General features: G+C 35.2%; 4 protein-coding genes across 6 annotated transcripts; 3 read left to right on the plus strand and 1 right to left on the minus strand.

Moving 5' to 3' along the window:
* The first annotated feature begins 4,513 nt into the window (after positions 1–4,513).
* LOC117925523 (B3 domain-containing transcription factor VRN1-like) lies at positions 4,514–6,072 on the plus strand. The gene is made up of 5 exons (XM_034844545.1): positions 4,514–4,521; positions 4,624–4,705; positions 4,800–5,343; positions 5,423–5,517; positions 5,646–6,072. Exons 2-5 carry the CDS (start codon positions 4,637–4,639, stop codon positions 5,913–5,915), a joined length of 978 nt encoding a protein of 325 aa, XP_034700436.1. The 5' UTR covers positions 4,514–4,521; positions 4,624–4,636; the 3' UTR covers positions 5,916–6,072.
* Positions 6,073–9,105: 3,033 nt separating this feature from the next.
* Positions 9,106–10,526, plus strand: LOC117925693 (B3 domain-containing transcription factor VRN1-like). 2 transcript variants are annotated; one of them, XM_034844769.1, is made up of 4 exons: positions 9,106–9,189; positions 9,283–9,826; positions 9,899–10,026; positions 10,151–10,526. In XM_034844769.1, the coding sequence occupies exons 1-4, from the start codon at positions 9,121–9,123 to the stop codon at positions 10,418–10,420; spliced, it is 1,011 nt and encodes a 336-aa protein (XP_034700660.1). In that variant the 5' UTR covers positions 9,106–9,120; the 3' UTR covers positions 10,421–10,526. The 2 variants fall into 2 exon arrangements, with proteins under 2 accessions (XP_034700660.1, XP_034700661.1); XM_034844770.1 differs by having other exon boundaries at positions 10,221–10,526.
* Positions 10,527–12,044: 1,518 nt separating this feature from the next.
* Positions 12,045–21,195, minus strand: LOC117925723 (probable disease resistance protein At5g63020). 2 transcript variants are annotated; one of them, XM_034844811.1, is made up of 2 exons: positions 18,382–21,195; positions 12,045–12,509 (listed from the first exon to the last, which is right to left on the minus strand). In XM_034844811.1, exons 1-2 carry the CDS (start codon positions 21,087–21,089, stop codon positions 12,458–12,460), a joined length of 2,760 nt encoding a protein of 919 aa, XP_034700702.1. In that variant the 5' UTR covers positions 21,090–21,195; the 3' UTR covers positions 12,045–12,457. The 2 variants fall into 2 exon arrangements, with proteins under 2 accessions (XP_034700702.1, XP_034700703.1); XM_034844812.1 differs by having other exon boundaries at positions 12,045–12,506; positions 18,382–21,194.
* Positions 21,196–30,250: 9,055 nt separating this feature from the next.
* On the plus strand, positions 30,251–39,803 carry LOC117924495. Its single transcript, XM_034843120.1, has 5 exons — positions 30,251–30,623; positions 31,621–31,776; positions 32,665–32,760; positions 35,849–35,969; positions 39,413–39,803. The coding sequence occupies exons 1-5, from the start codon at positions 30,333–30,335 to the stop codon at positions 39,583–39,585; spliced, it is 837 nt and encodes a 278-aa protein (XP_034699011.1). The 5' UTR covers positions 30,251–30,332; the 3' UTR covers positions 39,586–39,803.
* Positions 39,804–53,190: the final 13,387 nt, after the last annotated feature.

Consider the following 53,190-nt stretch of genomic DNA (forward strand, 5'->3'; position numbering starts at 1 on the left):
TATGATTGATTTTAATTTTATTTCCTATGTATTAATTTTTGTAAGGAATGTCTTAATGACATAGTTTGGTATAAATAAAAAATTATCAATAATCATCTTAATATCAAATTCAAGTTATTTAAAAATTGTACAAAACCTATTAGGAGCCTTGTACACCCTTGTACACTTAGTACATTTCCCTTGTACAGTTAGTGTAATACCCTTGTACAATGATACAAATTTCATATTTCTCATAAGTTATATGTTCATGTAGGTGTATTAATAATATTTTCAATGGTTTGGTTAAAAAAATGATGGATGACTTAGGATCAATTTTTTTTTTCCCCAAATATCATTATTAGGGAAAATATTAGAATTTTCATGTGAGAGTTAAATAAAATGCATGACATAGGTGTACAATCCTTGGGTGATAAGGAAAATAAAAAAGTGGTTTAGAATTGATTAAAATAATTCATAGAGGGTAATCTTGTACATCTTTGTACAATTAGTACATTTCCCTTGTACAGTTAGTGTAATATCCTTGTACAATGGCACAAATTTCATATCCCTCCTAAGTTATGTGTCCATGTCCACGTAGGAGTGTTTAACCATATTTTCAATGCTTTAATTGAAAAAATGGTGGATGACTTAATGTCAAAAAAAATTTCCCCAAATATAATTATTGGAGAAAGTATTGGAATTTCCATGCGGGTATTAAATAAAGTGCATGACATATATGCACAATTCATGAGTGATAAGAAAAATAAATGAATGACTCATAATCTATTATAATCTTTCACAAATGGTAGCCTTGTACGCCTTTGTACACTTAGTACATTTTTCTTATAAGTGTAATACAAATATTGTACAATGACGCAATAAATGAATAAATAATTTTTTTTCATATAAAAAAAAATAGTACTAAACAAGGTTTTCAATTTTCATTTTTAAAAATGGTTTTCATTTTTTAATTAAACGTATTTTCAAAAAGAGACAATATAGAAAATAAAAATTATTTTTAAAAATAAAATAAAAAATAAAAACTAGAAAAATATTTTAAAACCAAACTCAAATATAATCTATATCATTTTTAATTACTTGTTTTCATCTAAAATAAGTAAATATATCTTTCAACCCTTTTATATAAGAAAAATTCAATCTCTATTATGTATTGATATAATTCACTTCTAAAATTAGGTCATATAAAAACATTTTAATTGAGTACTTAAAATAAAAACTCTCCATCCATCCTCTTTATTTCTTTTTCTTTTTCTTATTTTAATAAATTTTCAATTAATTCAAATCATTAAAAAAATCCTTAATAAACAAATTTGTAACATTTCATATAACTTATTACTAAAAGTCATGTTCAAAAAGTTATTAAAATAAGGAAGGAAGAAGATTAAAAAATAAAATAAAATATTTATTTTATAATAGTAAAAATAACTTTAAAATACTTTTTAGTAGAAAAAAATTTAAAATAGTGAATATATTTATTTTAAATGGTATTTTAATCATTAAATTATTTACTTAAAAGATAAAGATAAATGTAAAAGATAATTTTTATTTATTTAAATTAATATTTTTTTAGAAAGTATTTTCCAAAATAGTGTTTGAATCATTAATATAATTTTTGTTTATTTATAATTTAAAAATAAAAAATAAATTAATTTTTCAATTATTTATAAAAGAGTTTAAAAAAATAATGAAAAATCCAAAAATTGTTAAATAAGAAAGAATAGTGGCAAGTAGTAGAATAAAGACAAAAATGAGTCAAGTGTGTATTTTTGTCAATTACTATCTCATATCCTTATCATCAATTATGAGTGGTTAGAAGATCTTATCTTAATTATCAACCCGATTGAAAACACAATTGTCCCTTTAAAATTTATGTCATTGAACAAACTTAAAAAGTGAGACCTTCCATTTTTTATTATATTTTTTTTACTTATGATTTGCTCTTTAACCAAAATACCCCCATCTTAAATTCAACTTCTAAAATATAAATTAGTATTTAACTCTTAAATTTATCTAAAAATATAATTTTAAATGGCATGCATAATATTTCCCATGACAACCCTTTGATTATTGGAGGATTAGCAATGAGACTATAATTAACAGAAGTTAAAGTAAATTAAAAGACTTTCATCAAAGAATCATTAAAAGATTTCTAGTAACCTACAAAATTATAAAGTAAAAGAAAATAAAAAGAGACATGATTTATATGAAGTTTTTAATGTTGATATATTAGATTAGGTTGACCATTTTATTCTATTATTGCATTGAATTTGATCTATCGATCACACTTCTGAGGGTCTTATTATTTAGAATTGAGTACAAGTTATGCTTCTAACTCAATTCATATTTGATGTACCAATACTTTAATACATTAAAATATGAGAAATGATAGCTACATGTGCTAGGTGAATTTTGAAGGGAATATAAAAAAGTAGAGCGAAAAGCACAATTTGGGGCATGGTTGTTCAAACGTCACACATGAGATGTTTGAATGCTCATAGGATAATCAAATGTTCAAATGTTCCTCTAGTGTTCCCTGGGACCTTCAAATAGTTAGCCTTCTGCATATGTATTTTTAGCCTATTTTCATATTTTTAGAGTTTTGTGTAATTCTAGTTATATATATATCTAAAAAATATCCCCCTAGGGTTTGGGTATAAATATAAAGTTTTCTAAGTTAAAAAATACACACAAGAACATAGTCATTCTCCTTGATATATATATTTTTTTTCATTTTTTGAAGCTCATATTGAAGGATTTTTCAACAAAAAAAAGAATGATACAATGCTCCGCTATGAGATTGAGGTATTCATTGAGAATTATGAAGCATTGTTTTAGGGATGTAAAGAGTTGTATAGGTGTTAACTAGTACTAGACTCTTAAGAGCAAGTGCAATGAGATCATGTTAAACTATGTACAACTTCTTTGATAGTTAGTGAATTTAATTATGACGGTTCATCTTATTTTTAATTTTTTTTTAATCTAGAGTTTTTATACAGTTATTTCATTTATATGTAGTATACTTATATGTGATCAATAGTTCCTCTTTTCATTAGTCAAATCATTGGCATATTAAAATGGATAAATTTAAAATTTAAAATTCTTTTCTAAATTATTGTATAAGTCTACCATCAATTATAAAATAGAAGAGAAATAAGTCATCAGACATGATGGAATTTTAAAACGTACTCAAAAATTAGAAATAATGCATTTTACCAATTATTATAGCAATTTTTTTTTCTAGCTCATTTCTTAAAGATGCCTACCCTATTGAGAAAAAAAAAATATTAATAAATTCCTTTGGAGATTTTATCATTATAAACTATAAAGTTAAAAACAAAAAAAAAATGTAATTAATAAAATAAATAAATATCGGGGGAAAGTGAAAGAGATGGAAAAAAAAAAAAAACAGAAAGCGCGCACACATCTTCCAAAGAAAAAGATAGAAAAATGATAGTGATGTTCGAAAAATAGGAAATTATAACACCATTTTACTTTAATGAAATCAAAATCTATGAAGTTTAACCATTTTTTTTTTCTTTTAATGAACTCTTTTTAATTGCGTGTTTTCAATCATCGGGAGACGTGGAAGATGAAAGTGGGCATATGTTAAAACGTAAGTTCTTTCTGAGCTAGTAGTGTTTACTGCATTCACGTCCCAATGTCAATGCGCCAAGATCCTATGACTGCTGCTGAATGAATGGTTCTGTTGGAAAGCACCGACAGTGTAGAGAAAAAACCATTAAACTTCCACGTATTTGTGACCTTTCATTGATTGATCTTTGTGGGTGGACCACATTCAACATGCTAAATAGTATATAGCAAGTGATGATTGACGTGGAGAATTTCTATCCTCTCCAAATATAAGAATATATATATATTCTTTTTAACCATTATAAAAAAAGGCTTATGAAAACAAATCTTTTCCTTAAAAATAAAGGCTTATATGCTAAATGCTTTAAGCAAAACTAATAAAGGGAAAAAAAAAATAATGATAAGTTTCTCTTTATAAAGGCAGAAGATAAGATGATGAGAAGAGAAATTTCAGATTAAGAAACATTAATCCTCAAACTTTTAACCATTCTAATCGATTTAGAGAAGTGAATAATTTCTATAACTTTCTCCCCATTCTCATTTTGGAGACCCAACCTATGCCAAAACAACCTAAAAAAATTGGAATTACAGTTAAGGAATGTACCCTAAACTATCACATAAAGCCAAGGGGATCTCAAGGCAAAGAGGGTTCCCAGTTTTGTCGGCAATAAGGAAGGGAGACCTGGCTTCTGCATAGTGGGCAGGTGGAATGGGCCTGAAACCAGGCGTCGATGCAGCCCACGTGGAAGCAGTGCTTGCAATCGGGCAGCCGGCGGAGCCTCTCGCCCTCAACAGCGTCGTAGAGGCATACAACACAGTATGTTTGCTGATGGGTCCGATTGGGCTGTTGAATCTGTTTCTGTTGAAATGCGAAGCAGAAAATTGATAAGACATTTTTTTTCCACGTGGCAGAGAATGGGAAGGGGGCAGGTATAACCTGTCATTTGTGATTGGCCTCGAGCCCCGGAAATGTATTAAATCACATTTAACCCAATTTCATCTTCATCGTCTCCTCTTCCTACTCCTCCTCAGGTCTCAGAAGCCCATGACCTCCACTCAGAAGCCACACTTTTTCAGGATCATACACCCTTCGTTTCTTACACATGGATACCCTGTGAGTATTCCTCTTTCTTGCCTTCTCCTAATTTTATTCTTTCGTACTAGTATACATGGTACTACAATGTGAATTTGTCAACAAAATTTCACAGGGGATTCCTCAGACTTTTCTAAGAGAATATGGAAACAGTCTCTCAAATTTTGTGTTCCTCCACCCTCCCACTGGCGCTGAATGGCGAGTAGAATTGTTGAAACTCCATGGTGAGGTTTTGTTCAGCACTGGATGGCAGCGATTTGCTGACTTTTATTCTATAGGATATGGGCATTTCTTACTATTCAGATACGAAGGTAGTTCCCATTTCCATGTGCTTATATTTGATATGACCGCTTCTGAGATTGAATATCCATACGCCACTGCTCCCAATCACGACCACAACCATCATAAAGTTTCTGTTGAGAGTTTGGATGATTTTCCATCCTCCAAAACAGCAAACTATATGGACATGATCGATATTACCTCTAGTGAAGCAGTATTCTACCCTAATGGAGCAAGCAGCTTGCCAAAAGTTGAGGACATTCAGGGTGATTTTCCAACCACCCACAAAACAAGGGAGATAACAAGAAACAATCCTTCTTTTAAACCTCATAACGCTTGCAGTTCCCACCACTATCATTCCTCCATCCCAATTTTTAGGGGTAAGAAATGTTTGCCTGAGTTTTTACTTTGTCTTTGATTGATGCTGCATGCTGTTGTAATCTTATCCATCCATTTCAGGAGGAGCTCTTGGAAGAGCTAAAGCTTTCAAATTCGAAAATCCTTTCTTCATTGTCACCATGCGACCATCTTATGTTGGTAGTAGGAAAAGTTTGGTAAGCTTTCAAACGGCAGTATGGTTGATTTTTGCTCAATAATGGTATGTTGACGAGTTGGCATATCAAATCTCAACATTTTCACATATCATGATCTTTAAAGAAGAATCTTTTGTTTATCCATGCAGACCGTACCATTGAGTTTTGTCAAGACGCACTTCAAAGGGGATAACATCAATACAATCCTTTCAGTTTCAGATGGAAGAACTTGGTCTGTCAAGTACATTAAGCGAAAAAGCAATGTGAAGTTCTCCTCAGGTTGGACAAAGTTTGTGCGAGATAACTCTTTGGAAGTAGGTGATGTCTGTGCCTTCGAGCTGGTCAAATGCACTGGAACTTCACTCAAGGTTGAGATTTTTCGGAACAATGAAGATGCAAGTCATCACCTGCAGCAGTGAGAGTAGAACTTTTAGATTTAGTAGATGAAGGCTCGATTTGGCATGATTTTGGACAAGTATTCAGATGAATTTTTGTGATGTTTGATTGTCTTTAAACTCTCAAAATGAAACCTGTTTTCGACTCGCAATTATTATGTAGGATGAATGATATAAATTTGTAGGTATATATAACTCTTTTTTTCTTCCTTCGCAATTATTTTTGTTTCCATAAATCTGGAGTGGACCTGGAACTTGAGAAGTTGTAGTGAAAAAGAAAAGGGAGAATTATGATTTAGATGATCCATTAATTAAGCATGTGGAATTAGCATAAAGGTTCCTACAAACGTGCAGAGCATTGACCGCCAGTTAATTGGCACTTGTTTTATAAACCATGCGGAGCTCGCCTCTCTCAATTACTTGATCTCACCTTTAAATGCCCTGTTCTGGTGTCTTGTCCACAGGGAGAATTGGGAGCTACACCCTCTTTACATCCATTCATTTGCAGAAGGGGGTTTGCCACCTAACCTAATCTGTCTTCACTTTCCTCTGGAATTGCTAAAAATCAGAGACTTTCGGACTGATTGTGGCTTGCAAAAACTTTCCCTCTCTTAGGCCATGTTTGGTTTTTGAAAAATTTAAAGGAAAATGCAAATAAAATGAAATAGAGTTTCCTATTTCAATTCCAAACTATATATAAAAAAGGGAAAGAAAGAAAGAGAAAAGGAGTAGATGATGAAATGAACAAAAAACATTTTAACATTATTCAGTGTGACCCCTACATCCCCGAAGGGAGAAAAGAGAAAGTTCACCAATGAGAATCTCTATAAATTGGCTCCATACAAATGAAGGATTCAAGCCTCAATTGGGGATCAATAAAGAGTCATTATAATACAACCAACCAGTCAAAACAAATTAGACTTAATTACCTTAAAATCTAGGCTTAATCGCCACAAAATCTGGAATAATCTTTTGACATAGATGAAAATCTTATTTGACAAATTCTTTTGGGTAAACTCAATTTTACTCTTATCTTGTTCTCCATTTTAACACAAATATGAGGCATGAGGGCCCTAAAACACTGCTTCTTTCCCTTTAATTACTGTTATGGATAGTTTCTCATCAGCCATTTTGGTACCTCATATACTTTATGACGATTAGGATTGACAATGGAACAAGTTTTTTTGGATATATACCTAATTTCACCCTAATGAAATAGACTCGGAATAAATATAAATGAGTTTGGAGTACATACAAACATATTCGGAATGAATTTGAGAAATTATTTTACACCCAAGTGGAATTGGTTTTGATTTTCATCCATTTAAACTCAATCTAATTATATATAATAATAACTAAAAGATATTTTAATTGATTTTTTTTCATTTTTTCACCTTTTTCACATATATAAAATATTACTTTTAGTAACAATAAATTATAAATATTTATAAAATTATAAATTGTATTTATTTTTAATACAATTTTAAATTTTAAAACTATAAAAATTTGAACAAAGTATTAAAAATGTTGAAAAAATAAAATGAAAAGCTCAAACAATCGAGCATGTATTAAAATTTCCAACACCTATTGTGTCTATTTATTTATTTTGATTAAGGATGAAAAAGATATAAATAAATGGGGTGGGGTTGGGATAGGAGTGACCTGTTCCAAACCCGCGTTGTTATCATCCCTAATAACGATTAATGAAATTAAACTCAATTAAAAGGAGTAGAACTAAATTTTGAAAATATATCGATTTCCCTATACTTACAATTGATGTGAGCCATTTATAAAACCTTTAAAAAAGAAGATGAATTGAATCATTTTACATGGTTTGAACATTTAAACGAAACCAATTAAAATAATGACATTAGTTAACCCAATGAAATATTAGAAAGTTAATAAGAGGATTCAAGTAAAGATAAACATGGCCAAGATTTAAACCGTAAGGCATATTTTTAAAGTTATTTCTTTTTATAAGCCCTTTTTACATTTTTTTTTTCCCCTTTTTTTCATAAAAAATAAGCAAAAAGAACAAGTATACATATTGTCTAGCAATAGAAAGGAGACATAAATTTTTTCTATAATATTAGATTTGCCTTTTTAATCTTTAATTAAAAACCAAAAAAAAAGTAGTGTTGGTATTTAATAATTTAAGAATGAATTCTATTGTAAAGATTGATACATAATAAATGAAAAAGGCAAAAATAAAAGATAGAAATGCAAAGAGTTGCTCCCACACCCAAAAATGATTTAGTTCAAAACATTTTTTTATCCTATTAATTTTCCTCTTTTCTGATTTCAATGTCTACTTAATTTGACAGTAAATCCAAATCAGTAGACAGTATCTAATAATTTCTTCATATCCTTTTTTTATATTTATGCTTATGTTAAACCACTGAATTTACAATGGACAAGAAACATCATGGTTTGAAATATCAACTTTTAGTATAATAGAACCATATCTCATTGCATTTGAAAAATTTTAAAATATGGACCAATTAAGAGACAAATAGAGCACTTTGGTTGCTTGCTCACTAAATCTGGGCAGCTCTCCAAAATTTAAATCTAAACTTAATTTAGAAATGTACTTTCGGTCATATTAGAAAAAAATGGCATATTAAATTAAGTTAAAAAAAGAATCAAAACAACCAGAGAGACGCATTCGTTAAAAAAATGAAGACAAATAAATTAAAAAAGATGCTTAACTTCTAATTGCAACATAAGTTTTAAATAAATGTTAAAAATAAATTTCAAAAACCTTAAAAAATAAGATATTTCTTTAAAATCAAAATAAAAAGTGTGCTCTCATCTTTTACTATGAAACTGAATTGGAATCAGTGGGACATTTTGATCCCACGCATATTATATATCTTCCCACCTACTTCCCTCTCCTTTCCATTCTTCCTTGGCACCCTCACTCTCTCTCATATGAATTTGGACCAAAAAAAACTAGAAAATGATTTTTTTTTTTTTTTTTTTCTTTTCTGAGTTGGATAAAAGTATATAGAAATTATCAAAAAATTTAATTTAAGCTAAGCAGAAAAGCAAACAATATTTTGGAAGAGAATGTGAACGGAGGAAGTGCGATGGTCAGTGCATATCTGCAGGGACAGTGGACCCATCGCCTGCATTTTGCCTCGAGCCACATACATGAATTAAATCACATTTGACCCAATTTCATCTTCATCCTCTCCTCTTCCTATTCCTCCTCAGGTCTCAGAAGCCCATGACCTCCACCCAGAAGCCACACTTTTTCAGGATCATACACCCTTCGTTTCTTACACATGGATACCCTGTGAGTATTCCCCTTTCTTGCCTTCTCCTAATTTATTCTTTCGTACTAGTATACATGGTACTACAATGTGAATTTGTCAACAAAATTTCACAGGGAATTCCTCAGACTTTTCTAAGAGAATATGGAAACAGTCTCTCACATTTTGTGTTCCTCCACCTTCCCACTGGCGCTGAATGGCGAGTAGAATTGTTGAAACTCCATGGTGAGGTTTTGTTCAGCACTGGATGGCAGCAATTTGTTGAACATTATTCTATAGAATATGGGTATTTCTTACTATTCAGATATGAAGGCGATTCACATTTCCATGTGCTTGTATTTGACATGACCGCTTCTGAGATTGAATATCCATATGCTACTGATCCAACCATTGACCATGCCCACCACCAAGTTTCTCTTGAGATTTTGGATGATTTTCCACCCTCCCAAACAACAAACCATGTAGACATGATCGATATTACCTCTAGTGAAGAAGAGTTCCACCCTAATGAGGCAAGCAGTTTGCTCAAGTCTGAGGAAATTGAGAGTGACTTTCCACCAACCCAGAAAACAAGCAAGACAAGAGGAAAGAATTCTTCTTTGAAACCTCATAACGCTTGCAGTTCCCACACATATCATTCTTCCATTCCAGATTGCAGGGGTGAGAATTTTTACTCGAATTTTTGTTGTCTTTGATTGATGGTGCTGTTGTAATGTCCTCCATTCATTGCAGATGGAGCTCTGCAAAGAGCTAAAGTTTTCAAACCCCAAAATCCTCTTCAAAGAGCTAAGGCTTTCAAACCCCAAAATCCTTTCTTCATTGTCACCATGGGATGGTCTTATGTCAATAGACACAATGTGGTAAGCTTGGAATAGAAAATGCAGCTGAATTTTGTGGAAAAGAAAATGAGTGTGCATACCAAATTTCTTATCCAATCCTAGTGATTTTACAAAAGAAACGAATCTTTTGTTTACTCCTTTGCAGACGGTACCATTCCGTTTTTTGAAGAGGCACTTCAGAACTGATAACACCAATACAACCCTTTCGGTTTCAGATGGAAGAGCTTGGTCTATCAAGTACATTATGGGAGCAAGAAGTGCGCATTTCTCTGCTGGTTGGAGAAAGTTTGCAGAAGATAATTCTTTGGAAGTAGGTGATGTTTGTGCCTTTGAGCTGGTAAAATGCACTGAAACTTCACTCAAGGTTGTCATATTTAGGAAAAAAGAAGATGGAAATGGCCGCCTGCAGCATTGAAAGAAGAAAATCTTTTGAATTAGGAGTTGAAGGCTCAATTTTGCATGCTTTTTGAAAGAGTTCAGATGAATTTTGAGTTGTATTTTGATGGTCTTTAAATCTGAAAGTGAACTGTATAGTTAATTTTGACTAAGCAACTACTATATAGGATGAATGATACTATTTAGTTGGTCTAATTTTGCTCTCTTCATTTCCAATTGATACTGTTTCCATAAATTTGAGTGGACCTTATAACTTGAGTTGTTGGAATTAGAAGGTAAAGAAAAAAAAAGACTTCGGTTGTTTGGAAAGATGCTGTACTTGTGATGTTGTTGATCCATTACAAGTGGAATTAAGCAGTTTGAAGTAAGTTCCCTATAAAAAGTTCAGAGCGTTGAGGCCGGCGAACAAACAAGTTGGCACTCTTCAAAGACTGACATATTTCAGATCAAAAAATCATTTCTTCATAGCCATCTAAATTTTTATGTTTTTGCTTTACTTTCCATAATTCTCATTAAAACCTTAATAATTGTCTTTTTATGGAACCTGTGCAACTACTTATGTTTAATGTGTTTCCCCGTTTCTCTTTCTCTGCTCCAGTCTTAACCTGTGCAAAAATGCTAAAATACGAGGATTGCGGCATAAATTTTAGAAAGGGCTTATTATCGTTCATGTAAACTCCTTGATTGTTTTGGGAGAAAGAAAAAAGTTCATTTAGTTTTTGCATTTTAGCTTTATATATTTGAAATTGTTTCACTTCTCCAAGGGCATTTACCACCACCTAATCTATCTTTTCTTTCCAATTTGGAATTGCTACAAATTCATTAGAGAATTGAGTATCAATGGAGGCCAAAGAGGAAAAAGGTTGGAGTCATTTCCAGACGAGTGGCTGCTGCCCCTTCAGTCATACCCCTTCCTCATCTTCTCCCGCTGTTTTTTCTCCATTAATGGATGTTTTCTGTTGAAAACCGATGCCCTTGCATGAGGCCCTTGCATGGAAACTCTACTTTTCTCTGCACTCATGGCTGCTCAACCATTCTTTCATGTGCCTTGTTCTTTCAAGTCATGTTTGGTTGTCAAAAAGTTGAGGGAAAATACCAGGGAAAAAAAAAATTAAAAGGAAAAAAAATGAAGAGAATCTAAAAAATAATTAGTCATATTAGCACACAAATGAAGACAGCCAATATCTAAGCTTAAAGAACATGATTTGCACTCAAAATACTTGGAAAATTATATTTTAAAGGATATAAAAATAGTAGTTTTGAGGGCTAATCACTTATACAGAGTGAGACCATTCACCTTTTCAGAGAAGAGTCTTCTCCTTTTCTTTAGATTCTTAATTAGGTATCACCTTCCCGTTATGACTATCAGGGACTTATTTCCTTTGCCATCTCTTTTCCTTAAAATTCTGGTTACTAGCTAGTTTTCTTTCTAAAAGAGAAGGGAAAAAACATTGGAATAATTTGATTGAGATTAAACATTAATGGTTTAATACTAGCTGTAATTGGACAAAATAAAATGGTGGCAAAATTGACATAACTCTAACAAGAAAATGCACTACTTCTGTTTGAAATTAACATCCACACCACTCTATTGATCCTTGTAATCAACCTTAATTGCACTTGATATTTATACTAATAAGCTATTTGGGAGTCAAATTTTAGAAGATTCCATCGCTCCTGGATTCAACCTGTCCTTATGCCTGTCCAGCATAATTCAAGAAGCAAGATTATTTCTATCATTTGCAACAACTAAACTTTGGAATTGGATCGAACTGATCATTTGTATTTGAATAATTGGAATGAGTGTTCACATAATTCCATTCTCAGCCTGAAGTATTTGATCAGGACTGTTTTGCATCAAGTTCAGGGAGATTAGGTAATATTTGATCAGGACTTCTTGGACCCTTCAAATGCAAATCTCAGAAACCGCTTGATGCCAAAAATTCTACTTTGAATTTCTTCTAAACTGTCATTCGGCTCCATATGCATGTCTTCAGATGTGATGCTGCATCCCACCTTGAATTCATTTGGTTTATCTAGACTTGGATCCTCAGCTTCAGTATATCCAACCATTCCCATCTGTCATCCACCAGTGGCGCAAATCTCTTCTTGCCCCAAGAATTAAAAAACCAAAAAAGAAAAAAATAACGTAAGGAAAAATAGATAAATGTTTAAGCTATAGGTATTACTATAGTAGTTTTTCTTGTTGCTCCACCTCTTCTCCATTCCATACTGAAAATATTAAGGTGAAAGTGAGGTAGCAGCAAAAACTAGTAGAGGAAAATACAAAGTTATTAGTAAACCATTATTTATACCACTAAACTATAAAAAATATGTAGACTGAGCTACAAGTTGCAAGTACCTCGCATTGGGGGTAAACCAATGTGTCCCCATATGACAAAAAGTTAAATACATTATGTTATGTCCACTAGCAAGAGGAGTTGCTGTATTCAGGAGGCAGAGGAGTTGCTGAGTAGGATTGTGTTAGGATTATCTCATTTTTTATTTAATTATCTTATTTTAGGATAATAATAGCAATCTGAATTGTTATCAGATTGAAGTATTAAGAGTTTGGTTAGGAATAGTGTTTATCCTTATCTAGGTGATGAGTAGTTTAGGGATGTTGGAGTTGTTTAACTTTGTAAAGCTATTTATAGAGCTTCACGGCATATCAATGGGGAGAATCAGAATATTATATAGCAATTTGCTATTGGGAGGTCTGGTTTTTCCTCGAATTAAAACCATATTTATTCTCTTGATTAGGTTTGTTACAACAAAGAATCACCATAGCTCCTCGTGGCAAACGTGCTGGAAGCCGTGGTCGAGGTGGCCGTAACAACTTGGTATCAGAGCAGGTCATGGATGAATCACGCATTGATCGTTTGGAGACAGAGATAGGCTCTATAGCAACAGGGCAAGATAGGAAGTTCCGGGAGTTACAAGAAACACTGATGCAAGCGATAATGTCAATGAATACCCGATTAGATCAAATATCGGGCAACCAAAGTTTGGAACGAGGAGAGAGTTCACACGATGGTGGGGGGTCTTGGTGACTCAATTATAGAGGCCCTCGTGACTCCACTGAGTCTTATGGTGCGGTAATTCCAAGGGTCACTAAACTTGATTTTCCTCGCTTCAATGGCAGTGAAGATCCAAAGAGTTGGATTTGTCGAGTAGAGCAATTCTTCGAATTTCAGAAAATTGCCGAGGAAGAGAAGGTTCCGCTAGCGACGTATCATCTAGAAGGCGAGGCACAATTGTGGTATCAAATACTGAAGGAAGAAGGGGAAGTTACATGGCTCACGCTCAAGGAAGGGCTGAATTCGAGGTATGGGCCAACGGAATTTGATGATCTTTTTTTGAGATCTTACAAGGCTCAAACAAGTTGGTTCAGTACGGGAGTATCAAAGCCAATTCGAGAAACTCCTCAGCCGAGTGGGGAAGTTAAATCAATCTCAACAGGTTGCTTGTTTCATTGGTGGTCTGAAGGAAGGTGTGAGGATAGATGTTCAAGCCATGAAACCACCAACGTTGTCTGCAGCAGTAGGTTTGGCTCGGCTCTATGAGGTTAAATATCTTAAGCGATCCAGTTTCAACCTTGAGCCAAAAAAGACTGTATCAACGAACTCAACAGTCACCAGTCGCCCACTTTCATCTACTCCCGCCATTCGAAGATTGTCACCAACGGAGATGAAAGAACGTAGAGATAAGGGCCTTTGCTTCAATTGTGACGAAAAGTTTGCCCCTAGGCATCGGTGTAAGAAGCTTTTTTTGATTGAAAGATGCTGGCCAGAGGAGGATAGCGGTGATGGAATTGGAGATATCGAAGAAAAGGAAGACAACGACGAATTGGAAATTTCCTTGCATGCCATGGCTGGTTCCCCGACTCCTTAAACCATGCAAATCCATGGGGTCATCAACCAACAATCATTGATTGTGCTAATAGACTCAGGGAGCACCCACAACTTTATTGAAGAGAGGTTAGCAGAAAAATTGGGATTGACATGTAACAAGGAAGAACGATTTAATGTCAAGGTTGCGTGTGGTGAACGAATTTCATGCAAAGGAAGGTGCATTGGAGTGCAAGTTCAGATACAAGGGGTTACTCTTGATATAGACTTCTATCTCTTACCGTTAGAAGGATACGAGGTGGTTTTAGGGGCACAATGGCTTCGAACTTTGGGGATGATTGAGTGGGATTTCTCTAAATTACTCATGAGATTCCAATATGGTGGGAAAAGAATCTCCTTGCAAGGGATGACTAACCCACACAAGCAGATTAATGGGAATAAGGTGGAAAGAATACTTAAGGGGAGCAAGCATGGTGCTTTTATACAATTTCACGCCATTGCTATGGGGGAGAAGGAAAAAATTGTCGACACCCTCACAGATCAGAAACTCATTAGCCTCATCAATTCTTTCCAGGATCTTTTTAAGGAGCCCAAGGGTTTACCACCATTACGAGTTCATGATCACTGTATTCCATTGGTACCTGGAAGTGGACCAGTTAGTGTAAGGTCATATCGGTATCCACACTTTCAAAAGACAGAGATAGAACAACAAGTGGAAAAGATGCTCCAGTCTGGTATCGTGAGGCCAAGTAACAATCCATACTCATCACCCGTTTTGCTTGTAAAAAAAAGTGATGGTTCATGGAGAATGTGCATTGATTACCGAGCACTCAATCGCATCACAGTGAAGGACAAATTCCCAATTCCGGTTATTGATGAACTCCTAGATGAGTTGCATGCCGCAAGGTATTTTTCTAAATTGGATTTACGTTCCGATTATCATCAAATATGGTTCCATCCTCCTAACATTTCGAAAACTGCTTTTCGCACTCATCATGGGCATTATGAGTTTCTTGTGATGCCATTTGGACTAACCAATGCGCCATCCACCTTCCAATCTTTGATGAACAACATTTTTAAAAGGTATCTTCGGAAATTTGTATTGGTGTTTTTTGATGACATTTTGATATATAGCAACTCTTGGGAAGAGCATCTGCAACATGTCGAATTCGTTTTAGACATCTTACGAAGCCATAATCTATTCTTAAAGAGGGAAAAATGTCATTTTGGGCAAACACAAATCAAGTATCTGGGACATTTGATAGACATAGAAGGAGTATCGGTGGATCCGCAAAAGGTGGCTGCTATGATGGAGTGGCTGAAACCCAAGACTCCAAAGGCCCTTCGAGGATTTTTGGGGCTTACAAGTTACTATCGAAAATTCATTCGCAATTATGGGAAAATTGTGTCGCCACTGACCAACATGTTAAAAAAAGATTCTTTCGCATGGACTTCCGCATCGGAAAGGGCCTTCCAAGATCTTAAGGAGGCGATGACTCAAGCACCAGTGTTGGCTCTTCCTAATTTCGCAAATGCATTCGTGGTAGAATACGATGCCTCAGGGAGCGGGGTTGGTGGGGTTCTAATGCAAGAGAGACGACCCATTGCTTTTTTCAGTCAAGCGCTGCAAGGGAGGAACTTACTACTCTCTACGTATGATAAAGAAATGTTGGCCTTAGTGTTGGTTGTTCAGAAGTGGAGGTCATACCTCCTTGGTCGAACCTTTATAGTGAGAACCGATCACCGTAGTCTTAAATTTTTATGGGAGCAGAGGATCACAACGTATGCTCAACAAAAATGGTTGTCCAAGTTGATGCGATATGATTTTCAGGTTGAATACCGGAAAGAAGCAGAGAACTTAGTGGCTGATGCACTCTCAAGAAAGGAAGACAAGGCAGAATTGGTGGCAATTTCCACCCCCGTTCCGAGATGGCTTGATACCATTAAGGAGGAGGTGCTCACTAACTCGAAATTGCAGCACCTTGTCAAGCTTGTTCAAGAAGGGAAGGCAGTTGGTCCATGGGAATTCAAGGACGGAGTATTATTTTTTAAAAGTCAGATTTATCTCAACTCGAATTCTTCGTTACTTCCGGTTATCATCCAAGAGTTTCATTCAAACACTCATGAGGGCATACATAAAACACTACAGCGGATCCGATCAGTCTTCTATTGGGTAGGAATGAAGAAACAAATACGAGACTATATTCGCCATTGTGATGTGTGCCAGAGACATAAGACAGAATGTACCAGCCCAGCCGGTCTTCTCCAACCTTTGCCGATTCCCACTAAGGTGTGGTCTGATATCTCAATGGATTTTGTGGATGGATTGCCCACTTCAATGAGTAAATCAACCATTTTTGTGGTTGTGGATCGACTTTCCAAGTACGCCCATTTTATCCCCATTTCTCATCCATACACAGCTCAGAGTGTAGCCAAAGAATTTTTTGATCATGTTTTTCGATTGCATGGGCTGCCTGAATCGATAATCTGTGATCGTGACCCTGCATTTACAAGTAAGTTTTGGGAAGAGTTGTTTCGCCTTAATGGGACTAGCTTCAATTTCAGTTCTGCTTATCACCCGCAAACGGATGGGCAAACAGAGGTAGTGAACCGCACATTAGAGATGTACTTGAGGTGTTTTCTCTAGCCCTCGACCCAAGGAGTGGGCTAAATGGATTGCCTGGGCTGAATATTGCTACAATACGAGCATCCACACAACCACCAAAAAGACCCCATTTGAGGTTGTGTATGGCAGGCCTCCACCGAGTTTACTGTCATATGTCGCAGGCACAGCTCGAAATGAAGTAGTGGAGAAGGAATTGATAGCACTAGATGCGATTTTGAAGGAGCTTCGTGAGAATATTCGGTTAGCACAATCAAGGATGAAGCTTTATGCGGATAGGAAGCGCAAGGAAAGATCATTTGAAGTAGGGGAGTGGGTGTATTTGAGGTTACAGCCTTACCGCCATTCATCTGTGGCCTTGCGTCGGAATTTGAAGCTTTCCCCCCGATTCTTTGGCCCTTTTCAGATCACACAAAGAGTTGGTGAGGTTGCCTATAAGCTTAATTTGTCGAAAACTTCTAAGATTCATCCGATGTTTCATGTTTCCAACCTCAAGCCGGCACTAGGTGGTAACAACCCACAGGGTACTTCCTTGCCAGAAATGGATGGGAGCAGTGGTGTTGTGGGTCCTTTCCCCCAAGTTGTTTTGGATAGGCGAACTTGAAGAAACAAAGAGGAAGTTTTGATCCATTGGCAAGGGCTGTCACAAGCAGAGGCTACTTGGGAAGAGGCCCGCACAATGAGGCTTCGTTTTCCTGATATCACCCTTGAGGACAAGAGTCGAATTTAAAGGGGTAGGAAATGTTATGTCCACTAGCAAGAGGAGTTGCTGTATTCATGAGGCAAAGGAGTTGCTGAGTAGGATTGTGTTAGGATTATCTCATTTTTTATTTAATTATCTTATTTTAGGATAATAATAGCAATCTGAATTGTTATCAGATTGAAGTATTAAGAGTTTGGTTAGGAATAGTGTTTATCCTTATCTAGGTGATGAGTAGTTTAGGGATGTTGGAGTTGTTTAACTTTGTAAAGCTATTTATAGAGCTTCACGGCATATCAATGGGGAGAATCAGAATATTATATAGCAATTTGCTATTGGGAGGTCTGGTTTTTCCTCGAATTAAAACCATATTTATTCTCTTGATCAGGTTTGTTACAACAAAGAATCACCATAGCTCCTCGTGGCAAACATGCTGGAAGCCGTGGTCGAGGTGGCCGTAACACATTATGAACAATCAAGCTTTCATTCAGAGATGATACGATATGCTCACTTAATTTTCATGTTCTAGAAAAGTAGCAGTGCAAATTTATAGTTGGTAATACCAGTGGCTTCCACATAAATACGGTATAAAACTTCAGCAAAGGCAGGGCCTATGAAGAAAAAGACAAACTAAGAGGGAAATGCTGGAGACAAGACAATGGAAGAAAGAAAGAAAGAAAGAAAGCATTCCTAGCTATATTCTGATCAATGTCATAAGCAAATGGAATTATTGTTTTGCCATAAAACAACAAGGGGCAGCTAAAAAAGTATATCCATGAATGATAATAGAATAGAACAGCCCTCACCTGAGTTTTGGAGTTGAATATGATTGAGATCTTAAATGGGGAATACAAGCACGTTGAGTGGCTTCATCCTCCCATTCTAGTTTGTTCCACCAGTCTTCCTCTCCAGAAATGATGACTCCACCTTCCTTGTGACATTCAGAATTAAGTGGGAGCTTCTTCAGCTTTGGGCAACCGTTTGCATGAATTTGCTTCAAGCAATGGAAGGGCAAAGTATTCCAATAAATGCTCTTCAATTCCGGCACACCCGATAAATATAGTCGTTCAAGTTTTGAAAATGGACTCAGGATTCCCCTCACGTCCCCTGCCTCAGCTACCCTTTTATGTATCACTTCTGTGAGACTGTTGCAATTTATAATGAAAAGATGCCTAAGATTTGGAGCAAAAATAAGCCATGTTAGGTCCTCCAACATCGGGCACCTATCAACCTCTACCGTGTGAAGGCTGTGGAAGCATTTGTGGAGGCCATGCGGTGCTACTGTCTCCTTTCTGTACCTTATCCAGTCTACCTTCAAATCTTCAAGAATACTACAATGATCGATGAAAATGATATCGAGATTCTTCATATCTTCTAGAAATGATATATTGATAGAGCTTGAATCATTGAAGATTTTGAAGCATAAATCTCGAGTGTAGCTCCAGGATTTGCCTGACAGAAACTTATTGAGAGCAGAGCCACTTTTTAAGGTGATACTTAAATCACCTAAGTGCATCAATAACTCCAATTCCTCTACCAAAGTTTCATTACCACCGGATAAAACATTCTCTTCTGTTATTCCATCATGACAAGAACCACAGTAGGCCATTTTCAACACTTTCAAAGTCGAAAGACTTGATATTAAACCCTTAGGAATTACATCAAGTGCTTCTGTGCCATTTATGTTGAGGCACTTCAATCTTACCAGGTTCTTAAGCTCAATGGGCAACTCTCTTACGCTTGTAAATGAAAAATCGAGATACTGTAATGAGACCAAATTGCAAATTTCCTGCGGCAACTCAGTAATTCCGGCATTTTGTGCAAAGCTCAAAACCCTTAGAGTGGGCATAAATTGAAAGAAGGCCCCATTTATGACCTTCAAATTGTTAACGCCAAGAAACAAAGTTGAAAGATTAGGGCATCTAGGAGCTCCTGAGAGCTTCTCAATTTGGTTATTAATCAATGAAATTCTTTTGGCTCCCGTCCATCCAGCAACCTCGGGAACATGGGTCAACGAAGCACCCACTTGCACCACAAACTTTTCCTTGGCTCTCCCGAATTCGGAAGCTATCCATAATGCCATATCACGGATCACATCATGCATTTTAACAAAATATTCACCACACTCCTCCAATAAACATGCACGAATAAGTGTACCAATAATCATGTATCCCTCCGATCGAGATCCATCTCTGTGATGATCAAATACATCTATAAACCCCTCGCCAATCCAATTATCTACCAAATCTTCTTTATAAATCAATCTATCGTCGGGGTATAAGGAACAATATAAGAAGCAAGTTCTGGCTATATCATTGGGCAAACTATCATAACTGAATTTTAAAAGCGGAAGCACATCTTCTGGCATACCTGGAAAATTTGAAGCAGAGTTATGTAACACTTTGATGGCATGGTTCCATTCCCTGGGTGTCCTCTTGCAAGCCATAGCCCTACCTATGGTAATTAGCGCAAGCGGCAAACCTCCGCACTCATTTGCAACGGTTTTAGCAAGCTGAGGTATGTCAGGATGAAAATTAATGGTGTCTTCTCCCACTTTGCTCCGGAACAGATCCCAGGCTCTCCCCCACGCCAAACATTCTACTTTGATGATCTTCTGAGCCCCCATGCTGCAGCACACCTCCTCAGATCTCGTTGTAAATACTATCTTGGATTTATTTTCCTGGTCTGGAAATGGGACTCCCACCCTCAATAGATCAAACCATTTCCATATATCATCCAAAAACAGCACAAACTTCTTTTTATTCAAGATTTGGAAAATCTCAATAGCTTTATCATCCTGACTTTTATTTTTCCAAATATCATCACAAAACCCAATTTTTTTCCAAATCTCATCCTGAACTTCCCTAGGATCTGGATCACTAGAGACGACAGCCCAGATCACGACATCAAAATCATGAGTTGTTTTATACAAGGCATTGTTGATTTGGGTCATTAGAGTGGTCTTCCCCACACCTCCCAACCCATATAAGCCAATGATCCACACTCCTTCCCCAAGACAGCCCCATACCTCTTCAAACTTTGATTCCAAGCCTACAGTGGGTCCGCTGGGCCTTAAGTTCACTGGAGTTGGTGGTGACCTGTCAGCCACCACATCGAAACGTCCTTCTCTCCTTAGAGTCGCCACTTCCTCTAGCTTTGTGGCCACTTTCTTTCCCAACTTGTACCTGGACATAAAACCCTTGATACGGTAACTGCCAAGACGGTTTGCCTCCATTGCAGCACTTCCTCTCATTTCACTGAATGCAGTTTCCAGGGCTTCCACCCTTGAGAGCCACCCTTGCACCTGATCCAGCGGCTTCATTTGTTGTCGCTCAGCAAGATCAACCTTCCTTTTCACATCATTCCTTAACTCGATCAGTTTTCTGAGTGCAATTCTCAAAGCCAACTGATTTTCTTCAAGTTTACATATGTAGTTGGCTGGCCTGGAAGTGCAACCCCAGAAGGAGGCAGCTATGTCCTCAATGGAGACTGAGATCGAGCACAGGTTCCCCATGGTTTGCCCAAGGTACTATATATTTTCCAAAGCAGAAAGGAAGAATTATAACAAATTTACAGAGTATATGCAACTTTCGTCTGAAGATTTTGCGATATTTAGCAAAAGAGGAGAGGAAAACATTCAAAAGTGGCTGCTACCTACCATTAGGGCAACTTGACAGGTAAGACCTAAGAAATAGGAGGCGTGGACTCAAGGCCCATGGACCGATGGATCTCCTTTTTAAGCATGAAAATTTCCATCATATATATATAAATAAATTTCATTAGATAAATAAATCTACATTCTTTAATTATTATAATATTATTACATCTTACTTATATTATTTTTAAAATCTAATTTAATATATATTATCAATATTTTATTATCAAAGTTTCATATATAATTATTATAGAATTTTTTTTTCATCTTATTGAAATTTCTTTTCAAATTTTTTTTTATCACATGAAATCCGATCATCAGCTATATTTAACAAACTTTTTATATTTTCATTCTTGACTCATTGCTTATCAGCACTTCTTATAAACTCATTTCTTATTAGCATTGGCGGAGCCAATTGCAGCCTGAGGGTAGTCTAATTTAGGTAAAAATGTATAGATATTAAATGTATCTACTATTAAAGATTGACTCTGAAGCAAAATGTTGATTTCCCCGGGACTTTGAAAAGGCCTTTCTCTTCTATGGACTAAAGCTCCGAGGAAAGACACCTTAGTCCAAGTCTTCCATGAAGAAAAATATATCATCATTTATTGAGGAAGAGAGATGGGATGGAAGGGGACCCTATAGACTGAAATATTGGTATGAGTTGATGAAAGTCAACTTATTTTATTGCGTGGAAACTTAAACCCTTTCTATTATGTACCCGTTCCATTTTTTATTTTATTATTATTATCTACCAATTTTGCTTATATAAGAAGAGTGTACATAAGTCCTTCCTACATAAATTTAGATTACTAACACTTGGTCATGCATAACTGGATAAGGAAGAACTATGAAAAGATTTAAGTATATAGGGTTCATATAAGTTATAATCTCATATTATAGTGGTAATCAAAATATATGTTAGACATTTTTATAATTATGATAAATATGCATATTAAAACTTGTACAATTTAATTGCCTTTGTAATTTTGTTTGGACTAATCCCTGCAACCCAAACATAAAGTTGAACATCTTGTCCTCCTTCTGCATGTTCTTGATGTTCAATATTAAGAAACAAAATTCATTAATGTAGTCATGCATCGATCTAGTGTGATTCAATCTCCATAGAGACGCTTGAGAAATACAAGCAATATTTGTGGGGAGGAACTGATCCATCAGTTCATTTTTCAAAGTCTCCTAAGTGGTGATCCGATGTCTCCCAAACTCTGCATCATCTTTCATCCTTGTGCACCATCAAAGTTTCACATCACTAATAAGATACATAATAGTGATGAAGACCCTTTTTACATAAGAGACATGAGCAATTAAAGAACTACTCTATATCTCATAGAAAGTTTTCTAACCTTTTTGTGTTTTTATTGCCACTGAAGCCGATTAGTTCTAGAACACGAACTTTGGAAGAAAAAGCTTTAGAACTAGTAGGAGCCCTTTGCAACATTTCCTTTTTTGGGATGGAGATGTCTCCTTCAAAGGATTGTGCTAAGGGTTACACCTCTACCTTTAGACTAACCACTTTATCTTCAACATATTTGTCATGAGAATCTACCAAATTTCACCGCACTTGGATTTCCCCCACTATATGGCTTGCCCACTAGGCCATAGTGTCATTATTGCTTGATCATTCTTCTAACATTACTTCTAATCGAGACATTTATTCTTTTAAGGTTTTTGTTATGCCTCCACCAACCATTTTGCTGTAAGGCTTTGATACCACTTGTCCTCAAAAAAACCACTTTCATTCTTTTTTTCTAAGTGTGCAATGCTAAAACACCAATCTTAGCCAACCTTCCCAAAAGTCACAACAAAAACCATGTAAATAAGTAAGACAACTAAACAATCATAAGAACCTTCCCAACTTGTATTATTACACAATAATTACAAGATTACAAAACTATTCTCTCTAGTACACCAACACTTATGCAAATTTCCCTAAGTCAAAGAACCTAATCCTCATAAGAGAATTACACAATTTGCTTCTCTTTATGATTGCTCACCTTTAGTCTCTCTGCAATGAAAGAAGATTTTATAAAGATTATCATTTCATTTGAATTTTGAATTCAAAACAGCAACCAAGGGGTGGTGATTATGCAACTGCCATAACCACCCAACTAGATGCACCCCCTTCAAATAGTGGTGTCTTTTAATGTTGCATGCATCCACAAGCCTATCTCATGTTCCCTTCATATTGTGCCAGAGTCTATGACCGAAATTCTCTATTGTACCAAAATACTTAGCCTTTTTACATAGTAACTCTGATCAAGAAAAATTAGAGAAAGAGTCATTATGGCTTTTGTAGTATTCTAGGTATCGTTCTCAAAGACTGACTTATGAAAATTGTCAATACTAGAATAAATAAATTGTTTTTGTTTAAATCCTAAAGTGAAAAACAATATGTGAATAATGTGAAACTAAGTAAAAGAAATTAAATTAATAAAAAAATGAATATTGATTTTAAATTCAACTGATTCAAGTTTGGAGTTTTCCACAATCCAACCTAGGGTATAGAAATTAGAGAAAACAAGGGTCTTTTAAGTAATATGATCTTAGGGTTTTGGGATCCTTGGTCGCTCATGATCAAGTTGAGTTCTATAACTCAAAATTGCATCTGAAACCTAATTTTTCCTTTTAAAAACAGATTCCTAAAACCATCAAATGAATGAGATTGATTACTAATTTAAGATTTAGCTTTTTAACCCTTCTTACTCCTTATAGCTTTGTTTAGGGGCAAATAACGGTAAGGAAGATGAGGATAACTAATGATCAAGAATTACCAAGAATCACTAGTATCAAGTAATAACCTACCGTATCATTACCTAAACGAACTCACAAGGATAGGATAAAAAAATGATAAATTGTCACCCAACCAATAATTAATCTCATTGTTATAATCATTTACCCATTGTCCTTATAAGTTTTCATGCTTCAAGCCCCAAGTTGGCTCTTAGCCTCTCATGGGGATGATGTCACATTCACAATCCATAATAGGGTAAAAATCCATAATTTGAATAAAAAAAAACTAAAAACAATATATTTTATAAAGAGGAAAAAGAAAACAAACCAAAGTTCTCGTCTTCTTCCACCTTCAATGTCCAACTCTCCGAAAAAAGATCCAAGATCCCTAAAACCTAGAATTGAGAAAGTTTATACAATACCATCAATTACCTAACATGTGACACACTCTCATTGGCCACTTATTACAAAATAATTTCCTAAAAATGATTAAAAAAATAATAAAATGGTGATTTCTAGTCCTATGGGGTCCACTTAGGGTAGATGAAGTGCCCTATATGCAATTCCCGAGATAGAGGACGCGAAACATCAAAGTGGCAGTGGGTGAATTCGAAATTGGTGTCATTTCGAAGTGGATTTCGAATCCATAAGTTGAATAGATGCAATTCCCGAGGTAAAGGAGGCGGAACATCAAAGTGGCAGTCGGTGAATTCGAATATGGTGTCATTTCGAAGTGGATTTCGAAATCATAAGTTGAATTTCGAAATCATTTCGAAATGACCCTCTAGTTTGGTGCAGTTGTCTTCAAATGGCCATAAATTCTTCATTTTAGCTCCAATTTGCACACCGTTTGAAGCATTGGACTCCTGACTTCCCAAGCTTCGAAACGATATATAGTATGTATACAATGGACTCTAGGAAGTACTCTAAATTTTTTCTCAAAGTTAGAGTATATAATGCCATCAGATTTTTGAGTTCTAAATTTCCATGCAGTTGAATCTTGCTTCATGCCTCATTTCCCATGTTTTCTTGCCTTCTTTCTTACTACATAATGGTCATTTCTCATCTTCCAAACTCATGATTTCCTCGTCTTGCCTTTGCTTACGTTCCATGAGTCTTGACTCACTTATTTTCTCATTTAGCCCTTTCTTGATCTTTCAAAATCTAAAATGATTCAACTTGCACCATTTTCTTCCCTTGAACCTGAGATAAGTCTCCAAAGTACAAATTAAACTCATGGCTAGGGCCTTAGCATCAATTTAGGTCAAGTTGGGTGATTGAATGTCCTTTGGTGCACAAATCATATCAAATATGTGCCATTAGAGCACATATTTTGGCTCCAATCAGTCTACCACTCCAAAGTGCCTTTTACCAATAGGTGCATTTTGTAACCGTCTCATGCAACTAGACTTTAACCACTTTACATGTGGGTTAGCCTTATATTAAACACCTTGTGTGCATGTTATTTAGCCCGCATCAGTCATCTTGCATTAGTCATGCCCACATGTTCAAAAATCTATGATGCATCAATATGTTCCAACCCAGTAGTGTCCACCCTTGTGCAAGGCCCTTTTTTGTCTTACTTGTGTTAGCCATGCACTACTTGTCTATCTCAATTTAGTTGTTGCAATAGCATATTGTGTCAAGCCCAAGTCTCTCTTAGTTGCAACAATGAGTCATGGCATTGCACCCATGGCTTGTCATCCTTGTGCACAAGGCATTGTGTCCTTATAATAGAATCAATCGTGCACTTGAGGCCTCTTTGTTGTTACTGCAGTGCCATGCCATATCCAAGACCCTTTTTGGTGCATCAATGTGTCATAACATTATGCCTATGGCTTGCCATTCTAATGTAATTGTGACCCCCTATGCAAAATAGTAACCACTTGTCTAAGGCATCTTTATCTTTTTGACAACACCAAGTCATGACCAAGGCCTTCCTTGATTACAACAATATGCCATGGCACTATGCACATAACCCTTCGAACTACCTCAGTGCACTAGTTTGAGTGCCCTTATATGAGCATCGAGAAGGGAAAGGGTACACCATGCCCCATGTCATTGCAGCCATGGGTTACACACCACATAGTCATGGAGCTTGTGTGTGCATGCTAGCATGCTCATTCATGTGTCATGGTCATGTCCAAGGTCTTGCCTTGATGCCTCTTTGATGTGGCCAAACCCTTTATTCACCGCCCCTTTTTAAAGAGAAATTTTAAACCATTTCAAAAGGTTTTGGAGGAAATATCACCCATGCTTGAAGAGGAATAATAGATTTATTTATTAATTAAAAAAATCTAAAAATTCATTTTCTACTTTCAAACCCTTTTTTCAAGTTTCCGCTGTAAAGAAAAATACTAATACCCCAAAATTTTAACCTTGAATTTTAGTCAACTCATATTATGCCACATATTGCCAATACGTGGTGTACTGCCTATGCATGTGGACCTATTATGCATTGGGCATTGTGTATGCTTGCTTCACAGGTGCCATGCTCGTGCTTGTTGTGCTGAGCTATTACATGTGGGTTATATGCACCATGCTGATGTGTATGTCTATATGTGCCATGTATTGTGCTTGTCATCCTCAATAATTTTTTTATTTTTATTTTTTTTATGATATCTTCTAAACCTGATGCGTTGTCTCTTTCCCTAGGTGCCCTCATAAATAAGCAATGACAAAAATATTGCGATGTGTCACTAATATTTCATTAAAATATCAATTATCAAGCAGTCACGACATGATATGCTGAACGAAAATATCGAATTTAGCACTCCTTTCAATGTTAAAACTTCAATAGGGTGAGGAGCACTCCCTCTTTAAATATGTTTATATTTTGTTCCTCATTTTCGATGTGGTGTATTGCTTGTGCATGCACAACTTATTGTGTGTGGGGCATTGTGCACGCCTGCTTCACGGGTGACATATGCCTTATGTGCGTCATGCTAATGTGCACGCATGTACGTGCCATGTATTGTCTTTGCCATCCTCAACACTTTTTCTTCTATGATTTCCTCCAAACTTGACACTTTGTCTTTTTCCCAAGATGCCCTCATGGGTGCAAGTAAGGATGAAAATATTGTGATATCATTGATATTTCATTGAAATATTGACTATTAGGCAATCACAACATAATAAATTGGATGGAAATATCAACCTCAATACTCTCTTTAATGTTAAAACTATAATAGGGCGAGGAACACTCTCTCTTTAAATATGTTTATATTTTGTTCATCATTTTCGATGTGGTGCACTGCCTATGCATGCATGACCTATTGTGCATGGGGCTTGTGCACGCTTGCTTTGTGGGTGCCATGCGTGTGCATGCTATGTGTGGCTACTACATGTTAGTTATATGTGCTATGTTGATGTGCATTGTGCTTATCGTCCTCAAATAAAGACGAAAATATTGTGATTATTGACTATTAGGTGGTCACGACATGATACAATTGACGAAAATATCAACCTCAACACTCTCTTTAATGTTAAAACTTTAGTGGGGTGAGTAGTTTTGGCAATGATATTTGAAAATCACAAATCCAAATGTGTTACTACTGGATATTAAGGTTCTTACTGGTTTACCAACCACACTTTTGGTTAATAAAATGTATTATGACACACACACACACACACACACACACACACACACACACACACACACACACACACACATATATATATATATATATATAGTTGTAAAACAAAGTGAGAGAAGAAGAAAACAAGAAAGAGAGAATAAAATGCATGGGAAAACTCAATTGAATTCATTAGAGGTATTTCCATTTTATAGGGAGTTACACAAGATATTTATGGATGATCATCCACAAGTTACCATAGTGATACAGAATCTCATATTTTATAACATTCCCCCTTGGATGATCATAAGAATATGCCTTATTAAAACCTTACTAGGAAAAACCCTAGTGAAGGAAAAAGAGTACAATACATTAACACCCTTTTACGAGCATACTCTCCCTCATGTCGATATCCTTGAGTTGACGCATTCCAATGAGCTTCTTGAGTATTGTAGTTGACAATGCTTTTGTGAATAGATCTACTAAATTTCCACTTGATCTTATTCGTCGAATAACAATTTCATCACTCTTTTGGAGTTAATGAAAGTAAAAAACTTGGGTGATATATGCTTAATTCTATCACCCTTGGTGTATCATTCTTTAATATGTGTAATGCATGCAACATTGTTAACTTAGTAGCATTACCTTTGATGGGGGGTAGTCCACATGTTTCCATTATTTGCTTGATTGATCTCCACGATATTGTCGTACCAGCATATATAAATACATACCTCATTTGAGATCGAGCTTTGTGGGGGTCTGAAAGATAGTTAGCATATACATATTCAAGCAATTAAGATTCCGATCCTTCGGAATAATATAAACCCATGTTATTGTAGTATATGATTGACTTTATTTCAATGTCTCTGAGTTGGTGCAGAACTATATCTCACAAGTAAATTAACAAGAATGCAATATATGGTCATGCATAATTTGCAAGATTATCAGTGCACCAATAATACTATAATATGTTACTTTTGGACCAAGTAGTTCTTCATTTTTTTCGCAAGGACGAAATGAGTCATTTTTCATATCAAGTGATTGGACAATCATTGGAGAACTTAAAAGATGCATTTTATCCCATAACTTTTTGTGAGAAAGAAGAGAGAAAGTCTTTCTATTTCTCTAAATAGAGAAAAAATTTTATATTTCTTTTGTAGAGACTATTTGTGCTGATAAAGTGTTATAAAACAAAGTGAGAGAAGAAGAAAATAAGAAAGAGATAATAGAATATATCGAAAAATTCAATTGAATTTCATTAGGGGTCTTTCCATTTTATAAGAAGTTACACAAGATATTTATGAATAATCATTCACAAGTTACCATAGTGGTACAAAATATCATATTTTATAAATATTTATTTTATATTCTTTAGTATATCCAAACTAAATACATAGTATCCTTTGGTATATATCATTTTTTTTTGTTAAATTAACTGCAATTCATGTATTATTATTTTTGCTATTATTTTTTTTGAGTTTTTAAAAACATTTTTATGAATTATTTTTTTATTAATTTTCTATATTTTGTGTTAAAATGTCTATCAATATTTTTTGATATATTCCTAAAATCAAATTATATATCCGCCAAAATTGATATTTTCATCCTTGGTTTGACACCCAACATGATGCCCTTATTGCCATAGTGTTAGAATTAGGGGGCTAACCGTTAGTATTTATCATGTTTAACATTTATATATATATATATAATTTACTCAGCTTCCTTAAAGATTTAATTAAATATATATTATTTCATTACTTTAAAATTTTATTAAATATTTATTTTAGGGAGAATTGTGTTTTGGATCCAATTGGACTAAAAAAATTAAGATTTGACCCATAAAAGTTGCATAATTAATAGGAATGATATAAAATGTGAAAAGACCAATATACCGTTCAAAACTTTTTTAAGTATTTTCTACCACAATATTTGATAAATTTTTTTATCTTAATTTTTTTTAATAATTATTCTGAAAATTTATTATTTTTAGAAAACTGATTTTTTTTTTAAAAATATATCATTTAAAAAAAATAATTTTGACATATTTTTAGTTATTTTTTACATACAATTTTAAAAATATATATTTTCCAAAATGTTTGATTTTTAAATAATAATAATAATAATAATAATAATAATAATAATAATAATTTATTTTTATTTTTTTGGAAAATGGTATATTTTTTTTTCTAAATCACTCAATTAAATTAAATTTTATTAAGATTTAAAAAAGGAATAAAATTTAAATTAATGTTTTTCTACTTTTTTTTTCATAGCCAATAAATATCATTTTTGAAAAGATAAAAAATCCGTATCCTTCTTCTCAATTTTCACATTTTTTTATAGATTTTGAGCTTAAATAGTGAACTTATATAAACTAAAGTTTAATTTTTGGGTCCAATTAGATCCAAAATATAATTATCTCTTTATTTTATTTTGAGTGAAAGCAGAGGTGAATCAAAATAGTAAAAAATTCACGAGAGTAGAATGAAATTAATTGTATATGTTTTTTTTTTTTAAAGTTTTATTTATCATTCTAAAAAAAATTTAATTATAATTTGGAGTAATGCTAACACGGTCCACGGATCCGCTGCCGTCGATTTTGCGAAGGGTAGAATGGGAGAAAATTAAAATACAGAACCCAAAGATGCGATGCGTGGTGGAGTGGATTTGTTGTTTAAAGTATAAACAAGTTGCAGTGTTTTTTGTTTACCCTGGCGCATGTGGACTGACCGTATATGAATGGTGGAGTGACGTGAACCGAGAGAAGAGGATAACAATGGCTATGGCTGTCCTCTCGTCTTCACTTCCTCCACTCTCCAACTCACTTCCAACTTCCACCTCCTCCTCCAATCTCTGTTGCCCAAGAATCTACTCCTCCTCTTCCTATCACCTCCGCCGGCGACTCCTCCGGCCAATCATTGCTTCTCAGCTCTGCGCTCCCCAGACCTTCAAAATCGATAAATCTTCACTCGTTGTCGCCGAAACTGTATCCGAGGACCAGCTTTGGGCCGCCGCCTGTCTCCGCATTCGCTCTTTCTATCAATTTGGCCCATCTTACGGCATCGATGTGAGTGTCGATTTCATTGGTTTTGTAGAATTTTAGCTATTTTAGTCTTGGGCATCTTTATTTTAAGCCTTTGTTGTGACAGAAATTTTTGGAATTGTTGCATTTGTTAGAGAACTCAACGCTAAGCCTCTGTTTGGTGGTTGAGAAAACTTAGGAAAAATAAATTAAAGTTTTTATTTTTTGTCATGATGGGGTTGCTGTGGTATTATTGTCTTTGTTAAACACGTCAGCATTAACCCTCTGTTCGAAAACTGTAGGAAAACAAAATAAAGTGGTTTTCACTCTGTTATGATGGAGAATTTTTGGAATTGTTGGTGAATTAATAAATATTAATCCCCTGTTTAGACGTAGTTTAGTGGGGAACATGGAATCTAAATGTATTGATGATCGGGAAGGTAAGGTGATAGTTTTGTACCTGATCCACTGCGATTCAGCTCTATCTCGTCCTGATTTTTCTATTGTAAAATCGAGAAGCTCGAATGATGATGGAGCATCTTTATTGCCGCACAACTATTTAGTGTTATTTGGTTGTAGGCCAGAGTTAGTGGATATGAACCAAAGATATGTTTAGATTTGCCTTGCTATTGTGAATTGTGATTGTGATATCTCACATCGGTGATGTAAATATATATGTAGTTTGGGCTGGCAACTCCATGGTGGACCCCTCTTAACTGGGTAATGCTGTTTGTTGTAGAATAGTATTACCCGGTGTGCAATTCTGTTTATCCAACCTTACAAGGAATGCTTGTTTTTTTAACCCCACAATACCGTAGTGGGCTCTTATTAACTGAGTAAATGCATTTTATACCAGTGAGTACCCATTCAGCCAAGAGAAAATAATATCTATATGGGAAGGAGCAAAGATGAGGATTTTAAATTTTTTATAGAAGTCATTTCATTGTGTGTGTGATTAACTTTGCTATAACTTCATCTTCTTCTTCTTATGCTTTGTTAAATATTACACTGATGTTATTTCTTCATTGTCAAGTTCTATTAGGATCATAAAGGGTATTTGGCTGAACGTGAGTTTGAAGCACTAAAGGAACGTGTTGCTGGGAAGAGAGAGGGTTTTAGAAGGGTTTCTTGCATAAATGCAACTATTCCATTATCACAAATATCCAGCTTTTCAGATGATCTATGTGCTGCATGTAAGGTAAATTGATTTTCTTTTTTTATAAAAATTATGTTATTTAGTTGGTTTTTTTTTTTTTTGGTTTGATCTAGCTAGAAGTTAAAGCTTGTGTAGTGGTTCTATGGTTATTCTGGTGGACTTTTCCTATCCTAGAAAAGGACTAAGGACATTGATAAGATGGCTTAATTACCCTTGATGTGTCTGGAGACTGAGTTCAATTATGAGGAGACTGAATTGGGGCTTAGCCTTGGAGAAAGCTTTTTGGCTTACAGAACTGATTTTAGCTAGGTTGACCCAGTTCTTGGTTGTATATGTATAGGATTTGCATTTCTATGATTTGGGCTTCAATTCAATAGGGCTTCAAGACCGGGGTGACTAATTCAGGGTTTGAGTGATTCAGTATCAAATGTGATTTAAGACCTGAGCTTTTGGTTGGGAATATTATAAATAGTGGAGGGAGTAATTCATAAGTTCTTGAATTTTTTACAAAATAAGTTTTGTTTCATAACTCAATGCGAACATTGGTGAATATTGAGAATGCGGAAAATGAATGGGAAAACCCAATCATATTGAAATATGCATTCAGGTTGTCTGTTGGGCCACACTGAACTCAACAAAACCCTGGTTTGTTTGGGTATGAGCTGAGCTGAGCCTCTGCCTCCTCAATCTCAGTATCGTTAGACCTGAGATGTCTGAGCAATTAGCTTGTTTGCAGCTCCAATCCTGACTATATTCATGCTTAGATTAATTTTCTGTTACAATGAAGCATCTATAGCCATATGGATTGATTCTGCCTCAATCTTCTGCCCTGACACACATCTCTGGATGCCTTGGAATTGAGAGCTGATGTATATGTTAGTGTTTTGGTTGTAGTAGTGTGATTTAATTCTTTTCTCTAATATATTGTAGTTTACTCACAATGGAGAAGACCGAGTTGTAGTTGGAACCCTTGATCTCAACCAATGTGTGAGTCTTCCTGATGAAATAACAGGAATGAAGCCACAGGTAACTGATTTGGTGCCAGTATTAGCTTCTTTGTGATTTTAGTAAAATTGAATGCTATACATCTCCTTGTGAATAAAAGAATCAAATGATCAGATATATTTAAAATACATTGTCATGATTGATACATGTATATTTTATTGTGAAGTGTGAAATACACTATTTTCAGTTTCTCTTTTTCTTCTAAGAGAAGTATCTTGTTTCATTAATGGTTAAAACTTCCTTTACTGCATTTATAATTTCTTCTTTTTATTACTGCATTTATGATTTTAATTTTTTAACTTACCAGCTTTGTGTGGGGAATAGTCCTTAGTGCCTCAATCCATATCCTTGAAATGGAGGAATTGCAGATTGGGAGCTGATCCCTCAATTCTCACACCTGTGAATTTGGGAATGCTGTTATGGGATGCTCCCAGATATTCAGTTTCAGCATGACATTTTCAAAGTCTTGCTCAAACCTTGTTCAGGAGTTAAACAGAATCTAGATCACCAACCATTGAGCCACATCACTTTTTATGCTACTCTAATTAATAGCACATACACTAGTGTGCATGCATATGTACATACATTTACACATTTATGTGTATTTTTCTAATTAATAATACATACACTGGTGTGCATGCATGTGTACATACATTCACATGTTTATGCATACACATGCCTACTCATGTTTATGTTTTGTGATGAGCAATAAGACCTTGCGTTGTGCATAAAAGACATATATACATCTCCTTTGTAGATTAAGTTTAAAACCTATTCCAGTATCCCCAGTTAGGGCTGTAGGCTAGATGTCATTACTTGAGATATTCATTTTATCATTATACTTTTGTCTTCTTTTCCATGCAACTTTTTCTCTCTCTCCTCCTCTCTTTCTAAGAATTCTCTATTCTTGCAACACTCTTTCTCCTTTTTCTCTGCCCCAGCTTTGCCCTCAAATTTGATCCTGCACATCTCTAACAGTTAATCAATTGCCACCAAAGCTACCCTATATATTGCTCCTATTACAAGCCTCTACTAAGAATCCTCCTTTCAATCATTGATTTTACTGATGGATTAGCCACCATAATTTGTGACTATCAAGAAAAAGGTGTTATATAAACTGTGAGTATTATAGTGCCATTGGGGAGAGATGTTTTGTTATTAGTGTTGTAGTTATTATGGCTCAATGTCATTGTAATTGAGTTAAGTTACAGCATGTTGGCATTAAGATGTTTACTTGGCTAGGGAGCGGGATCCAGGAGTTTTCACATAGATCCTAAGCACCTCCAGTGGTAGGCTCAGCAGCCTCCCATTACCTAGTCTTTATGATGATTCAAGAGTCTTCACTTATCTAGAGTTAGAGGATTGCTGAAGTCGGCACAAAGAGCTGTGTTGGGCCTGCTTTGGTTGGGTTAAGAGAAGAGAGACCTGCTTCTGTCCTTTGGCCAAATAATAGCCTATCTTGGTGACGTATGGACTGATTTGTGGGTGCTGATACTAACAGCGCCTGTAACTCTTGGATGTTGGCTAAGCGGGTAGACTGGAAAGCCAAGTATTGGTTTTGGCAGGTGATCTCACTAGCTGGCATCTAGCTATCTCCTATAATCCCTAATCCCATATATGTAAACCTATCTATTCCTCAAATAAGCAATAATTTGTCTAAGCCTCTTATCAAATATAATGACATTGAAAAAAAATACACTACATGTGTAAAGTTGAACTTAAAAAATATATTTTTGAAGGAATTTTGAGATTCAAGAAATCATTTCCAAGTCCTTAAATAAAAATAAAAATAGAGCAATAAAAATTAAAAAACAAAGTTGAGTTGGATACAGATGGATTAGAGTACTGGCTTGGATTGTCTGGAAAGAGAAAGAAGAGTATGATATAATCGGCTTCATCAGAAAATGAAAGCCTCAGTTTCATAGTCCTGACTTTTAAATCATTTTGTTGTAAAAACTAGAAGTTCTTTGTTTGAAAACGAGGCACTAATCCAAGTTCACTCAGTACATTAGAATGGCCATGTAAGTTATAAAGTGAAGCTAAAACATAGACCCACAGAGCCCGAGAACAGAGGGTAAAGATTTTCTTGTGAACTCACCATGCTGTATCATTCAACATACCATGCCTAATAATCTCAATCTCCAGTACATACCCCACAGAAATACCTATTTTTCTCTAGAACCATTGGAGAGACTAAAGTTTGGATTGCAAGTTGCAACTTGACAAAGATGCAGCCAGAGAAGACATAAAGAAGATGTGGACTGCAGCCATTGGCTGGTGGCAATGCAGCATGGCTGGAGAAGTCAGAAGAGGCAGCATGGTGGCAGTTTGGAAGTAGGTTAGGGTTGTGAGGAGGCTAGGAAAGTGTTGCTCTTATCCTATTATAATGAAAAACATGAGGCATTTTAGGAAAGATAAGTGTAAATGTCATGTGACAGCTAATTGAGGTGGGTGGGGGGGTGGACTCTTGGGGCAATACAAACCCTGACCCTATCCTGAAACCCAGCCTGGGTTTTACAAAATAATAATAATAATAATAAAAAAAATACATAAAAAAAAAAAATTCCAAATCCTTTACCCAATGGGGCTATGTCAGATTACCTAAAAAACATGTCCAATTGCCATCCCTAGTCTTTTCTTTCAAGCTACTCCACTTTCTCTTCAAGTTAAAGTTAACTCAACAATCACCTGGTTGATATCTTTTGTCCAAAGCCTACTATAAACATTCGGACATTAGAATCTCAGTCTTTCCTAGTCACTTATGTGGAGACTGATAAGGCGGCCATTTGCTGTCTCCTGCATGATGAGCTAAATTGTGAGATTGGCTTTATGATCTTCTTGTAGAACTGTACTCAAACATTTCATGCATTTATGATTGATTACATGTTGATATTTTGTATATCTGATTGCATATAATACTAACATGGAGCAGCTGTACAACACCATTGACCTATTATCTAAATAAATGAAACGAAAAATAATCCATTACAATTAATTTTTTTCTCTTGAAAAGCATCTTGTTAAGTAATTTTACATTATCGATACTCACATTTCTATAATTTATATACTCCATTATATTTTGCGCTATCTTATGAATTTACTCCAACAGGGCATTGGAGCTGATTTTTTAAGGGCATACCTGAGTAATGTATGTGTTGCCAAGGAGCTGCATAGAAATGGGTTGGGTTCTGCACTTGTAGCAAAGTCAAAGATGGTTGCTCAAGAATGGGGTAAGAAACTCTAATGTACTAATCTTCTACTGTTATCTACCCTTTCGTTCCTTGTTGTCACCGAATTGATCCAAAAGCTAGTAGCATGTACAGTTGCAATTATATTAATGGCCCTATGGTCCATACTCGGACACAAGTACTCTCTCTCTCTCTCTCTCACACACACACACACACGTGTGCACGATATTGCACACACACACACGCACATGCGCGCACACATACGCTTGCATGCCCGCGCGCACACACACACAAGCACACATGCACACTCATGAATTCCAAAAGGAAACTATTGAGAGATCTTTTCAAATGAAATATCAAATGAAATGGTCATTACAATTATCATTAGGTAACCCAATCCCAAAACATTTTGGCTAATGCAACTTACGTTGCAAGTTGCAACACCAACGTCAAAACATAGATCCCCCACTGTCAGTTAAGGCTTGGGTTCTAAAGGTTAAGATGTTTGAGGACATAGGACTTCCCAACTAATTGCAAGCTGATGGGGAATTCCGTAAGGCATATAGCAGCAGAGGAATACCCTGATATCTGCAACTTATTTATATTCACTTCGACTTCCCATCATAGATGTTGTTCCTGTTCTAGACACAAATAGATGTTGGTTATATCATTACAATTTACAGATTTGAGAGCATTGCAACAGTTTTTGTTACTAGACTTATAGGGTGTTTGGTAAATCAACTTAATGACTTAATTTAAGTTATTAAGTAGATTAAGCATGTTTGGTAAAATAATTTAATATCACAATTTAAAATAAAAAATAACTTTAAGTATTAAGTTAAAGGAATTAACTTCTTTTTTTTTTTTTAATAAAAAAAAGGTATTAATTATAAAAAAAAAGTACAAGAAAAGGATGAGAAGTCATTCCCACAAAATACATAATACCGATCAAAGTAAGTCTAAACCCTCCACTATACAAGGAGAACTATACACAAAAGTATATGTTGCTTAAAGATACATAATATCCTTAAAATAATTAATGTATTTTTAATCTTAAATTTCTTTTACCTTACTTGTCCATGTTTAGTGAGTTTGTTTATTTATTTATTTATTTTTATCATAAACAAGATGTATTAATTACATATAAAGAGTTCATGAGAGGGATGAAGAATCCTTCCCACAAAAATACAAACTTGATTTAAACACAAAACCTCCACTATACAAGGAGATTTGTACAAAAAGAATATCACAAAAGACCATACAAGGGAAACCTCTCCTAACAAAAGGGCTAGGCTTCTCTCATTGGTGGCCCATCCCTAATGGTGTACATATTGAAAGCCAACTAAGTTGGATGATGTTCAAAGGAATGCCTTCGAAATCATCAATACAAGAGGCTCACAAAGAAGTAAAGAGACGAAATAAATCTCATAATGTCTCACATGTCTTCCATTTATCCTTAAAGGTCCTAACATTTCTCTCTCCCCACACCATCCAAATCAAAGTGAGACAAATAATCCTCCAAAGTGTCTTGCCTTGAGTGGAATTATTAAAACCCATATGAGAAATAGTCATCATATCACAAAAACTCCTAGGTTGAACTCACATCATCCATGCTTGTATGGAAAGTCTGTGCCACAATCCTGAAGCGAACAGACAATGTAGAAATGTCACTCATCTCTCCACTCTCCCTACATAGTATACACCAATTCGGACTCAGAGCTTTGGAAGGTCTTATCAACTGAAGCATGTCATTTTGGTATTTACCTTTTTGTGTGCCACTAACCAAGCAAAGACATTGACCTTAGATGAGACTTTTGATTTCCAAATAAATTTGGCTGGATAGAAAGGAACTGAATTTGATAATTTGGACAAAGTGAGGAAGAAAGATTTTATTGAGAATAAGCTTGAAGAGGATAGTGCCTATGCTCATGCATCTGGGATAGATGTGGACAAGTGTACACGGGTAAGAGAAGTCATTAGTTCTTCAAGATCCTGAATCTCCAAATCAGTTAGGTTTCTAACTATGACGACTCTATAAAGTCTAGAAAATTGTGAACACAACGATTGATACCCCTACCACAAGTCTTCCTAAAAATGGATTTTGGTCCCATCTCCCACCACAAAGCGAGTATGTATAGAAAAAAATTGTAGTATATGTGCAATAGTCTTCCAAAGGTACCGATGTGACCATTTAACTATAGTAATGGCATCCTACCCATTAGGATGTATCCATAGATATTCAAAATAATCTAATGCCAAGGGGTGTAACTTTCCTTATGGAACCTCAAGATCCACTTTCCTAATAGAGCATGATTCCTCAAAGAAATGAGTATATTTATAATAATGGCTTTACATTCACATCTCATCTTTTATAGTGATTTTTTTTTTTGTAATTATCTTATGCATCTATAATACTTTATGCTTAACAAATAAATTTATTGCTTAAGATTAATGAAAGTATAAGTCTTAATAAAAATTAATGAGGTTAAATATATCAAATTTGATGATTTAGAATAAATTTTATTTTAATTTTACCAAACAACCTTAACACTCAAAATAAAAATTAAATAATAAGTTTTAAGTCAATCACATAAGAATAATTTAACTTAAAATTAATTTAAGTCATTAAATAATAAGTATTAAGTTTTACTGAACACCTTTTTATTCTCATACTAGCTTAAATGAGCTTGATGAGTCATTAGGATGATCTAGAAATTTTTGGTCCATAGAGATTTTATTTGCCCTTGTCCTTGCACCATAATCCTTTGGACTCATTTTTTTCATTTTTATCCTACACATGCTCTTGAATGGAAGAACTTACTCTCAAAAGGAACTATAAGAAGGTAAGAAAAAATTATGATTAAGCCCTTGCATAATTTTTGTACAAATGATGCCAACATGTAGTTGACTTACCAAATTCCTTGTCATTGATTTCCTGCAGTTCTGTTAATGTTTGAATGAAAAATGTTGTTCAATATTTTGTGCTAGTAAAAGAGGGCCATATGAATGAAAATTTTATGGGCCAAGTATATAAATAAAGATTAGCTTAGTGCCATTCCATAATTTTACTCATATGCACTTGGCAAAAAGTTTTCTTGGCATTCATTTGTGTATTGACATTATTCATTTCTATAATGCCAAGAATCAGAATAGGGTCAGCTTAAGATAACTGAATGATTTTCTTGGTAATAGTATTCAGTCATGAGCATAGAATAAGTTCCTAACATGTAATCCTGTAGGGATAGCATACTTCTTATTCTCTGATTATGTTATTTAGCAAAAATCATAGGCAATGAGATGGATAGCCAATCCAGTGGTGGTTTTCACGGGTATGAGACTGTAAAAAGTATTGATTTGAAGCTAGATATAATTTGATCATAACCTATTTCAGTATGTGTATTGTCATCAACCATCTGTTCTATTTAGAACGAATTATAAAATGGGATCATTTTTTTCATGGCTCACGCATTTGGAATGTCCTTCAGGCATAACTGACTTGTATGTCCACTTTGCGGTTGACAATGAACCTGCAAAGCAGTTATACATGAAGAGTGGTTTCATATATGAGAATGATGAACCAGCATGGAAAGCCAGGTTTCTAGATCGACCCCGAAGGATTCTTTTATGGACGGGTCTCCCTGTCAACTATGATGTGTAATGTTATAATACATCAAGGTGATGTAGTGCCATAATTCTTTTATGTTTGTAAATTTGATATACAAATGTTTATAGTAACTTACAAGAAACTATGTTTTCATTTGAAATGTAAAGCAAGTTTATCATTACATCTCTGGTTAGAGAAATTATTACTATTGTGATGTTTCCAACTAAGGAATCAGTAAGTATTGAATTGAATGGAAATATATTTGTCTTTCCTTTTGTTATAGTACAACTATACCTTTCATGAAGAAATTAAAATTTATGGCCCTGGAAAAGGAATGTAGAGTATTTGATATGTACATAAATACAACTTCAAAGATGACTCATAAAACTAGTGAAACTTCAAGATTTCCTTATGATATTTGGCTGAGTGCAATGGACTTAATTCACCCTCCTGCACTAAAAAATTTTGGTTTTTTTTTTTTTTTTTTTTTTTTTTCTTGTGTGTGTTAAATCTTGAAGGTGATGAGGTTATCAAACGGATAGAAAATGACCTAGGTTTCTGAATTAGCCTAAGGCTTTGTAACCCGTAAGTTGGATATGCACCACAATATAGAGTTTCCACTCTCTTTGCCTATTTACCCCTAGCGACAACAAAATCAATTTGAGTCATGCTATGAATACAAAATGTGTGATCCATATCTATGATTAAACACACTAGAAGAGTTTTCACTCCCTCATTTAATACTACAATACTAAGGTTGATTTTCATCAAGTCTTATAGGGGCTTTACACCTTAGTCATCACATCACTATCTACCATCTACTAATGACATTTTCAAACAACAATGGCGTGTGGTGATAACAATGAAGGTGTTGGTCCTTTTCTCAACTTTCTCAAACTTGGCTTTGGTGAATTGAACAAGATAGCCCAAACTTATCCTCACCTTAGATCGGAAAATTAAACTCATTATACCAAGACAAGAAGATTGAAAATTAAATATTGAAATACAAATAGAAATGCATGATTGCAACCATACTAGAGGAAGATTATGTTCTTGCTCTCTATTCCTTACGTTTCTGTCTTGCTTGTACTCTTCTTCTACATACTACTTCACTCCATTTCTACACACTAACTTTCAATTAGCATTCTCCCCTTTATATAGGGCTTTTCCACCAAATTTCCTTACATAAGAATGCAAATAGGCATGGGAAAGAGGGAGATAGTTGGTTACAAGTTGGAAAAGTTAGCTCTTTGCTTAGTTATTTTTAGCATAGGCACTACATTGTGGGCTTCTTTGGCATGAAAATGGATAGAATATGTGGCACTCTCTTATTGGATAATGTGCAACCTATGTGGCAATCATGGATGGCAAACTAACATCTAATGGCATGGAAATGAGACATTTAGTCAATTGTGATAAAAACCTACAGAAACAAAGGAAAATATCATAAAAACACATTAAACATAAAAATAGGGACAGTGATAAAATTGAGTAGAGAAATAAAATTAGATCCAAAGATTAAATAAGAATGTCAAAGTTTAAGAATACAAATACTATATTTGGTTCTAATCACTCACTTTAATTTGCCAGTTTCGCTCACATTGACTCCAAGACTACTTAAACACTTTTTGAAAATTCTAAATATGAGACATGGAAAAATCAAGATTAATTGTTACTATGTTGGATTTAGTTTTCCCTAGCTATTGGTATTTTGGCATAAGTTGATGGTTATTCAACTTCATTTCAAGTTTGGTGCATTCTAGAAAAAATGTTTCCCTCTCAGTTAATGGGACATGTCATATAGCTTCATCTTCAACATTAAAATACAAAGAAAAGCTCCTCTTCCTTTATCTCTAAAAATGAACACATCTACTGATAATTTTGCTTTTGCATCTCATCCAATTTTAAAGGATGATCTCATAATTTACATTCTCTCATAGGATGAGTTAGGAACCTTATTAATAACTTTCACTTCTTTCTTCTTATTCATTTCTAGTTCCTCAACTCTCCTTGCTAACACAACATATTTAGCTTGTAGATTATATTAATTGTCTTCAAAATGCCTTCACCAAATGTGGGGCTTTGTTATGTTAGAGCAGGGGATTGTTGGCTGGAAAAGTCCTTGATTTTAGGACATGGAATGCACACGGAGAATCTCACAACCATATATGTGTGTGTGTGTATGATATATATAAAGAATGTTGGATGAGGAAATTATAGATACTAGTAAATCAAAATCGTGTATTGCCATTTATATTTGACAAGAATGTCTAAACCAAATAAGAATCGTATATTGTCATTCATATATTTGGCAATAGCATGTGATCTACATGGAAACCTCGTGGTGGTGGGGGCCTGTAAATAGAGGTCTCCTCTCCTTATTCTATTCATCTCAGAGTTGAGAGAAAAAGAGTGGTACAACTCTTTGAGTGAAAAAGTGAGGTTCTCTTAAGAGCTATAGAATTATTATTCTCTTGGGTGTAATTGGGTTTTGGGTTTGTGAGGAGTGAGTGATTGTAAACACTTGTGGTTATTTTTCTCCCTATAGTGAAGATTTATAGCAGCTTCATGGACATAGCTTGTTTGGGTGAACCATGTAAATTTTGTGTGTTAATTTTGTTTGCTCTATTTTGTTATTATTTCCACTTTTTTATTTGCTTCATTAATTTGGTCTTTTAGGGGGTTTATTTCCTAACAACTGGTATTAGAGCAAGGTTCTGCAGTGTTATCAGAGCTTGCAGGTAGTCTAAAGAAGTTTTGTTTAAGGAGATTGGAATTTAAGAGGAACAATCATGACCCCTCTAGCCTTTCCTAAGAACTTTTAGTTTTGTCTAAGGAGGTTGGGTTTTAAGTCGGACCATTGTGATCTCTCCAATCTTTCCTAGGAACTTTCTGAGTGGTTTAAAGCTTTGGGTGGAAGTTCATATGCAATTTTTATAGGTACAGAGGTACTATAAAAAGTACAATTTTTTGTAGAAGTCCTGAGGAACCAAATTTGAGTGGGAGTAATGGCAGCGGACGAAGAAAAGTGCATCAAAATTGAGAATTTCAGTGATGAAGATTTTAGCTTTTGGAAAATGGAAATTGAAGATTATCTATTTTAGAAAGACACGCATTTGCCTCTTTTGGGAGAAAAGCCAATAGATATGAAAGATGAAGAGTGGGCTTTACTCGACAAGCAGACGCTTGGAGTTATTTGGTTGACGCTTTCAACATAGCAAAGGAGAAGACCATGACGGGTCTTATGAGGGCTCTTTCTGACATGTATGAGAAACCATCAGCTTCAAATAAAGTGCACTTGATGAGGCGATTCAATTTGCAAATAAAAGAAGACATGTTTGTAACAGCTCACATCAACGAATTTAGTATAATCACAACACAACTAAGTTTGACAGAAATCAAGTTTGACGATGAACTCTACTTGAAGAATAGGGTTTCACGGGAATAATTTTCTTTCATTGAGATTATTCTTTTATAGAGTTTACAACATATACAAATCCTTCAAATCAGGAAACGAAATCACTAATTAAAAGGAAAGAATAACTCCTAACAATTACTTTCCTAAAAATACAAAGATTGACAACTAATAGCTAATTTACAGCTTTACAAAGTTATTTCTTTCCATATTAGTTTCGGTTTTCCAACACTCCCCCTCAAGCTAGCTTAAAGATATCTTCCATAGCCAGCTTGCCAACTAGAAAATTAAATTGCCTCTTGTGTAGTCCTTTGGTGAAGACATCAGCCACTTGTTCCTCAGTAGGGATATAGGTCATACAAACCAATCCGTTGTCTATCTTTTTTTTAATGAAATGCTTGTCCACTTCCACATGTTTGGTGCGGTCATGGAGAACCGGATTGTGAGCTACTGAAATTGCTGCCTTGTTGTCACAATACAACTTCATAGGAGATGAACTTGTCATCTTTAACTCTTCCAGTAATCTTCTTATCCACATAATCTCACAAATACCATGAGCTACAACTCTAAACTCAACCTCAGCACTGCTTCTAGCAACCACGTTCTGTTTTTTACTTCGCCACGTAACCAAGTTGCCACATACAAATGAACAGTACCCAGAGGTGGACCTTTGATCCACTATGCTTCCAGCCCAGTCTGCATCGGTGTAGGTTTCTATTTGTAGGTGTCCTCGTGACTTAAACAGAAGACCTCTACCTGGTGTCCCCTTTAGATACCTTAGAATCCTGTAAACAACTTCAAAATGCTCTGGTTTAGGCGCATGCATAAACTAACCATACTCACTGAGAATGCTATGTTAGGGCGTGTATGGGATAGGTAAATCAATCTCCTAACAAGTCTTTGATAATGATCCCGGTCTTTCACATTCTTGGCTTTTGTAGGCTGCAGTTTTACATTCGGCTCTATAGGTGTTTCAGCAGGCGTACATCCTAACATACCTGTCTCATCAAGAAGATCAAGAACATACTTCCGCTGATTTACAAAGATACCTTCTTTGGACCTAGTAAACTCCATCCCAAGAAAGTATTTTAATGCCCCCAGGTCCTTAATCTCAAATTCCTCAGCAAGTTTCCCCTTCAGCTTCTCTAGTTCATTGCAATCATCCCCAGTTAACACAATATCGTCAACATATACAATTAAGATGACTACTTTGCCTTCATTTGAATGTTTGTAGAACATCGTGTGATCAGCTTGACTTTGAGTATATCCATAATGTTTTATTACTTTGCTAAAGCGCTCAAATCAAGCTCTAAGCGACTGCTTAAGTCCGTATAAGGACTTCTTCAATTTGCACACTTTCCCAACTCCAAAACTTTCTTCAAAACCTGGTGGAGGACTCATGAACACTTCCTCCTCTAGGTCTCCATTAAGAAAGGTATTTTTAACATCCAATTGGTGTAAGGGCCAATTGGAATTTACTACAAGGGATAACAAAACTCTAATCGAGTTTATTTTAGCTACGGGGGCGAAAGTCTCTTGGTAGTCTATCCCATAGGTTTGAGTAAAACCCTTTGCCACAAGTCTGGCTTTATATCTCTCAACATTTCCATCTGCTTTACTCTTTATTGTAAACACCCATTTGCACCTTACAACTTTTTTTTCCCTCGGTAAATCTACAACCTCCCAAGTGCCATTCTTTTTTAAGGCATTCATTTCCTCAAACACTGCCAATTTCCAACTCGGTTCATCTAGTGCTTCTTGAATATTTCTAGGTACCACAAGTTTTGAAATATTTGTAGTGAATGCTCTATAGTTGTCAGAAAGGTTATTGTAGGAGATATATTTGGCAATGGGATGTTTAGTGCAGGCTCGGGTTCCCTTTCTAAAAGCAATAGGGAGATCAAGGTCAAGGTCCTGTGCAGGAACAATTGAGGCTAATCCTAAACCAAGTTCGGGTGCAGATTCTGGACTTGGACCAAAGTGTGATGGTAAACTTAGATTAGTAACAGAAGAAGAAGAAACATGTATAGGAGTAGGAATAGAAGGAGGGTTACTTGAGACATTTAGAGAGCCATTGCCCAGGGCTTTCGGTTGACCATGTGCTGGGATGATCGGCTGGTTTTTACTTTTTCCAGGGACTTTTTTCCTTGAATAAACCACAAGCTCAAGATTGTTTCTATTTTTTTTTTCATTCGTAGTATTTCTTTTCCTAACATACCAATTTCAGATTCGGATTCGGTAGGCTTAATTTCCTTATTTTCTTTTTTAAGAGAGATATCAAGAATTACACTAGGCAAACGTTCAACAATTTCCCAAATATTTGGTTCCACTAATTTCTCCCCCTGAAGTAAATTTTTGGTAAAATATGGGACATTTTCCATAAAGGAAACATCCATAGTTGTGTAAAAACGTTTTATAAGGGGATTAAAACATTTGTAACCCTTTTTATTATGAGTATATCCTACAAAAACACATTTTTCTGCTCTTGGGTCTAACTTAGATCTTGACCTTTTTGGAATGTGTACATATGCAGTGCAACCAAATATTTTCAAGGGTAATTTAGAATTAATTCGAGATTCTGGAAATACCTTTTCAAGCACTCCAAAGGAGTGGTATACTCCAAAATTTTTATAGGCATCCTGTTGATTAGATATGAAGCAGTTAGTATGGCATCCCCCTATAAGTATTTTGGAATATTCATGTAAAACATCATAGCCCGTGCTACTTCTAACAAGTGTTTATTTTTACGTTCAACTATTTCATTCTGTTAAAGGGTATCAGAACATGAGGATTGATGTAAAATTCCTTTCTCGTTTGAAAAGGTTTCCAAAACTTTATTAAAGTACTCAGTCTCATTATCAGATCTCAAAATACTGATTTTTGTTTGAAATTGGTTTTCAATCATTTTGTAAAATTCTTTAAAAATCCTTTCGACTTCAGATTTTTCCCTCATTAAATATACCCAACAAAGACATGTATGGTCGTCTATAAAAGTCACAAACCATTTTTTTTTCCTGAAATTGTGGTTATTTTTGAAGGTCCCCAAACATCACTATGAAAAAGATAAAATGGTTTTGATGCATAGTAGGGTTTTGGAATGTAAGTTTTTCGTTGGCTCTTTGCCAATAAACAACTTTCACATTGAAATGATAAAGGATCAACCTTTTGAAATAACATTGGAAATAAATGTTTTAAATAAGAGAAACTAGGATGACCTAATATGCAATGCCAAACCATTATTTGATCACGAACAAAAAGAGAACTAATACTACTTAGTCCTTGAGCAATTTTATTACTAGGTAAATTATCCTCGAAATAATAGAAACCATTGATCATCCTAGCACTGCCAATCGTCTTCCCCAAGCTCTGGTCCTGAAAAATACAATGGGATTCATAGAAGATAACACAATAATTAGAATCTCTAGATAATTTGCTAACAGACAAGAGATTACAAGTAAGTTTAGGAACATGGAGAACATATTTAAAATCTATTCTCTCAGAGATTTTTATTAGACCTTTTCCTGCAATAGGTGAGAAATTACCATCAGCTATCCGAACCTTTTTATTTCCAAGACACGGTGAATAGGATTCAAACATGTTTGAGGAATTGGTCATGTGGTCGGATGCTCCAGAATCGATTATCCATGGAGTAGATTTAAAACGACAAGATAGAGCATATAATTCATTACCTGTGTGTGCCAAAGAAACACTAGAAGTACCGGATGTCAAGTTGGATTTCACCAGTGCAAGAAGATGCTCCATTTGCTCAGTGGTAAAGGGGCTGGTCTCAGCCTCATTAGCAGTAGGAATAATGGCTCGGCTTGGTTTGTCACCTGTTTTTCCTTTCTAATTTGTAGGTTTCCCATGGATTTTCCAACAGTTCTCATGAGTATGGCGAGGTTTGTTGCAAAAATCACACCAAACCCGTGGTCTTTCATCTGATTTGCGCTGAAACGCAACAACTTTATTATAGCCTCCACCTGTGGTAACCAAGGTTGAACCTTCAATAGCAACTCTAGGTCCCTTCTTGCCTAGCATCACATTCCTCCGACTCTCTTCTCTTCTAACTTCTGAAAAAACTTCACCAATTGAAGGCAGGGGTTGTCTTCCAATGATTCTCCCCTTTACGTCATCAAACTCGACATTAAGGCCAGCCAAGAAATTGAAGATCTGATTGTCTTCCATGGTTTTCTTATGATGATGTCCATCCTCGACAGATTTCCACTCATAGGTGTTGAAGAGGTCAAAGTCTTGTCAGATCCGCTTCAAGGAGTTGAAGTACTTTGTGACGTTGTCCTCCCCTTGTCGTATCTCACCAAGTTTGAGGGTTAATTCAAAGATTTGTGATTGATTTCCTAAATCAGAATACATCTTATTTTCATTCTCCCAAAGCTCTTGTGTTGTTGGATAGCACATGTAATTAGAGGTAACGTCTTCTTCCATAGAATTCACAAGCCATGTCATCACCATGGAATTCTCAGCATCCATATAGCATAGTTCGGATCATCCACTACAGGAGCCTTCTTTTCACCCGTCAGGTAGCCCATCTTTCCACGTCCTTTGATGTACATCCGAACTGATTGAGACCATCTCAGAAAGTTGTCACCATTTAAGCGAATCATGGTGATTTAGACAGAGTGAGATTCCGAGGTGGTAGGACTGATTTTTGAAGAATCAGTGATGATGGGATTGTTCATAGAAGGTTGAGGAATAGTAGTGGACTCGTTTGAAATATCCGACATGGTTTCAGAGAGAACAGGGATTGAAAGAGAGGAAGAAGGAGGATTTTGGCAAGCAAATTGCTAGCTCTGATACCAACTTGAAGAATAGGGTTTCACGGGGAATAATTTTCTTTCATTGAGATTATTCTTTTATAGAGTTTACAACATATACAAATCCTTCAAACCAGGAAACCAAATCACTGATTAAAAGGAAAGAATAACTCTTAACAATTACTTTCCTAAAAATACAAAGATTGAAAACTAATAGCTAATTTACATCTTTACAAAGTTATTTCTTTCCATATCAGTTTCGGTTTTCCAACAACTCTGATCCTTCTATCCTTTCTACTAGAAAGTTGGAACGTGAAGGTGATGGCAATGAGCAATTCTTCTAGGAGAAAAAGATAGTATTTAAGGATGTTCAAGATCTAATTCTAAGTGAAGAAATACGTCAGATCGAAGCAGATTAATGATAGAAACTCAAATCGAAGTAGATTAAAATCAAGATCTAATTTAGGTTGAAGATTCAGTCAAGTGGGAGTCTGCCATGAAAGATGAGATGGACTCTTTGATGTCAAATCAAACATGGGATTTGATTGAACTAACAGAAGGAAAGAAAGCTTTACATAACAAATGGGTTTTTAGGATAAAAAAATAGCATGATGGAAGCAAGCGTTACAAAGCTAGGTTGGCAGTTAAAGGATTTCAGCATAAAGCAGACATAGACTACATTGAAATTTTCTCTTTGGTAGTGAAGCTGATGACAATCAGGTTGGTGCTAAAGAAGGTAGCTATAGAAAATCTACATTTTGAGCAATTAGATGTAAAGATAGCCTTTCTTCATGGCGATTTAGAGGAGGAGATTTATATGAAGCAAATAGAAGGTTTCATGGTAGCAGGCAAAGAAAACCTCATGTGAAAGTTGAAGAAGAGTTTGTACTGTCTAAAACAGGCTTCGAGATAGTGGTATAAGAAATTTGATAGCTTCATGAGTAGTAGTGGTTTTACAAGATGTCAAGTAGATCATTGTTGTTATATAAAAAAGTTTGACAATAGCTTTATTATTTTACTTTTGTATGTAGATAATATGCTCATTGCAAGTTCTGATATGCAAGAGATAAATACCTTAAAGCATAAATTATTGAAGCAGTTTGCAATGAAAGATCTAATTGCAAAGCAGATTCTTGGAATGAGGATTAGTAGGGACAAATCAATAGGGATTTTGATGTTGTCATAGGTAGGGTACATCAACAAAGGACTATCTAGGTTCAACATGTAAAATGCTAAACCAATGAGCATGCCTTTCGGTGCTCGTTTCAAACTTTCCAAAGAGCAATCACCGAAGACTGAAGAAGAACGTGATCACATCAAGAAGGACTGAAGAAGAACGTGATCACATCAAGAAGGTTCCTTATGCCTCAATCATTGAAAGTTTAATGTATGCCATATTTTGTACAAGACCAGATATTGTGTAAGCAGTGGGAGTGGTGAGTAGGTACATGAACAATCCTAGTAAGATGCACTATGAAGCAGTTAAATGGATCCTCAGATTTCTATGCAGTACTAAAAGAATGACACTCTATTTAAGAAGGGGAGATTTGAAACTAGAAGGCTTTATTGATGCTGACCTAGCCGGAGATGTTGACAATAGAAAGAACACTACATGATATGTGTATACTCTTGGAGGAACCATAGTGAGTTAGGTTTCTCAATTGCAGAAAGTTGTAGCTCTCTCCACTACTAAGGTGGAATACATTGATGTTACAAAAGCCGATAAGGAGTTGATTTGGCTTCAAGGTTTTTTTAGAAGAGTTGGGGAAGAAAAAAGAGAACAATGTCCTTTATTTCAATAGTTAGAGTGCAATTCACTTGGCAAAGAATCCGTCTTTCCATGCTAGAACGAAGCATATTAAGACAAAGTATCATTTCATTCGATTTCTTTTGGAGGACAAAGCTCTTAGACTTGAGAAGATCCATGGAAATGAAAACCTTGCAGATATGTTAACAAAGACGATGAAAACTGATAAATTGAAGTTATGTTCAACTTTAGTTGGCCTATAAATGTAGAAGAAAAGATATGAACTATTGCATTGATCTTGTGTGAAGACATAACTGAAGTTAGTCTTCAAGTGGGAGATTGTTGGCTGAAAAAGTCTTTGATTTTAGGGCATAGAATACACACGAAAAATCTCACAACCATATATTTGTGTCTGTATGATATATATAAAGAATGTTGGATGAGGAAATTATGGACACGAGTAAATCAAAATTGTGTATTGCCATTTATATTCTACAATAATGTCTAAACCAAATCAGAATTGTATATCATCATTCATATATTTGGTAATAACATGTGATCTACATGTAAATTTGGTGGTGGTAGGAGCCTATAAATAGAGGCCTCCTCTTCTCATTCTATTCATCTTAGAGTTGAGAGAAAAAGAGTGGTACAACTCTTTGAGTGAAAAAGTGAGGTTCTCTTAAGAGTTAAAAAATTATTGTTCTCTTAGGTGTAATTGGGTTTTAGGTTTTGAGCTTGTGAGGAATGAGTATTGGTAAGCACTTGTGGTTTTTATTTTTCTCCCTATAGTGAACATTTTCAACAACTCCGTGGACGTAGCCTGTTTTAGGTGAACCACAAATTTCGTGTATTGATTTTGTTTGCTCTATTTCATTATTATTTCCACGTTTTTATTCGCTTCATTAATCTAGTCTTTTGGGAGGTTTATTTCATAATAGGGATCAAGTTGAGGAGCTTTTTAGCAATAAAGTCTTAAGAGTCCAAAGGCTTCTTAAGGTTCTTGGCTCATAAAGTTCCCTTGACACATCCTCTCTATGGTTCATTTCATTATGTGGAGGTTCCTTCATAAAAAAAAGAAAAAAAAAGCAACCAACCTCCATGGTTCAAAATGGTAAGAGCATTTCAAAAGTAAATCTTTGAATCTGTCCAAAACATTCATACGAAGTCTCTTTTTCCTTGCAGAAAATATTTGAAATTTATCTTGTAAAAAAGCAGCTTTCTAAGCCAAGAAAAACCTATTCAAAAAGCAATTTGCATTTCATTTCAAGAACCAATATTTATTAGTCCTCACGTTATGTAATCATTGTTTTATCATCTCTTTTAGAAAATGAAAACATTTTCAACTTTAGATGTTCAAAACTATTGTTAGATTCTCTAAGGGTAAAACAAACTTGTAATTGAACTTGTGATATGCCCTTATTTTCAGTATTGATTTCTAGTTTAAATGTTGGACATTTGGTTATTATAGATCATTAGGAATGAGGCATTTTGGTAAGCTAATTTCCAAATAGGGGTCTTTAGCTTTTGATACCGCTCTAATTAAACTCCAGGCACTTTAGACATTATACGATAGGAATTATGGGTTTATGGCCAACTATTTTCTGGGTAACAATTTCCTACTCAAGACATGGTGCTATATTTTCCTTTATTTGAGAGGATTTCTTTTCATTAGTTTTCTCAAGGACTCGGATTTTTCTTGAATTATCTCTCTGGTTAGTATCAAGAGCTGAAGATGGTTGTGGTAGGAAATAACCGGTAGAATTTGAAGCTTAGCTACTTTTTATTTGATTAGGTTATGTTTTAGAGATTCTGGATAGTTTCCTCCTGTAGTTTGTTGCTTAATTAATCTTAAATTAGATGGTAACACCTCAAAACAACCTGGCCTCTTTTACAGTTTGGTCTCCAGTGTGGTTCTAAAAGCACTAGGTGCATAGAAGTACTAGGTGGCTATTAGTATTGGTGGGTCCAAATGATCCAGCTGGAGATATTGCTCCTGATGTAGAATGTGCTCTTCAATATTGCTTTGAAAGTCCATCCACTTACTTCCCACCTTAAGATTTTTAGGATAGGGGTTGCACAAAAAGGCTCTGAATGGCACAACTTTCTTTTAGGAATGGAGAGAGGTTTTGCTCGAGAAGATATAGGTGGAAAGTTTTGGCCCTACTTGGTATAGATTTCTTTATGTTATATTTCCTTCTATATCATTTTAATGAGATTTGAATTATTATTTTTTTTTTCAAATGAGTCAAAAAAATTGAAAAAAAAAAAAAGTAAAGAAAACTTATGACAGGAATAAATTTGTGATTCATGGGATACGCATATCCCATATCTTAACTTAGGATTATTACATTCAATATAGAGGGATAAAAAAGGAGATTTAATAGGTCATCTTATAATTTATTTTATTCTATGTTTGGTTAAACAAAAACATAATATATGATCCTATCCCATCATCAATTAAGTATATAGTAAGATATGTTATTATATATTTTTATTTTATTTTATTTCATGTTATATGCAATCAATCAAACATAGTCATAATTCATCTACATTTTTAGTCAAGACAGCTTTGGCGAGTCACAAAGAAAATGTTGCAGGATATTAGTAGAATTACTGCTGCTGCTACTACTACTACGTACTGTTACAACCATCATCATTGAAGTATACCTTTCTTGATTTAGTATACATGCATGGACAGAGCCCTAGAACTTACCAGTATTTAAAACTCTATTTTTGAGTTGGTTTCCAGATTATTAGTTGGTACTGAAGGCTGTCAGCTACCAACCATTGGAAGGAAAAAGTTAGCAGGCTGTTGGGACCACTACTAGTGAAGGCACCTAGCTTGGTAACTTGATCAAACCGACAAGCTATGTGAATGTAACATCCATTAAAAAAATTTCTTGCAATTTTCTTTTCCTTTTTCCTTAAAATGAAAATTCAAAATGTTCACAGGATCAGCACTTTATAACCCTTTAAATGTGGTACTGGTTCTATTTCACAACCAACTGGTAGGAAGTTTTTCATGGAACCATATGGTTAACATTTACAATTCTAGGTGTCTGTATTTTGTGCAGGATTATATGACAATTGGGGGAGGGTTAGGATGGCATTTAACACCATGCGTCTGGATGTTATGGACTGAGATACTGGGTCTGCAACCCTATGTGCCAATTCCTCAACTGTCTTATTCCATAAAAGGAACTCTACCTGCAAGGGAACCAAGTGCAGTTGCAAGTTGGTGTCGTTGGCTCGACCACATTCTTTGAACTCACGCTGGAATCTACAGTGTTCGGCTCCACTTTACCCATACTTTAAGGATATATAAATTATCTTTTCAACTGAAATGCCAGCTCATGGAAAAATTTTGCTGCTGTGACAGGGCTTCATATTAGATATGGCAGTGTGGCGGGTGTAGTTAAAGAGACCACTTGCTGCCACCTTTGGTGCCAGAAGAGGAGAAAAGAAATGTAAGGATCACATCTTGTAAACAAAAGATTCATGCATGTAACTAGACATTTAGGCTCCACCACTACGGATTCTAAAATGTAAGATTATGATAGAATAGACAGGTTGATCAGTCATTGTTTGATGCGGCCAATTGCTACCAAGGAGCTATAAAACTTTTTCTTTGATGGTTCCAAATGATCTCTGGCTAAGAGGTTAGTACTCGGGCATCTCAGCTTAAGAGGTAGGTCAACCAAGCTAAATGAAGTAGATTAAAA

This window comes from Vitis riparia, chromosome 11 (assembly GCF_004353265.1).
Source record: "Vitis riparia cultivar Riparia Gloire de Montpellier isolate 1030 chromosome 11, EGFV_Vit.rip_1.0, whole genome shotgun sequence".
Taxonomy (NCBI): Eukaryota; Viridiplantae; Streptophyta; class Magnoliopsida; order Vitales; family Vitaceae; genus Vitis; species Vitis riparia.

What these genes read in the sequence shown, in the direction of transcription:
- LOC117925523 (XM_034844545.1), top strand. Translation starts at nt 4,637, where the DNA reads ATGACCTCCACTCAGAAGCCACACTTTTTCAGGATCATACACCCTTCG. An exon ending in CTCCATCCCAATTTTTAGGG is followed by an intron (nt 5,344 to 5,422) that starts GTAAGAAATGTT and finishes CATCCATTTCAG; the next exon opens with GAGGAGCTCTTGGAAGAGCT. An exon ending in TTGGTAGTAGGAAAAGTTTG is followed by an intron (nt 5,518 to 5,645) that starts GTAAGCTTTCAA and finishes TTATCCATGCAG; the next exon opens with ACCGTACCATTGAGTTTTGT.
- LOC117925693 (XM_034844769.1), top strand. Translation starts at nt 9,121, where the DNA reads ATGACCTCCACCCAGAAGCCACACTTTTTCAGGATCATACACCCTTCG. An exon ending in TTCCATTCCAGATTGCAGGG is followed by an intron (nt 9,827 to 9,898) that starts GTGAGAATTTTT and finishes CATTCATTGCAG; the next exon opens with ATGGAGCTCTGCAAAGAGCT. An exon ending in ATGTCAATAGACACAATGTG is followed by an intron (nt 10,027 to 10,150) that starts GTAAGCTTGGAA and finishes ACTCCTTTGCAG; the next exon opens with ACGGTACCATTCCGTTTTTT.
- LOC117925723 (XM_034844811.1), bottom strand. Translation starts at nt 21,089, where the DNA reads ATGGGGAACCTGTGCTCGATCTCAGTCTCCATTGAGGACATAGCTGCC. An exon ending in TATTCAACTCCAAAACTCAG is followed by an intron (nt 12,510 to 18,381) that starts GTGAGGGCTGTT and finishes TCTTGGGGCAAG; the next exon opens with AAGAGATTTGCGCCACTGGT.
- LOC117924495 (XM_034843120.1), top strand. Translation starts at nt 30,333, where the DNA reads ATGGCTATGGCTGTCCTCTCGTCTTCACTTCCTCCACTCTCCAACTCA. An exon ending in ATCTATGTGCTGCATGTAAG is followed by an intron (nt 31,777 to 32,664) that starts GTAAATTGATTT and finishes AATATATTGTAG; the next exon opens with TTTACTCACAATGGAGAAGA. An exon ending in GATGGTTGCTCAAGAATGGG is followed by an intron (nt 35,970 to 39,412) that starts GTAAGAAACTCT and finishes AATGTCCTTCAG; the next exon opens with GCATAACTGACTTGTATGTC.